General features: G+C 45.7%; 1 protein-coding gene across 1 annotated transcript; it reads right to left on the bottom strand.

The window, feature by feature from the left end:
* Positions 1 to 19,264: 19,264 nt before the first annotated feature.
* On the bottom strand, positions 19,265 to 41,128 carry TGFBI (transforming growth factor beta induced; the record flags this gene model as incomplete). Its single annotated transcript, XM_083872006.1, has 17 exons — positions 19,265 to 20,010; positions 20,166 to 20,190; positions 20,584 to 20,663; positions 20,848 to 20,950; positions 21,849 to 21,973; positions 23,865 to 23,995; positions 24,505 to 24,641; positions 24,801 to 24,946; positions 25,186 to 25,323; positions 25,462 to 25,674; positions 26,229 to 26,370; positions 27,063 to 27,209; positions 27,886 to 28,050; positions 28,944 to 29,101; positions 30,086 to 30,150; positions 36,696 to 36,794; positions 41,019 to 41,128. The coding sequence occupies 17 exons, from the start codon at positions 41,126 to 41,128 to the stop codon at positions 19,955 to 19,957; spliced, it is 2,040 nt and encodes a 679-aa protein (XP_083728132.1). The 3' UTR covers positions 19,265 to 19,954.
* Between the last annotated feature and the right edge of the window lie 30,929 nt (positions 41,129 to 72,057).

Here is a 72,057-nt window from a genome sequence, read left to right as displayed (position 1 = left end):
CCTTTTACCTTTCCTCCTTGGCACCCTCCAGGCCCCTCTCCAGCCCCACAGCTTTCACTCCATGGCACAGCTGTGTTTTGATGGGTGATTGAGCAACATCTCCCTGCAGCAATCTCCAGGCAGCACCGCACCAACATCTGCTTCAAACCCTGTTTCCTCAGTGCCCCAGATGTGATTTCAGCACTAAGTCATGTTTCATCAGTAGCTGAGGCAGCCATGCTCTGAGAATTATGTGTCTGCCTCATCAGGCTGAGTGCTGCCCATTAGCACTCCACGGGCTTGAAAGAAACAATTCAACAAAACCCAAAGAGCTGCAAAAGGGAAAATATTCCCTATGGCCAAGTTGAACTCCCACTGAATTCCCGGTAAGTGTTTCCACTGACTCCAGGATGAATTTGCTCCAGGGCCAGTCCGGGAGGCAACCTATAAATGGATGATATTTCTGTGTGAGTCATCTATATGTACAGGCAAATTTAGCTCCTTTCTCCACTACGTCTTTTGTCTTGTCATTGCTGTTTATGTAAGGAGCTCTGTCCTTCTGTCACCTCAGCACTTTAATGACCAGACACTTGGCATCACACACAGGGTGGTGACCGTAGGCTGCAAAAGGTGAACCATCACCTCCCAACTTTCTGCTTGAACATGAATTTATTTCTTCCTTCGTAGAATTGTAGAATTATTTTGGTTGGAAAATACATTTAAATTAATCAAGTCTAACCCAACGCTGCCAAGTTCACCACTAAACCACATCCCCAAATGCCACATGTCTTTTTTAAATCCCTGCAGGGATGATGACTCTACCACTGTCCTGGACAGGCTGTTCCAATGCTTGACAACACTTTCAGTGCAGAATTTTTTTCCTAATATCCAATCTAATCCTCCCCTAGCACAACTTGACACCATTTCCTCTCATCCTGCCCCTTGTTACCTGGGAGAAGAGACCAACTCCCACCTGGCTACAATTTCCTTTCAGGGAGTTGTAAAGAACAATGCCATCATTTCCTTATGAACATCACCTTGTACAATAAAAATTTGTTCCCTCCATTTTGAGATCTTTTTCATTTCCAATGAGGAAGAGTTTCAGAAGACCACACTGGTTTGTAAAGGTGTTTTGTTAGATGGCACCAGAACAAATGCTTGCCCAGGCTCAGGTCCCAGGAGCACACTCAGGAGCAGTGGGGCTCCCTGGCATCTCCAGGTTGTACCAGCTGCACTAGTTGCCAGCTAGCTATTGCATCCTCCCTCACTGATAACTTTGTCTAACCAACAATGTAAGAGTGTGGAGTCTGGAAAAAGATGTCTGGAAATCATGCTGGGAAACAGCTTTCAAAGTCACAACACAGCACTCAGCCATTACCTGACATCTGATGAGCAGCAAGGGAGCAGGGAAGGATCTGTACTCCCAGCTTTGTAGAGCCAGACACCAGAAATTACCCAGTCAATTCTGTGGCTGGGAAGCTTCAAAATGTTTGAAAGAAATAAGCAGCCTTATCTGTTGAAAGGGTTTAAGCAAAGTGAGACCAAGACAGCTCTTCAAGAACACCCAGAAAAACAATCAAACTTAGGAAGTAAATCTTTGTCTGCTTCCCCAAACTACCACTCGAGTCAATTTGAAGGAGTTTAGAAGCACCTGGTGTGTTTCGAGAGGGGATCGCTGATGACACTGGCAGGGAGAAGTAATGTAGTGGAGAGAGAAGCCCTTGAGAATTGATGGGACCTCCCTCAGACCATGTGTTTGAGGCAGAGGAAGAAAGAAAAGCTGTAATTACTCAAAGGAAACATTTCCAGAGCCAAGAATTATCCAATTAAAGTAAAGGCAGATAAATACAGGATGAGCCTGAGGACAAGCAGCAACTCCATATTCCCAAACCGGCCCCTTAATAAACAACATTTTGTGCCAGAAACTGGGGTTTCTGGAAAGACACAGACAAGCCCCATTTTGAGGGATTCTTCTGGGCAAACAATTTGTGCCCTGAAAGTACAATCATCTCATTTGCCAGCCTGTGTACTGCTGACCTGTACCTCAAGCATATCACATCCAAGCCAAGGCTTTCACCAGCCACATCCCTCCCTCCATGAGGACCCGTGACCTCACAGACTCACAGGTCCAATGCAGAATGGGATGTTGTCAGGGAATGGCCACTGACACCTCTACATCTCTGACAGGAGATCACAGGATGGGATCTCTGACAGGATCACAGTCAGAAAACAAAATGCCCAGGACGGGAGGTTGGAGTGAGGGGAACTTTAAGTTCCCCTCCAACCCAAACCATTCTGTGATTCTGTGTTATTTATTTTTTTAACCATGTAAGAGTTTACAAACCTGAAACAATAATCCTAAGCATATTTAATACCTAATACATCCTTAAATTTGATTAGTATGAGGCAGAAGATCACAACAAGTAACCTGTAGAAAGTTAAATAAAAAGCTCCATCTCCTCAGCAGGTGTTTTTTCTGCAGGAGCCAGGATAGATGTGCTTGGCTGAAATGCATCCCTGTCCATTTGGTCCTGCCCAAACTTCCCTGACTGCATTGCATTCCTGCATTACTTGGCTTAGAATCCTGGAATTGTTAAGGTTGGAAAAGATCACCAAGTCCAATCTTTGCCCTGATTTCCCTCTGCCCTCTAAACCATGTCACAAAGTGCCACGTCCTTTTGTTTCTTGAACTCTTCTAGGGATGGTGGCTCTGCCATTCCACTTAACAGCATGATTGGCCAAGTGTAATCCAAGAAGGTGTTGAACTCCCACATTTTTCATAGGCTACAGCCAGAGGCTCAACAGTAATGTCAAAGATGGTCAAAGCAACTTTTTTCAATCTATGGAAACTGGGTGTGTAATGGCTGCTTCCTGTCACCTTCCTGGATCAGCTTCCCTGCACACCTCAGTGCTTTTGTTCCACACCTCATTTATTGGGGTTAGAAGTTAAATTGTCCTCACCTTGAAAGACAAGAGCTTAGATTTTCTCTGGAGAAGGAAAACATATTAAAATACAAATATTACTGTAATATTACCTCTAAAAGAATAGTTCAATGACAGTTCATTTTTCCACCTTAAATGTAATTTTCAGCTTTGAAAAAAAACCCCACATTAAATTAAATTAATTTATAGCAACAAAATTAGAATCTAGATAGCTAGAGAGATTTCCTTTCATTTACAATTCTTCCGCTTTTTTAATTGCTTGGCTCAAAAGCAAGCAGAGCTTTTCTTATCAGTCTTACATGCTTATTGTTAATTTTCTTCTATAAACGAAACTCCAGACATCTTCCTTGTAAAAGTGTGCCAGAATTTACAGTGGCACCAAACTAAAGCAATAATTCCTACAGAAACTAAGCAGATTTCATTATTGTCAACATGTTTTTCACATCATAGGAAAAGGTTGGACAATTCAAATGTCATATAAAAGGTGGGATCATTTTACTAGAGGAGAAGACTGGAGGATCCCAGGCCCTTGATATTTTAACAGTTCTAATTCCTCCTACAAGGCAGGGAACAGAACTATAGAAATACATAGAAACAAAATACTGGAACATTGTAAAATACTTTTAATTTCAGCAGAATTTGGACCAGCAGAGGTATGCAGAAATAACCTTACTTTGTATTTCTTTCAGCTCTTGGAGAAGGTTTTGGCATCACTTTTAGCTGGAAAGACTATTGCTGCATGAAGCAGGACTGCAAGGAGGATTGTTAAAGAAGCCAGAAGACCTTCAAGAGAGAAATCCATCCTGGAGGCCAATGTCTAAATTCATCCGTAATTCTCTGTTCACCTTGTGCAGCCCCAGGAATTCCAAGAGCGCTGGGGGATTAGACATTTATCTTTCCATCCTCTCAACATCCCATTAATTTTATTTTTAAGGAAGCCTCATTTGTCTCTCTCCCCTCACTTTCTCCTGCTATAACCTCTTGTTTGAAACAAGGCCAATGGACAGTTCCTCAGTCTGTGTGGAAGATTACAGCAAAGGCACAGCAAATGTCAAGGGTCCTTCTTTCTTTAACCCTGAAACACATTTGGAGGATCTGCAGGACAAAAGCCCAAGAGGTATAGGAGAAAACGAGCACACAGAGGAGAACACAGAAATAAGTCTTTTACCCTCACACAAGAACAGAGGCATTTCCAATCTGTGGTCACCAATGGCAGGACAGACAAGCTCAAGATCAGCCTTTAAAGCTAAAAGTCCATTGTTAAAATGTGAAAGGGTCCAGAGGAGAAACAGGAGCCCAAAATAAACCTCCCAAAACTTGAGGAGCCTCATACCTTTGGGCTGTTTTCCACAAGAAGAGACAGAGAAGGTGATGCCCAAGACTTACATCTGTCCTCACTGGAGCTCGATTTCTCCCCCACAGTTTATGGACATGGTGCTGCTGAACTGGTGGCAGAGGAAGGATTTAAAGGATTTAAAAGAATACTTTTTCCATTTACCAGCCCACACCCAGGTTGTTCCACTTTTCAGTGGAGTAACAGAAAGTCCACCAAGCCCTGACACTGTTAAATAAATTGAAATAATCTTAATTACATGGCAACAGACACATATTTGTGCTGATGTTTAACAGATGATAAAGAAATTGAAACTTGAGATTTGTTGTTGATTTTTGAAGGATTTCTCGATGAGACCATCAGTGCTGACTCCAGAGCAGTTCAGCCCCAGAGAGACGAAGGCTCCAGTGTGCCTTAACATCACCACCAGTGATTGCTAGAAATGTTAAATCAGGAGCCAGCTGGTGGGTGCATGGCCCATGCCTGGCTCTCCATCTGCATCAGCATTCCAGATTGCATAGTGGAATAACACAACCACACAGAGCCACAGTCTTTGAAAACCACAGGGCCCAGCCAGAGACCTGAGCTCTTTGGTTGCAATAGAAACAAAATATTTTGTGAATAAAATCAGAGTTGAATGCTTTCTTCAAGGCCTTAGGGTCATGCTTAGAATTTAACATGTTGACTACAACCAAGGAAAAAAAAAAGGCATTTGGTAGAGCAATAGCAGGAATTCTAGAGGGTTTGGTACCTAATGGCACTATCCTGGGTTTGGTTTTGACCATGAACTACTATTCAAGTAGTGTGCCATCAATTTATTTTTTTTTATTAAAAAATAGCCACATCTGAAAGGAGGAACTGACAGCTCTTGGGTTGAGGCTCAGTGAAATCAGTCCTGATTCTACAGGGCAAAGCAAAGGCACTTGTACTTACTATGAAACATTGGTTAATAATTGGTTAAAGTAGATCATGGCACAGTAGTATATCTAAACCAACTTTGTGGATGGTGAATTGGCTGCAAAGGAAAACCCTGGACACAAAATATTGTAGAGCAAATGAAAGATTGAAGGAGCACTAAATTTAAGGAAATTATTTCTGAAATGCCTAGACTGTCTATGTACAGTCTGTATATATTAAAATTGCTGTGCTTTTCCCACAACTGAAATACTTGACATGCTTGAAGGAACCCTATGTAACTGGGCAAATAACTTGCTTATATTTTCTTTAACAAAATTGCCATTTTTCATGGCACTGGGCTGTGAGCATTGACACAGCAAGTTGTTTTCATTTTCAAAATGGAACAGAAAAGAGGAACAGATAGTGTGAGAGACCATCCCAGGAAAACAACACAAAAATGTGCAAAACACTCTGACAAACAACGTTCTGCAACAGCTGCCTCCCCTGCCCTACTTCTGTAGAAGAAACTTCAATGTCTGGAAAAACCAGCCAGTGCAAAGGAATAGGCATTTCCAATGAAAAATTCTGCTTTCTTTACCTGTCATTAAAATTTTCACTTTTGTGTGCAGCACCTTCCTGACCTCTTTTTCTGAGTGCTTCAAAAGAACATTCATTCTCTTTCCATTAGCTGCTTACCCTTTGCAGGAGATGGTTGCTTTGGAGAAACCAGCCAGGAGCTTATCCAAAAGGCTACAGTTTGGATGTGAATGCAAGGAGGGAATAGCTCTCAGTATTAAAAAGACATTTTCCATTAAAATTTAGATGTCAAGTGAGTAATTCAGCATGTGGAAGGCTACTGCTGGGAAGAGATGTTCATGTGGTAGTTAATGAGCAAAGGTCATCCAGCCCTTCCAGCCTCTGGAACAGCCTGGCTGTTGGAGATGGGACAAGAGGAGCTTGCTCAAAATCTTATGGCCTCAGCCCAGCCTCTGCTAATGAGTCATTCTGATCTGGGAACATTCCTTCAGCACAGCTGCCTTCAGATCTGAGAGCTTGCATGGTGTCTTCAGAGACACAGGAGAGTCAGACACTGCTTCCAGCATCCCCTCCAAAAACAGGGAGTTCAAATGCTCCAGGCTCCACTTACGGACCCTTCCTAGTCAAGCAGTACAAGTGATGAAAATGGAGAAATCTTCTCTGTAAGTTTTTTCTCCTAAAAAACACCCAGAGATGCAGAGGAGCAGATCAGCTTGAAGGAATTCACAGAACCCCAGAGGAGCCACCTGGACAAGCCTGTTTGTGGCTCTCTTGAGGGAGAGGAATCCCAGACACCTTTACTAGAGCCAGTTTTTTACACCAGCAACAGAAGGGAGGCTGGGGACCTGCTCCTAAGCAGCTGGAGACACCCGGAGACCAGTGTGACTTGTTTTAAGAAAGTTTTGCAGCTACAGAGCAGTTCTCAGCTGCCCTATGGCAGACCAAGGCCTATTCTACTAAGTGTAACTTAAATAGCTTTACCTTTATTCCCATGATTTAATGAATTCAGGAGTAGCAGGGAAAACTCCAAGTAGCTCCTCTATTCTTCCAAACCTTCCATTTGCTTCTGACATTCCTTCTTTCCCTTCTCCCTTGGCCTCCCAGGGCCAATAACATTTTCATGCCATAAGCTGGAAACAATTAAGGCAGAGACAGCAGAAAAACATCCTTTACAGATTAGTTCACGTAAGTAATTGCATTAGCCTTTTCAGCAAACTGTGTTAAAGCCAAAAGGCTCCTGGCTTCAGTGGCTGCAGGAGGTTCCAATTATAATCACCCTTGAACAAATAAAAACACAGGCCTGCTGCAAGTGACAGCAATTCTGCTCCTACAGTAATGGTGTGACACTGTTAGGCCATATCTGACTGCCAGAGACAGGGATATCTATTCTCCAGAAACAAATTACTAGAACCAGAAGAATGTGGATGAAGTTTATAGTAAACATCATTACACTACAACTTTACACTCGTGGTAGGTTTCTACATAAGGGTCATAAAATGCAAGGCATCTGTCTGTGCAAAATAGAGATGGAGAAAAAAATCCTCATTAAAATCCAACAGATGAAACACAGAACAAATTCCAGAGTCTTTGCCAGACTGAGCTAGCAGCAATTGCAGCCACTGGAGAACAAGCCTTTATAGATGTCTGCATCCCATCAGCACATGGTTACAGAAGGATGGGTAATCATTCCCAAATCCATCTTGTGCCATGCTTTGAAAGGCCACACTGATGTGAACATGCACTTTCTACATCGATGGACCTGCTGTAGGTAGCAGTGCTATTACTGCTTAATGTACTGAAGTACATAGATTATGTGTCTATCTACTTGAAGTTTGTTTGAGTGGAGAAGCAGATTGCCCAGGGAAGCTGAGGATGCCCCATCCTTAGAGGCATTCAAGGGCAGGAGGGACAGGGCTGTGAGCAACCTGCTCTAGTGGAAGGTGCCCAGGGGGGTTACAACCAGGTGATCTTTAAGATCTCTCCCAACACAAACCATTCTGTGGTTTGCTGGTCTGACAGCAGCAGCCAAAGCACTTTTAGGGCTGAGCTGCAGCAGCATGGGGCTTGCACTGGCTGATCTTCAAAGGTCCCTTCCAACCCAAACTCTTGTGTGGTCCTCCCAGCACCATGGGAGTAGGGAGGAGCCAAACCAGGAGCTGCCTCACACTCACACAGGGCAGGCAGGTGTCCAGGGCCCACAGAAAGGGCTCTGAGCTGGTGCTGCACCATCACACATCTAAATTCTGGACATGGCTGAAAACTGCAAGGGAAACAGAAGGTTTCCAGAAAGATGTGGGGTGAAGGGGATAACTCACGGGCACATCTATGAATAGATTCCTGGTGGGTGAAGGTCTTTTAGAACACTAATACAAGTCTGCTTTTGGATCAGTGTGTGGCACAAGTGGGACTGTAAGGGCTGTCAGCCCAGCAAGACATATGTGCCCCAATCCATGGGGTGAACAAGCCCAGAACTGCTCAGAGGTGAGTGCCCAGGCTGCTGGTCACTGTGCTCTTGTCTCTGAGCCTGACATGGTGCTACAGCCTGAGCTGTGTGTTGTTGAATGTGAGTAGGTTCAACCACAGCTCCCAATTCAGCAGGGTCTCAGCCCTTCTAAAAGATCCAGTTTTAAGGGTCTAATGGAAATTTTGAAGTTATAGTCATTGCTTTTATGATGAAGAACCAGAAGCAGGCTGTAAACAGGCCAGGTAAATTTTAATGCATGGAAGGATTTAATCAAGCTATTCCACTATTGCAGCCAGGAAGAGTCAAAATCTGCTTAAACCTGATGAGTTAATTCTCCACTCTACATTGTGGAGCCAAGAACAGATGTGAACTTCCTCCAAAACCCCCAGCAAGTGCTGTGTGCTCAAGGGATGCCTCATGACTGGCCCATAGAGCACTGGGTGGCATCTTAGGGTTATCCTCTCCTCCAGACTCCAGAAACCACCTGGAGCTTTGTGAGGAGCCAGCCAGCTCAAGAACTGCCCGACATGAGTTCACTGCACTGCCTGAATCCCCCTGGAGCTTTGTATGATCTCCTGAGTCTCTCAGGTGGGGGAAAGCACCAAGCTGCACCTGAGGGATGGGAGAGTTTCCTCTTGCCTAAATCCAGCCCAAAATACCAACCTCAGTTTCTCTAGTCTAAGTGTGAGCATTTATCTGTTCCTTACCAAAAGTCCCACCCAGGCTAGAACAAGAAAGCTTTCATTGTGCTGAAGTTTTACATTTGTTGAATCAACAATTCCCAGCAAAGAAGGATTTGACTGGAAAATTCCTAAACCAGATCTAATTTGCTCCTAAATGTAATAAAAATTCCAGAGCAGATCCTCAAGTGCTGCAGCTCCAATGCCCGAGGCAAGGAGGAACGATGCCACCTCAGCAGTGACCTGGCACACAGTACTTTGGCCAGCTGTTTTCCTTTGGCTCTGTAGGGACTTCCCAGCTTACCTTAAATAACCCAATTTGCAGTGGGCAGCTGCAGTTAGGTCTGTAACTTGCTCCTTTTTCTCCAGTCCTGCTGTTGCAGCTGTTGTGGTGATCTCTTGCTCTGAGCCATCTGTAATCCTGTGTTTGGTTGTGGCTGGTGCAGACCAACGTGCTCATGATTCAGTGTTTGCCTTGGTCTGCAGTGAGTCAGCTTTGCCTTCCAGGACATGGCATTCTACTCCCATGTGGTGTCCTCCACAAAACCCCAAAAAAGAGACTCCTGGCGTTGCTCTGCTCCTGCCATTCCCTATGAATCCCATGGAGTCTGGGAGAAAAATGTCAGGATAGAATCTTTGTACTTATTTATGTTAAAACGGAATTACAAAAAATGGGTAGGAACCAGGTAATGCCCATACAAAGTAATGGGCACAGACTGAGAAGTAACTACAGCCCAAAGCCATAGAGCATCTTGTTCTGGGAAGAGTAAAGTTCTTTCTAAACCAGGTTATTATTTAGAACCTAGTGGTGGGTAGCCAGGGTTTTCTCATCAATTATGCAGAAAATGAATTTAATTGCTGGCCTTCCCAAACTGGAATTGTAAATAGAGCTCCTTGTCACAGCCATGGCCTCTGACCACAGCTCAGTTGCTTTGTCTTGCATCTGCATTTTTGGGATGCTGCTGAATCTTGGTCACAGGAAGACACTGAGCATGGAGAATCTAAACAGGAGTCCCAGGACAGCAGGCAGGGGAGAGCTGAGGCTGTTCCAGCAGTGCTGATGCACAGTGGCCCAGAGCCAACCTCAGGTCTGTGTTTCCCTGTTTTCATAGACAAGATCCACATCAAGCTCTGACCAAGCCTTGGGCAAGGCCATTGTGAAGGGTTATGAAAAGCCACACCTGGAGGGAAGGTACGTGGGGAAGAGCAGCTGAGTACCCCAGACTGACACTGTTGGATCTGTAGGAGTGCAGCAAAGAGCTCAGGGATGTACAACTCATCCGAGGGCAGGGAAATGCCTTAACTGCTTTTTCAAGCCTCACTTGGTGACACTTGGGGCTCCTGGTTTCTTTGGGGGCTCCTAGTGCTTAACTCCCAGTTACCTGCTGCTTAACTTCTAGTTAAGTATTAACTAGGAATGAGATAAAACATTTCCCTTTGTGAAGAGATACCCCTCCTGACTGCCTACACATCTGCAGAGGCTCAAAGCCACATTTCTTCTGCACTGTCTGGTTTGAATTAGGCTCAGGAACTTGTTCCAAATGCCAAAACATAGAGAACTCGTGACTCATGCTCTGTCATGCCTATCCTGGCCTCGAGGAGCCTGGTCCCTCTGTCAGGGAGGGAAAGGAAAACCCAGTGATACTTTAAAAGGTATGGCAGGAGGGTGCTGCAGATACAGGGAGCTGCTAAGGAATCTGTACATCATGTGTGTACTCAGCCAAGGTTTGGGAACAGAAGCCAAGCCCCTGCTGCAGGTGATTTAAAGTCTAAGATGGGCACATTCCACAGCAGGACAAACACTCTTCTGGACAGTTCCTGAGGGAAGTCACTCAGGCATGACAGACTTGGCAAACCTGTGCACTGAGAGAGATGCAGCATCCAAGGGACCATTGAGGATTGACTCCGTGGTGACAAAGAACTAGCAAGGTATGCTGTTAAAAAATCTTTATGGGGATAAGACCCAAAGGTCCCCACTTTTCCAGCTCATGAAAAATTCTACTTTGTTTTCTACATAGTGTCTGAAGGGATAGCACAAAAAAGTAATGGCAATCGGATGTTTTCTGTCATGAATATGGAAAGAACAGACAGAATTTCTGCCACAACCATCTGTCTGGAAAGATGGAAACTGCGCCCCTCCTTTGGCCCCATGTGCATCCTCCCAGGATTGGATACTATGAGAGAAAGACCAAACCTAAAAGCTGAAAGGAAAGTGGGATTTTCGAGATGAAACTCCTGCAGTTTTCCCATGCACTGAATTTCTGGATAGTGAGCTGGCAGTGTAGCACACTACATTCCCAAGGAAGGTGGAATGGGCCTCTGAGCACTTTCAGTGTCTCTGACTGCTCAGCCAGTGATGGTCCCCTTCACCCCCACCAGGCTGAGGCCCTCCTTTATCTCAGTTTCACAATAAACTCAACTACTGCCCACCTGGGTGCTTTATTTCCCACCCAGAATTAAAACAGATCCATCCAACTAGAAAAGCTATGAATAAATTTGCTGCTGAACTCCACACTTTAAACTGCAATAAAGGCTTCCTGAGATCTTACTACTATTAGTCTCTAAAATTTACAAGAATTCTCAAAACTTCATTTTCTTGAACAATCTTTTTGCCTCTTAAGATGGATTCTGCTCATCAGAACCCACCCAGAGGGTGCAATGCAATTCAGTCTATGCACTCTACAGCTCACCATGCACCATTGACCTGCTTCAAAGGAAATTAACTCACAAAGACAAAGTGGATAAGGATTTGCTACCAACAGCCAGAAGTTAAAACCAAACAAATTCTCAGCATCAGAGAGCTCTTCTCTTTCCACTAAGGTACTGTAGTGAACAGAATTTAATTGAAAAAAAAGAGATGAAAAGTATCTGTATATGGAGGTGATAGTGGGGATGGTAGCAACTGAGTTATTTTGATAATTTATTCTTCAAAATACTCACAGATTTTGATCTGCACCTCATTTTGAAGATGTATGAAGAATACAGTCTCAGATTTTATATGCACACTGAGGAGCTTTGCTTTATTTCATCTCCATTTCAATATAATTGACTAGGAAATGACATGAATCAGTTTCTAAAAGCCCAATGATGCTTTTTGCCTGAAGTTGTGTTTAATGAAACCATGAATGTCAGAAGTTGTTTAAAACAGCTAATTCTACAAAGATTTATTGCTACATTTTTTCCATGTTTTAGTGCTCAAAAATATTGTTTCAATACCAAGTACTGAATGAGCAGGATTAAGAAAATCCTAGAAAATAACTTGAGGGGAGAGGGAGGGGGGAAAGAGGAGCGAGTCCAAAATATGAAATGCAAGATAAAACAGGGCTCCATTCCCTCAGGTGGCCACTGCCCCCACCAGCCTGATCCCTGGCCCATTGGTTTTAAGTTGTGTATTCTTTTTTTTTTTTTTTTTTTCCTTGAAATTACATTAACCATGTCTGTGTTGAGGTATAACCTAATTTTCTTCTTTAAAGCCACCTCCTATATCACTGTGCAGACACACTGCTTATATGCAGATAGAAAATAGCCTGGCTGAAAGAACCAAGACTTCAAGAAATCATGAACTTCCCTCAGGATATGGAACACTGGAAGCCTGTTGCTATTTAGACTTTTTTTTTTTTTTTTTTTTTTTTTTTTAATACTGATCTTAGCTACAGTTTACTTTCCCCACTTAGAAACGTGGAAAAGTTTGTTCAGCTTAAAATTTCCTGTTTGGCATCAGCAGCTGCTGGCTATAATATTTATAAATATTTCAGCAGACATTTCTAGGGAAATCTGGTTACAATTAAGCAGTGAGTGATGGGGCTGTGCAATCCCTCACTCCCAGGCAGGATGGAGGTGACCCCTGGGAGGAGAGGGGCTGCTGCTGGGTGAGCTGTGTGTGCTGCAAGGAGAGTGTTAGCAGCCAGCAGCACAACTTCAGGGGGTCTGTTTTCAAACAGCAGAGTGAAATCACTCGCCTGTGGTATCCAAATATAGTAGCTAGGGAGGAACATTTGGTCAGCAGGCCTGGGACCACCTACTCTGAGCATTGCTCTCTGTGCCTCCCCCAGCCCCCAGTGCCCTCAGGCATCCCCAGGTTGTGCAGTGCAGAAACTTCTCCAAGCAAAGCAACCCTCCCAGGCTGTCAGCTCCTTACACCCCAGTGTGTGTCATCCTCTCCCTGGGTTCACCAACCTCAGTTTAACCCTGATTTTCATTAATATGAGCTAAAGATCAGCAAGACTGAAGGGCAGAAGGAAGAGCCCAGATGAAGACAAGCCTTTGATTTCCCAGGCAGGTCTGTCCACACCTTTCTGAAGCATTCACCTCTGCAGAACCAAAGGTAGGTTACTGTCCCTCAGGCAGACACCACCTCACTTCCCAGGGCAAATTTCTTCTAATCTTTTTTAAATAGCCTCCAATACAATCTGATCTGGCCCTTAACAAAACAAAGCTTCCAAACATCTCACCATCTCCTTGGATTTTTGTGCCATAGATGCAGGTCATGCTGCATGGACACACTTTCCACCCTGGGTGCCCCATCACACTGTGCGAGGCAGAGGAGAGGGAGAACGTGGCTTCCCAGTGAGCCAGCTCACTCTGAGCAGTCAGGAAACACAATAAACAGTCAGGCAGTGGTGCTGCCTCAGAAAACACTGACCTGAAAGAGCAGCTGCCCTTTTTACTGCTAAGGTGCTGAGCAAGGGAGAGATGACTCAGAGGAGTGGCCAGTGGGGAGAACACGTCTCCCAGTGAGTTGCTTTCCCCTCTGCTCTGGTTGTTGCCTCCCTGATGCTGCACCTACAATGTGTAAAGCCAGAGCACCCAGAGCTTCTCCACAGTGCCCCAGGTACACCAGTCACAGAGCCAGGGGCAGCTGGAGCCTCATGGCAAGCAGGGTTTCCCATGCCCAAGCCCAGGCAGTCAGGTGTGAATGAGCATCATTCCTGCCCTACACTCCTGGTAGAGGGCACCTCCTAAAGCTACACCAGGAGCTCTACAGCACAGGAAATGGTCTAAGGCATCCTACTGTGGCTCACAGTTCAGTGCTGATCCTGCTCAGTGTCCCATCTTTTGGGCCCTTAACTCAAAGCCTCTGTAGCTTCAGAAAACTTCAGAGCACAGGTCATTTTATTACTGTTTACCTAGTTTATTTCAGAGGTAACACCAGCAGGAATGTAAGGTAGAGGCAGCCCAGAAGAAGAAAGTCCATGAAATAATTCTGCAGTAAAAAACTTTTATGGGAGAAGTGACTTTAAGTTCCTCATTTGCTTGTTTTACGTAAAAAGAGGCAAAATACGCTGAGCAAATACAAGGCAGAGTGGCACAGCCTCACCCCCAGCCTGTTTCCGCTCCTACGCGACAGCACCACCAACTCCTTAAAGAGCAGCATTTCCTGAGCCTCAAGTGCTCGCAGATGGGGCTGTCCTGGAGCACTTTCTGCTGATGCTCCTCAGTTCCCCTTGCCTTGCGTGACTACTCTGCAGCTTGGCTTTGTTTATTGCACTTTTTCCTGCTCTTTAGTTACGAGGCACGGAGAGGAACCGGCCACTTCTGTGGCTGTGGTCCCTCCCTGGTGCCAGCGCACGTCCGCGGGGCAGGGGTGGGGTGGGGTGTGTCACTGCCACTCACATGAGCCACCATTGCAAAATCAGCCCCCTTCAGCTTCGAGAATCACGGAATGGCAATGGTTTGGGTTGGAAAGGACCCTAAAGATCATGTAGCTCCAAACTCCCTGCCATGGGCAGGAACTCATTAGGCCACAATGGATCTACAATCATCAGGGACAAGGCTGTCAGTATTTCTGTCTGAGAACTTTGTGTTCTGGGTGGTGAGAGGGGTGGTGATCTGTTGCCTGGCTATGCGTAGGACCAGGTGTAGCCAGGCTTTGTCCAGTCACACATCCTGAACTTTGAGATGGCAGCTCCAAGCTGGAAGCCACATCTCCACATGAACGTGTGTGGTGCCCAAACACATTGGTAGGGGAACACACACTTGTGCTGAGCATGGGATTAGGATGCCTACAGTTTACAGCAAATGCATGTGTCTTCAGGTCACTGTTATAAAACCAGCTTAATTATAATTTCATGACTGCTGTCATGGTCATCATGATACTTGATCTTCCTTCAGAGCAATCCTCTGGCTCTTCCCTTGTGGAGGTTGGTAACTCCCCAAGTGCTACATGTACAAACATAGTATTGTAATACTTGGGGGTAACCTGGGATTTCCACCTAAAGGTTCCTGAGGAAGGTCATTTATCCCAATTGCAAACTTCAAAACAAAGGTAGAGAGCTAGAAGACTACACAGCAACACTGGTAGAAATCCTGAAATCCAGGAATTTATCCTGCTGCCTCTGCAAAATTTAACAAATGCCTCGAGACGGCCTCTGGCTTCTACACAATTATTTTCCAAACAGGAGATCTTGATCCTTCTCCCAGAAGTAGCAATTAAAATAGAATGAGTTTTGCATTTGCCAGCTAATAGGGCTTGATGCACAAGCTGCATGTGAAAAAAATGTGTGACTTCCAAAGTCAGATGAAGTCCCCTTGGAATGCTGAACAGAGAAAGAACAGACAAAATCAAAAGCCAGAGGCAGCCAAGCCCTCTGAAAAGCTGCAGAAAAGTCAAGGGTAAGTGTAGCAGGACAGATGTGCATGGGTCAGCCCATGGCAGTTCTGTAAAGAATTTTTCAGTATCATGAATGGCATCATCCAGCAAACTAAACCTTGCTGTCACCTTCCTTTCCAGGAGGTGAAAACAAATCCTCAGAATATTCTCCCTTAGCAGGAGATGCCTTCACCTGGCACAGTGCCTGGCTCACCAGTCACTGCTGCCCTCTGCTCCTGCACCAAGTGACTTCTCCTAGGAAAAGTGCTGAGCTTTTGCAAAGTGGTCATAAAAATCTTACAAAACAGCAAGGGATAATTCATTGTTGGAAAGAAAGTTCCCCTAAATATTTTTCTCTGGAGAATTTACAGGTTTCTGAAAAACCTCTCAAATGTGTCTCCAAAAAGGACTCAAAAGAAAAACAAAATAATGCAATAGCCACAGCTGAATGCCTCTGATCCCAACTGCTCCTTTGAGCCTGTCTTTCATCAGCACTATTACCATTGATTTTTCTCTTTGCTCCTCCTGGGACACCAGCTAACAGTGCAACAACTTTCCAATAAATCACATGCAGAAGCAGGAATTTCCCTACAGCAGCAAAGCAGGAGTACAGTTTTCCAGTGACAGCCCGTGGGTGGCTTCCCCCTGGGGTCCTGCTCCTGCAGCACATCTGGCTCTGCTGCCTTGGCTTCCCTCAAGCCTCTGCCTGGCCTTTGACACAGGGGAAGGCTTTTGCCTCCCCACTGCCCCCACACCGAGCCACAGGGAGCTGCCTCTGCCCACCCTGCAGCCCTCCCAGCCTGGCTCCCCCACCTTGGGGCAGGGCAGCTCCAAACCTCCCTCATCAGCCAAGCACACAGAGCCCCAGCATCCCCGTGGCACTGGAGGAGCACATGTTTTCCACTACAGCCCTGCATGTGAGATCTCCCCTGGGACAAAGCTCAGCACTGCTTTTCCTCTTGCCTTAAATATTTTTGCAGAAAGCTGTCAGATAGTGAAAGAATTTTCTAGAAGAAAAGCACCTCTTGTTCATATCTCAAGATGTAAATGAGCAAAACCACAACATGAAGCTTCCCCAAACACAGCATTTTGCAGTCAACATTTGCTTTTCCAGCCCTTCAGAGGCACTACTTTCTGTTCACTGCTCCAACCCTGGAGAGAACTGGGGCTCTGCTGGCACAGGAGTGACCCATAAGCAGCAACCCAGCCATGATGGCATCATTTTGGGACACTTAAAAGCTGTATTTTTCCTAAATGGATTTAATTACTTTGCTTAACTGGAACTGCTGCAAATGAAGGAATTATTATTCTAAAAAAATAAACAAGAGCAGCTGCACATCCCTGCAAATTTTCAATAGAAAAACACTCTTGACTTGTAGGGAGGGAAAAGCAAGATTCTCCTCCAGAAGACTCTAATCTGGTTTCAGTTTACTCTTTTTGCCCCAGTCCTGAAGGGGCTTCCCATGGAGCACAGACATGGTTCAAGGTCAGGGTGATGTTCAAGCACACACTGGGTTTGATGTGGAAATACTCTGACAACACTGAAAAACCAAAGCCCCCTGGTGCAATGTGGCTCTGTGCTGAACACCCCAGTGCTGTTTGTCACTGGAGGCCAATCCTAAATGCTGCTCACCCTCAGCCAGCCCTGACCCTCACTCAGCAGTTTCTGACTTGAGCTTTGCTTCTTCCCTTCCCTGGTGTTGTTACCTGAAGACTCCTGCAGCTCTGGGATGGGTACGCAGGGGGCTTCCAACCCCTCCATCCCACCACAGCCCTTGGCTGGGACATCCCTCAGATTCCCACACCCAGCTGGGCCCATGGGAGCTCTGTGCCCCTTGGCCAGCACTTCCCCAGGGAAGTTATGTTTTGCCTCAGCACCAGCAAGTTCCTTCTTCCTTTCACTTCCACCTTTTATCATGTTTAAAAAAATATTAAAAATATTTCTTTAGAAAATGACAGATAAGTTTTTATTCCCATAATCTCAGCACTCCTTATTTCCCCATCTTTCAGCTGCTCCCATCTTGCTTCATCCCCAGGCACCCCTTGAAGGCTGAAGCTTTAACACCCTGCTCCCCTTGGTGGGATGATTGGCAGAACTCACCTTCACATCACTGGACAAGGCACAGTGACAAATCCATGAGGAAAAATATCCCCAAGGGGTCACTGAATCACAGCAAGGGATACAGTCCCTCCTGATCAACTCAGACAGCTCAGCCACTGATCAAATCCATCTGCGTATCCCTCCCTGGACACAGAGGGGTGAGAAATCCATTTGGAGCAGGGAAAGAGAGGGCATGAAGAGCTCTCAAGAGTTTACACCATGAGCTGTAATCTGGAGCAACCAAAGTCCTGGGGAGCTGCCAAGCAGACAGCCTGTGGGAAGGCACCCTGTGATGGCTTCCTAGGGTGTAGGATCCCAGAAATGACAGAGTCAACACAACGGGGAGAGCAGCCCCCCAACCATAGCTGGCACTCCACAGCAGCTCAGATGATGGAACAGGCAGCAGGAGGGAGGGAGGGAGAGAGCACTGCCCAGGACCAGGGAGAATAAGCAATGGGACAGAGCAAAAAGGGAATTGGATTGAAAGGACAATGCACCTCTATCTACTGGAAACTGCTGAGACTCATAAACCTGGTGACCCCCTGAAAGCAAGCCTAGAAAGACAGGCCACACAAAAAGCACAAAGGAGACTCATCACCCCATCACCACACACCCTAACACCTGCCCAGGAACCATGGAGTGAAAAGCCAGGGCTGCTTTCCCAGGAAATGAAAACTGTTGTCTCAGCAGGTGGGACTGCTCATGGTTATTAAGCTCATCCAAGCAGTTTCCCCTACTCCTGTCTATTCAAGTGGATTCATTTTACAATGAAACAATTAATTAGTCACCATGCCCAGATGCCAAGAAGGTTTAAGAGGCACTCACCTAGATGAGCAGACCTACTTTCCACCCTTCCAAGTTGTGAAGACTTTATATCTCTTAATTATGAAGCATCAAGGAAGAAAAAATAAAAAAACAACACCAAAACCAGAGCAGATTTGATGTGGCTGTCTCTCTCTCTCAGGCTTTGGAAGGAATAGTAATTAATTAGTTTAACCTCAAGAAGCTGAGCCTCTCCCAGAATCCAATCCCCTGATACAACTATTCTGCCTTGGGCTGCTGGGATTATGCTGAAAGTGTTCCCCTTCACCTCCTCTCCTTAAATACCAGGACTGTATAATGCCAAAAAAATAACAAAGAAAAATCAGAGAGGGTGGGGTGGGGGACAGTAGAGAAGAGAAATAAAAGAAGAGCTAAAAGAAGAGCTGGATAATTTTCAGACATTCAAGTTATACAGATGACTCCGAGCACGTGGGATTTCAGTTTGGGCTTTTCATAGAACTATCAGGGCATTTCTCTGCCACAGCAACCAAAACAATCTGAGTCTTTTGTGCTCTGCACTTGACACCCTTTTTCTCTTTTTGGCCTCATACTCCTGGGTTTCACCAAGGTAATAACTACGAGGGAGTGAATCTAAAGCCGTGATGGTGAGTAAATGCTGTTGGCAGCACAGAGTGTGCACTGAGCTCCAGCTGCCAGCAAAGGTGGCTGAGCATCCAGCAGGAAGGATGTGCACGGCTGCCCTGTGCTCCTTGGAGAGTGACAGGGATTGATCATGGAAGTACCAGCAAAAAATGATGCCAGGCCAGGATCAGAGAGGAGAAATGATTTGCCATTCCACCCAAGTAACTATCAGACCTATTAATGTTGATCCAGCCAAATCTGACTCCCCTCCTTCCCAGTGCTCAGGTTTGACCACCTGTTTGCCATCAGGCAATCCAAACCAAACAAAAACCCAACCAAGCACTGTCATCACTTTTCATATTTATATTTTTGATTTTATTTTTAATTTTTATTAAAAAACAATCATTATTAAAAATGAATCATTTACTGGAAGGCTTCAGCCAGGGAGAACTCTCATTTCAAATCTCATTAACAAAATACAGCACAGTTATAACCCATAGGCATTAAAAAAAGACCCCAGTTAAAAAAAAAAAAAAGAGGATACTTCAAACCATAGCTTATAACTATGCAATTCTCTCAATGTCAATAGAGAGAATTTTGTTAAAAGCCTGCAATTCAGAATTTCATGGAAGACTTTTAAAATCCAAGGGAAGAAGGAAGGACGTGCTTGTTTAAAAAAATAGAAGGCCCTTGGATGTACTTATCAAGCCCAAAACAGGGTATGTTTAAAATTGAAGTTGGATGAATAGTTTTATTAAAAAAAGAAACAAACAAAAATGAAACAAAACAAACAAAAAACCCTCAAAACATTTCCTTGGTCTGGGAACTTTAAAGTCAAAACCAAATAAAAATGGTCTTAAAATATATACATATATATGGCTTTTCATTTTGCCTATCCATTTCATTACAAACAAAAATAAATTTAAGGGTGGTATTTGGTTTTTAAAAAACGGTTCTGTCCTTCTCTTCAGCTGTCAGCTGGAGTGGATGGGATGGAGGCAGTGGCTTGTGGCTGCTCATGATGGGCTCAGAGTCCCCCTGAGTTCTCCTTCATCCTCGCCAGTATCCGGGAGTAGACGGGCGCTGCCAGGGAGAAGAGCAGAGTGGGTGGGGCAGGCACAAACTACCCCCTGCCCCTCTCCTCCCAGCCCTGCTACATCTTGCTTAGGAACAAGAGAACAGGAGAAACCTCTCTTTAAGGGATGGGAATTATGAATGAGCTGGAGAAGTTGTTTTACCTAGTCGAGGATTCCTCTGAGAAACCTGCATGGAGAGAAAACACAGGGTTTGCATCAATGCAACAAACCTCCAACAGCCATAAGAACAGTTTGTAGGTCAATATATTCATCCTTAGTCTCCAAAAACTATGGATGAGTGACTCTTTGTTATTGGAAGCAGATATATAACATATAATAATGTAATAGTACCATGCTGAGGTTACATTCAAAGTGTGCTGCAAACTGAAGCTTTGTGATGTAAAATGTATTATTACTTCTTATATTATTAAATTATGCAAGAAGAGAGGATGGACCATTCCATGAAACACATACAGTCACTTTCTTTGGAAGTCAGCATATGAATGTGACATGATCTTCCAACCATTATTACCAAAATGTGATTTTGGCAGTTTTACAGTGAGAGATTTTTCTCTTTTACCTTGGATAATGCAGATGCCTGTTTGAAGATTTCTAATGCAGGATCTGCAGGCTCATCACCTCTTTCTTGTGGCCTTGAAGCTAGGGGACATGGAGAGCATTGAAATACTTGTCAGAGCATGCAGGCTGCTTCCTTCCACTATTTTCTGCTGAAAATCCCACAACAGACTAATCTCTCCTCACCAAACTGAAGCAGTTGCCCCATGTCCCCAATCCCTCCCAAAGCAGTTCTGCTGTAACAAGGTTCCTCTCACCATGGACCTACCTTGTGGCTGTAGGACAGAATTCACAGCATAAATGACACCATTTGTGGCCATGATATCACTTTCAGCAACAGGCTCCTTGTTGATATGTATTACATTGTTTTTCTGTTCAGTAAAAGAAAAAAAAAAGTAGAAGTTGAGAATCTTCTGTAATTTCCAATGTTACAAAAAACAAACAAACAAACAAAAAAACCCCTGACTTTGCATTCATTCATTTACTGGATGGCTGGAGGCATTTTCATTCCTCCTGCCAATCAAAAAGAATATAAAGACAAATTATAGCCTGAGCAGCTTGTCCTGGGATGGCTGGCAGGCTTTGGACTTCCTCAGTGCAGCTGGCTGGGAATCCTGTCCCACGGCAGCAGAGCACATCCACCAGCACCCTGGCAGGGGGATGGCTGTGGAGATGGGATCAGGAGAGGGCAGAGCAGGACTGGACATGGGAAGAGTCCAGCATGCACATTGGCCAGTTCAATGCAGCTGGAAACACAGACCCTTCTATTTTTGTCCTGTGTTTTCTTATACATAGAGTGGGCCATGATTGCTTATTTTCTGAAATGATTTTTTTCCTCAGTAGAGGATCCTACATTCCCTTAATGTAGTGTAGAGTTTGTGAAAGGAAATTATGTATCTAAATAAACTCTGCTGCGCTAAGGGAGCCCATGCAGAGATCGTTTTCATTACACAAAAAGATATGTTAGCTGAACAAGCTATTCATTTCATTTATTTATGTTTTTCCCCCCATGACTCAGGGTTCAATTTATAGCAGCCCCTGGAAATCATTTACAACTGGTCGTCTGGGGAGAAAGCTGAAGCAAACCACATTTCATTCTTCCAGCTTGTTGAACCGAGCACATGGCAAAAGTCCCTCCAGTAGAGCCCAGACAACACTGGTGGGACTGTGCACACATTCAGGAGGTGCTCCCACACCATCCAAATGAGCACAGACGTGCTTTGCTCCATGACATGGACAGCCCTGCTGCCCACATCTGAGGGGACTCACCATGCTGACTTCCAGTTTGTCTCCCTGCATGGATTTCAGCCTCACCAGGGCATTGACCGCGCCGCTCACCAGGATCTCGTCAGCCACGTGGAACTTGAGGATGTTGGCAAGCTCCTTGGCATTACCTGGGGGGGAGAAAGCCTTTACATCTGCAAACCAGCATCAGCACTTGCTTCCCATATTGCACATGCTGGAATGGAATTACTTGGAAAACACCATAATTTCCTGAGAGTGCAAAGAAACAAGGCAAAACTGGAAAAACAAACCAAAACCAAAAACCAGGCAGAAGGACCTGGTCAGGGCATTGAGGCCATTCCTGCCTGGATAGGTCAGGTTGCCAAGTCCAGAAGGACACTCTCCCAATGTCCTACCTTGGTACCTACCAAGCCTGCCCTACACATGAATTCCCTCTTTCTTAGGTTTTCATCCCTCATTCTCTCACTGTGCCAAGTGAGAACATGCTTCTCAGAATGAACCAGCTTCTCTTGCTGCTTTCACTTCCCAAGGAAGTCTGGGATGGGGTGGGGAAAGACCCCTGTGAAATAAGGAAGCAGACAGGGCATTCTGGTATTTTCGAATGTCACCAAGGCCAGTGTCACTTGGCAACAACCCTCACAGCTGGGTAGGAAGGGGAAAAGTGCAGGAGAAGTGACACTAATGTCTCATGGACTGATGCCCTGATACCCGCCCACTGAGTCTCTATTCATACAGCTGTGCTTTGAAACAGATTTTAGGAAGGTGCTTTCCCTGCACCATCTGTTTTCCAGAAGAGGTGGGGATGTGCATAGCACTGGCCAGTAGTACTTCTCCATCTTCTCCTTCAGAGAACACAGGGCCACTGACAAGCCCCACAGACAGAGTCATTGGCAAGCCCTGCAGATAGTTAGTGCAAAGGTGGCCTCCATCCACAGAGCAGCTCCCCCAGCAAGAGGGACTTTTTCTTTCTATGTTTTCAAAGATTGTATGCAAGTTTTTTTCCACTTTGGTTTACTAGGGTGGCCGGGGTTCACTCTGCACATCCTTGCCAGCACAATCCACTTCTTCATCAGAGGCATAAGCTAAACATTTGTGTGAGAAAAGAACATCTGAAGTGTCTGCATCTGGGAATCTTCATTCCTGCAGCCATTTACAAATGGCTGCAAAACATTCCTGAAATATTTATACATTAAGCGTAAGACTGCACTGATATTACTGGTTCCTCATCCCTGCACTTAAAAGGATAACCAGCTACCATGGGCAGATGTTGCCCAAATTATGATGTCAATGGTTGGCAGGGTTTTAATGACATGAAGACATTACATTCAAATACCTGACATTGTTTCCAACCACAACCAATTTTCATCATGAACAAAATAAAAGTTCATGCTGCTTATCCAGAAGGGATGAGTTATTAAACATTCCCATACTTTTTTCCACACCCAGCCTGCCTGCCTTTGCTCTTCAGGATACTGGTCTTTGTCTGAGCTAGAATGGGACATTGTTGGCTTCCCAGGATTAGACTGGACCTCCTGCTTTGTCCATATACATGGAGAAGGAGAAACAGCCCCAGCATTTTATTACTTAAATTTCATACAGTGTAACTTGAGGCGGTATGTGGATTATGTCTTCTCTTCGCAAAACTTACTGCAGACATCCTGATCCTGTGTGGTCAAGCATCACATTCTCACTTCTCTCATCCTTGAAAAAGGCAGAGGCCTCACTGGTTCTTTTAGAAACATCTGGGAGATATCTCACTTACACCACCAGCACAGCCAAATTAAAAGCCACAGTGAGTTTGTGACACACACTACAAACATGTCTTCCAAGAACACAGGCAGTATAAACCCCAGTTGGAGAATTTAGTGCCACTCTGTGCATCCTCAGTTTCTGCTCATATAACCCCGTTGGGTAGGATGCTCATGCTTCCAACAGATAGAGCCAAAGAATGAGATAGAGCAGTGAAACCTGGCCATTCCTCCCATTATCACAGCAGGCACACCCAGCAGCTCATCACCTCAGTGTCCTGGAGATGCTCACCATGCAGCTTGCTGAACTCCCCCTGGGGCATGGCTTGGAAAGCTTCGTTTGTTGGGGCGAACACTGTGAAGGTTCCTGGCCTGTTCAGGATCTCTGTCAGACCTGCAGACTGGATTGCAGCCACCAACGTGCTGCAAGGCAAACATGCATCAAATGCTTCACTGCAAACCACTCCATTGCTCAGCTGTGTGCTGGGCTCAAGAGAGAGCTGGGAAGTTACAACTGTGAAATCCTGCTGGGGCACAGCAAATCAAATAACCAAAATGGTGATTAGGGAGAAATGAGCCTGTGAGGTCCAACCAGAACATCTGAGAATTGGGAAAGCAACCTGGGAGTGCTGACTCCATGGGGACCAGATGGTATGGGGAGTCAGAGAGGTCTGGCTACAGTGGATCTGATGGGCACAGATGGCTCCAGAGCCAGATTCTTATGGTATTAAGGAACCACTTACTCTTGGCTCACAGTTGACTGAGGGTTATTTGAAGTTTCACTCCCTATAATTTAGAGAGATCATGGTTTTGGATGATCTTTCTATGCTAAAAAAACATATACATTGTCATGACTACAGCCCATAATAAATAGAAACTGCTTTGGCAGCTCTTCTGCTCTAACTGGCACTTGGGAGGAGCAGAAAGGTCACCTGAAGCGATGGTCTGCCTTGAGAACATCCATCACTGAGCCAGTCGGGGGAGTCAACATTTTGTCCACACTAAAGAGGGTCCCAAACCTTCCCCTCTTGTCATGGGCAGCAATGCAGGCATTTTCAATGCAAAGGTTCTGCAAACATAATGGCAGAAAAGAAGACTTCATTAGAATACGCTTCAGAAGAGAGATGTTGATATTTTCCACAATGTTAATTTCCACTTTCCAGGCTGTAGCTGTTGGAACACTGAGCACACCCAGCCCCAAGGAGCCCGACCCACAGGAAGGACTCACATTGCGGTACACAAAAACCCTCAGCTCCTTGTCCCCCAGAGTCTGTAGCTTCTGGCCATGATACAGATATTTAGAGGAGAGCTGGTCTTTAACAATGTGGTTCAGAAGCAAGTTTCTCATGTTGCTGTCAATAACAGGGAGTCCATCTGCAGCACAAAGTATGGAAAAAAACAGTGATCCACTTAAAATGACTATTGAGACATTAAAAACCATTCAAATACAGAGCATTACCCACATCAGTTTTAAATTGTAAACCTAGATGCCACTGCCTCGAGGCATTTGAGAGAGGATTTGCATATTTGTGCACTGAAACTTGGATGAAGCCTGTTTGAAGGAGATTTGTGGCCCAAACTGATGGAAGAAAGAGATTTAATCTCTGGTTTACCTTTGAACACACTATTCACTGGGGCAAGGAGGGTCACTCGCTCACTGCCAGTTAGATGAGAACTGAGACCAGCTTGTCTGAAAAGGTCTGTAGACTTGGAAACTTCAGATTCTTGTGCCAACTCAAACACGGTCTTAGCTGAAAAGAAAAGCAACACATAGTAACCTTGCATTAAAGGTTATCCACTCATCTCTGTGCCCTCTAAATCCAGGATTTCCTTGGCAAAATAGACAAAAGAAAGGCAACAGAAAAAACTCTGCAGACAGGCACCAGTACCTGAGTCTGGGATCAGCAGCTCATTAACAAAATGTACAACACCATTGGTTGCCAGGACATCCTTGTTGGCAATGATGGGCTTCCCATTGAGGGTCAGCTCTTCCCCACTGCAGCCCACATCCAGGGTGGTTCCCTCCAGAGTCTCCATGGTCAGGCCAGCAATGATGGCCTCAGCACACATGGCTGACTTCAGGATGTGATGGTTCAGCAGGTCTGTCAGAGAGGAGAGTATCTTAGTGAGCTGCAGAAACCAGCTGTGAAAGTATTGCAGCTTTCAGAGATCCTGTTCAATGGCCAGGGTGAACCCCATAAAATGCAGTCATTTTAAATTGAGCTGATTTTGATTCCACAGCCTGTGAAATAAAATGCCTAAAAAGAGTTACTTTTTATACACTTCTGCCAGCATCAAAAGGCTTCATGTGAGTACTCAACTCACTTGTCAGGGGAAGTTACATTGCTTAGATATTACTTATCTTGCATCTTGCTGGATCAATAGGAATCACCACTGCATAAAGTGCTAAAAGAAAATGCAGGAAAGGGACTGCTTCAGCTCCCTCATCCATATCTGGATGCCACTCCTGCCATGTCTACATATCTGCAACCAAAAAGAGCTGGACTGCCCAGTTAAGAGAGATGGACTCTGTCACATCTGTTTACTGCAGCTGCAGTCAGAGTGTATTGAGGAGCTGTTGGCTTGTGCTTGAGAAAAAATTAGAACGGAAAAATGCTTTTCAGTCTCTCAAAGGCCTCAATAAACCAGCACTCACCCCTCAGGGCTTCTGGGTCTCCCAGGATCCTGTTGAGTGTTTCTCGTGGGATCTTCTCAAAGGCTTCGTTGGTCGGGGCCAGGAGCGTGTACTGCCCTTCGCTCTCCAGCAAGCTGCTGAGGTCAGATGCAGCCACGGCAGTCTTCAGAAAAATGAGGAGAGAGGGAAAAGCACATTCAGCAAGAATACAAAGGTCAGAAACTTTTTCCAAGGACACACTAAGGGCCAGAATTTTTAAGGCTTTTATAATTTCAGAGGACTTACAAAAAAATCCTGAATAGCTTCATTCAGCACTTTAGTCCATTTATAAATTTGACCCAGACCCATGGTTCTCTGCTGTTCCAGAAATTTGAGTACAAGAGCCCTTTTTTTTTGGCAAGACTGAGAGCTAGTTCAAATACCTAGATATGCCTGGAAAGGCTCACAGTACTTCCAGTGAATAATTCAGATCCAATCCCACAGCTGGCTAACTGGAAATCCCCTGCGCATTTTCCTTAATTTGGCAAATATTAAGGCAAATAAATCAGGACACATCAAATTGGAACAGTTAATGTCTCCTAAGGATAAGACTCCCCTACAAGGGTGAGGAGACAGACTCAGTCTCTCTCCTTCCTGAGCAGCCACAGAAGGGTGACAATTATTGCCATAAAACCCTACTTGCACTGATAGCAAACACTTCTCTTCCTAAATCAAATGGAGCTACGTTGGTACAAGGATTTCATCAGCAGCTCCAGGGTCACAGCCCAAGACCTGGGCAAAGCTCTTCAGGACAATTCACTGGGAGTGGGGTGACTGATCTTTCAGGAGACCTGGAGCAGCCCTGTGTTGACTCACCCGAAGGGTTTCCAGGCTGTCCTCAGTCTCAATGACCTGCTGGATGGTGTTGGTGGTGGTGGCAATGACTTTGTCAATGACATGAACCACTCCATTGGTGGCATGGTGGTCAGCTTTCAACAGCCTGGCACAGTTCACAGTCACAATCTGCAGAGGGAGAGATCCATGGGGTGTTACATGCACTAAAAACAGAAGGTAAAGCAGCCTCTGCTGCTTTACTATTTCTATTTCAAATGCAGCATGCACTTTATTGAATCAGCAAGAGCAGAAATTTGACTTCCTTAAAAGACACACCAAAAGTGAGAATGTTCTATCAAGAATGTTTGAAATATTTCATGTTTAAAGAGCTTTGAAAATCATCAATGGTTTTGTCTACCCTCAGGACTAAGAAAATAAGCCAGAATCAATACTTGGGCAAGCAGAGTTACACAGCAGCATGGGCAACTGCCCTGCAACAGCACTGAGGAAACCATCTGCTTAAAAATATTCTTTTCAAGCTCCTTCATAACATGTATCTTAAATCAATAGCTGTCAACCCAAGCATTACAGAATCCTGGAGGTCTCAGGCAGGGCAGCCAAAAAGCAAACCTGCTGTGGGTAGGTTTAATATGAGGAAGAACTTCTTTACTGTGGGTGACCATGCACTGGAACAAGTTGCCCTGAGAAGGTGAGGTGTCTCCCCGCCTAGAAATATCCAGAACCATGTGGACACAATCCTGTTCCATGTGCTCTGGGATGACCCTGCTTGAGCAGGGAGGTTGGACCAGGTGGCCCACTGTGGTCCCTTCCAGCCTGAGGCACTGTGACTCTGTGCATGCCTTACCCCATTGGGATAGTGGTGGATCTGGATGGGCAGGTTCTGGTACATGGAGTTTAATGTGGTCCCATGTTTCAGATCATCTGTGAGGACCCTTTTGTCCACCATGTGGTAGCGGAGGGCATTGAGCAGCTCAATGTTAACGTTACTCACTAGGGAATCCAGAGTTTCCTGAAAATCAGAAAAATCAATTTTTCAGTACTGAGTGTAATTAGGCATCTGTTAGAGAGTACCAGGAGGTCTGGCTGCACCCAGGGTGCTGCCAAGGTGGGGGTGTGGGCATGAATATTAAGTGATTCATTCAGCCTCATGCCATTTGTGTAAATTAAGAGCTCAACTATATCTTTTGCCTTAGAAAAGCAGCCAAGAGCTCTGACATCCTGTCCTTGGCACACAAAGGGATGATTGCAGCTCCAGAGTAGGATCATTGCATTGAAATGAGCAGGAAGGCAAAAGGACAACAGACAAATACACTAAAAGACCTTTCCCAATAGCAGCATCCCTGCCCAAGGGGCTCTGCTGGGGCATTTGGGGCAGAGGCTTGGCAGTGGGGAGACCCTGCCCTAGTATTTGTCCTTGTTCAAAAAGATGCTCAACTGGGATGGGAGCACCAGCAGGACAGCAGTGACCACTTCAAGAGTGGAAATATCACAAGCCATGGAAAGAGAAAATCAAAATGAGTGTGAAGGGAATGTGTATCTAATAAGCATGGGACACACTCATGTGGGAATTACTGAGTCTCTATTTGGGACTGGTTATTTGTACAAATTAAGGACAACAAGAATTGCAATGTGAGGACCAACAAGAAAACTAGTAAGGGAATGGGAACCTTCTTGCTGCAGGTCTCAGTTCAATCTCTAATGGTAACAGGCAGGGAAAACTGAATGAGGGGATTTCTACATCCACATCTCTCTGGAGCTGATGGACCAGTACAGCGATAACCACCCTGGAAATCCACGGTCCTTCCTCTATCAGTACTATGTCTATCCTGCCAGACCCCTGCAGAGCTGCATCTCCACCAGGGAAAATCAGAGGAAGAGGAGAAAACAGAGGAATTATCTTACAGCAGACAAGGCTGCCCAGGCCTCATTACTGGGAGCAAAAATTGTAAAACTTCCAGGTCCTTCGATTTCTGGCCTTAGGTTGGAGCGGTCAGAGTAGAGCTGTGTGGTGGAAGACCCAACCACTCCCAGGGTTTCATAGATGTTGGAAAGTGGCAGAGCTGAAAGAAGAGAAGGTTAAGTTCCCAAAAACATCATTCCTCCTTCTGGTTGAATTAAAGCATAGCTGGTGAGAATGCCTGGGGAAATGAAGCATATCAGATGTCTGTTCAATAATTAGATAATAAATAATCATAACCTGACAGCTTCATCCTCAATTACAGCAGTGTTATCCAGGATCTACTGTGTTCTTGCAAGTTTGAATGGACTTATTCTGGATTTATACAGAAGTTATTCAGGCAAGCAAAGATATTGATTTCTTTCACCCAATCCTGCTTGTATTCAGGCTTTTGGAATTTGGTGTTGGACACTGCTGGTCTCAGTGTCCACTGACCACGTGCACCAGCCCATGTGGTTAACTTGGAGGCATCAGGCTTCTGTGGAAGTGTTTCAAAAGCAAAAGCAGAAAATTGCTTTCTTCAATAAACCCAGTTTATTCCCCAGCAGTATCATCATATCAGTATGTATTTTCTCCTAAATTTTGCTAACCCCCTGCTTGCCAAAATGTTCAAGGCCACATTGGACAGGGCTTGGAGTAACCTGGTCTAGTGGAAGGTGTCCCTGCCCATGGCAGGGGATGGAACCAGATGATCTTTAAGGTTCCTTCCAATCCAGACCATTCTATGAATCTATGAAAATAAAAATGGGCAGAGATTGGCAGAGCTGTCTATTACTCTATCACTCTTTTGCATTGCATTTCCACTACAGATATATTACTTGCTGGAATAAGAAGTTCCTTATGGCCTTCCCATGCTCAATTAAGTTCAATTACATCCATGGTTCTAAGCTGTCTGGAACATTTAGCATGCTTTGGAGCTGATCTGACCCTTGGCTGGTGCTCCACCAAATCCATTTTGACTTGTTCATGGCAATATTGTGCATAAATTGCAAAAATGAAATCCACTTTGAGCAATTTTCTAACATTTCCCTTTACTAGGCGGCTGTATAACTTTAAGAAGTCTAAAAAATGTCAAGAATATTTTTACCAGCTGGGCAGCCTTTTTCTCCAGGAACTTTTTCATATCCAGGACAGCACTCGTAACTGATTACTCTGGAATAAGAGATGGATACAGCAGATTAACCAACAGTGTCTCACAGCTTTTTTTCTATTTGCTACAGTTCTGAGTCCATGCATATCTGGGGATATTTCCAAGCAGACTCTTCATTAGAAATACTGATTCAACAAAAGACTAACCACACTTCTATCTCCTTCAGGGCTGCACATTGCCAATTTCTCCACAGAACAAAAGCAGACACAATTTCTTTTGAAAACCACACTTTCCAGGAGACTTTATGTGAACAGTGGATGGAAACTGATTCCACAGTCCCACCAAGATTGCCAGTGCTGGTTCATCTGGGCATGTTTCCCATGGGATTTGGGAATCTCCTCAGCTGACTGCTGCTGTCACATCTCATCACTGTTCAGGAAACACCCCCAACTCCACTGTGGCTGCTGGACCACACCAGAGAAGAGTTTCCCTCTCATTCCACCCTGGTTTTGTCCACCACCAGAAATGATTTGCTTACTCCTGGCCATACCCAAGACAGACCTGGAGGGAAAGGAGAACCCTGTTCTCAGATATGTGCATTGGCACAGGGACTTGGGAAAAGCCCTGCGAGGAGAAACTTCACCAGTGGTGGGATGTGCATCCACAGGCAGCCTGGGCAGTACCACAGCACAGCTGTGTCCATATGAGCACCCCCAGAGCACCACTTCCTTTTGACTGCAGCACTTTCCCCTGGTAAAACCAAAGGGGTCAGAGCCTATCCTGGGCTGTCCTGCTGATCCATAGACCCTAAATAAGCAAGACCTGCCTGAAAACTGCATTCATCATCTGCAGCTCAATGGGAAACAATCATCTGATTCTCAAAGGTGGCCATTTGAGGGAACATGGCTTGATATTTAGAGGGAGAAGAAAAAAAAGAAAAAAGGAAAGAGAAAAAAATCAACCCAGAAGTTGCCTGTTTATTTTTTCCAGGGGATTATTTCACCTATTGCTCTATGCTTGGTGTGAAAGTAACAAGGCCACCTGATTGATGGGCTGAGAGAGCCAGAGTATAGGTGTCCCTCCCAAGGACATGCATTTCCTCTGTGCTCTCAGTTGTATTTGAGACAAGTAGGATGCTGTATTGCTGAGGGTCAGCACACTCACTCAAAAAGAGAGGAAAATCCTCCAGCTTCAGATATTTGTCATCATTTTAAAACTTAACAAACAGTGGAAATGCCTGGGGTTTAATAGGGAATTCTTCAGGGCAATTAAGAGCCAGAAAGTGAAACAAATACCTGCTTTTCTGTGACAGAAGCAAATAAATTCTGTGTCACGGTTTCCTAAGAGAATTACAAAGCAAACCCAGACTGATTGTCTAGACATTATATATTCCATGTGGGAAAGAGTTTGCCTAAAGCAATCCCTTCCTTTGACTACTGGAGATCTTAACACCCTGCTGCTCTGCTTTCCCAGCCCCCCTGTCTCGTGTTCATTGGAAACATACACTTTCTTCCCCACCACTTCCCTCCCCTACCTCTGATTTTTCTTTTTTTCACCCTAGAAACTAAATCCAGTCTAGACAGTTCCCTTGGTTCAGACCTGTAATCAAAGATGAAGAGCTGATTAAAGAGAAATCATTCCAAAGTGCTGATGAAGGCTTTAAAAGCCTTACTGATAGATCAGTTGGAGATTAATGAGCTGCTCCAAAGGGGCAGGACGTGGATGCACACAGCCTGTGGCACACTGCCTCAGAGCTGCCCCTGCACCTCCCCCAGATGCCTGCAAGGAGGGGAGGGCACTGGGAAGGGATGCAGATCCCTGGTCAAGTGAAAGGTGTTCCTGCTCATGGCAGGGGGGTGGAACTGGATGGTGCTTCAAGTCCCTTCCCAGCCAATCCAATCTGTGATTCCATGACTGCACCTCCTGCTTTTCATTGGGTTTGTGGGCATCTCCAGCAGGAAGGGAAGCTCATGGCAGGAAGCAGGAAGGCAGAACTTGGGCAGGGACTCCCTCAAGTCCCCTGTCTCACTCTCCCACTGAAGGTGGCCTTCAGCACCACCTGGTATGTGCCTGGCACACCACCATTCTGAGCACTGCCAAACTGCTGCAGAGGGCCAGCTGAACACAGAGATGCTCAGCCAAGGGTTGGCACCTACCAGGAGCCAGAGATGAGGGTTATAAAACACAGTTTCAGGCATTTGGCCCCCATGGCTGGTGGACCAGGTGGAAACAAAGACCACCCAAAGGCACCATTCAAGGGGTTGCTCAGGGGTGGCCCCAGGGCATGTCCCCAACGGGTCCTGCAGCACCTCCAGCCCTCAGAGAGGAGCAGCAGAGCTGTGGCTGAAGGATGTCCTGCATCTCAGTGCTGCTGTGCCCTACACATCCATGGCGGAGGGAGGCTGCCCTTGGCACCTCCTGCTCCTGTGCTGCTGCCCAGGGAGGAGTACTTCCCTTTAACACCCCCCAGCCACTGCTCCATGCTGTGGGCTCTGCACAAAACCCTTTGGAATTGCCCAGTCCATCCCTGTTCCTCCTGTCTGCTCAGTGGCCACAGCCCATCCACCAGGACACAGCAGATGCCAGAGATGTGGGTTAGTTCAGCACTGCCCTCACACAAAGAGCATTTGTCAGCCACTCTGCAACGCCTCAACCACAATTTCCTGGCCTCCTCATTGAGTAATTTCAAGTCGAATCTATAGTTTTTTAGTGTCTGGTTTTGAAACACTATTTCTCTAATGTCTATCTGTGTCTGCCTGCAGAAGCAAGCTCCTTTAGTTTAGGCTTTTATTAGTCATTGTTTCACTGCTGTTGCATTCTTAGGAGCTGAAATTAAATTTTAAGTGCATTTTTCAAGGTAATAAAAATAAGCTTAGGCATATATTAGTGAAAAAAGATCCATTTGTAATAATTTCCTGTAATAAAGCCCATATGTTTTGTTTTTGTAAAATAAGTGCCAGTAATTTTTTTTTCTAAACTGAGGAAAGTACATCACACATGAAAAAAGGAAAGTTAGTTTAAAAGCAGGGGGCGGGGGGGGGGAGGAAGAGAATCTATTAATGGGTTATTCCTCAAAATATAATCAAAACCAAAATTTATGAGTTGTCTTTTCATTCTCAAGACAAAACAGCATGTGAGGATGTGTTCCACTGCAAACCCAATTCTGGAAGAATTAGTCCAGTGCACAAGGGAAGGAGAAAAATATAAAATACACAGGCAAAATGATGGAAATGTACTATGAATAAACTATTTCTTTGACTTTGTAATAACCAACAGTGGAAAGTTACCCAATTACCAAAATACTTTTGTCTCAGTGCTCCTTGAAATCAAAGCAGTGTCAGACTTCTTGCCAACTCTTATCTCAACTTCATCAGCAATGATAAAAACTCTACATAAATCCTCTACCTAATTTCTCTGTAACTGTGTGAGCCAATAGTTCAGCAGAGAAAAACAAATTAAAAATTAAAAAAATGCAGATAAAGAGGTAGGAGTCTTCTGATGCATGAGTTAAAATTTCCATTGTGCACAAACAGCCCCTGTGGAGTAACTCCACCCCTGTGGGCCAGAAGATGCCTCCTAAGCATCAAATCTACAAAGCCCCCAGAGTCTCCCCACCGAGGTGTGACCCCTCTGTTTGTGCCAACAGCCACGGAGGAGCTCAGCCTGGCACCTGCTGCTCCCCAGGGGCTGAGCCCCCCCAGCCTGGAGCAGCCACCTAACAGAGACACTCAGAGCCAAGACTGCAGACCAAGCACATCTGTGTTTTTCAGGCTGGCTGTCCTTGCTGCTCCAGTCACTCTAAGCCTCCCCATGCAGGATGTGATCATTCCACAAGGAGTGAAGTTATGCTACAGGCTTGCAGCAACTTTTCTGTGTTCCTTGCTGAGGGATGAATTTCTCTGCTCTGAGCCAGCTCTGCAGGAGCTCAGCTTTGCTCCTCAGCAGTTCCTGCTCCCTTGATGACCTCCCTCCCCACTACCTGTTTGAAATAGTGCTCAGAGCAGGAAAGGAAAGAAACCAAAGCACTCAAAACTATCCTAGAGCCAGGCATTTTCACCTGCAACACACATACAGCTTGTGGGACCACTGACCCTTTAAGCAAATAGAGAGGAAAACAGCCAGGTCAAATGTGAAGCAGATGAGATGGGTCAAGTGTCTCCTGCCCACGACTGCTGTTCTCAGGTGGGAAAACCTTTCAGAAGAAGAAAATTACCATGCTTATGCAGCTCCACCATCCCCGCCCAGGCTGATGGAGGGGATCCCCCTGCATGTGAGAGGACCAGGCACACAGCTTTAGACTGCTGATTACAGATCCCAAGCAAAGGCTGGATCCACCCAGTTGTGATAAACGTGCCAAATCTCAATTTTTTCTCAGATTTAAGGGTATTCTCAAAACCTCTCATGGACCAGCTCAGTCCAACAGGAGGGGCCAGTTTGGAGGTTCTTGCTGAGCACCATCAGCTGTGCTCACCTGATCTCCTGGGCTCTGACACCCAAACACAGCACAGCATCAGACTCCTGACACTGCTGTAAGAATTTGACTGCTACAGCATAATGCATCATGTCCTTTATAGCCCTAATGACTCTTGATTGCTTCCATATGCCAGGCACACCATGTCCAGTGGGAGCCATCAGGAGCACACATTTGTAATCGGAGCTGTCCCAGGGTCCCCCGGAAAGTCTGAGTCAAGGCACTTGTGTCTTTTGTTCTGCACCGGCACTGCTATAGGGGAAGCAGGGCCCAGGCTCAGGAATGACTGGGAGGAGAGAAGACAATAACACCCATTGAGGAGATGATGTAAAGCAAAGAATAGTGAGCGAATTCTGTGGATAATGGAAAGATTACCTCATAGGTTAACAGGCAGGTTAATGGTCTGTGTGCTTTTCTCTCAGTGATGCATCACTGGGTGAAACATTTGGGTAAAAGCAGAGAAAATGAGGTAGAAGAGAGCAACCCAACTCCTCAAATGAAATAATGAAATACTGTCAGATGCCAGTTATTCCACCTCCTTCTCCTCGACATAAGTGGATGAGTTTGTCTGTGCCAAATACAGCTGCACACTTGGTTTACATAAGGTTAGTTTCTTGCTTGCTTCAGAGCTAAAGAAATCCACGGCTGGACTGCTTTGCCTTTCAGTGACCACAGCAGCAAAACTCTCCCACATCCACAGCTGAGTTGTATTTTCTTTGGAGACATACTCAGCTACTCTGTTATCAGAAAAGGCAGTCATGAGACCATATTGCCATGCCATAAACTTGTCCACTTTATGTCAAGAAGCTCCATTATTCAGCCAAGACAGCTTGAACTCCAATCACCCAAGTTAAGCCTTCCCAAAATGTTGTTTGTAGAATTAAGGGGAAGGGTTCTGATTGATTGTTTTTACAATATTGCCTCTCCTTTTTTTTTTTTTTTTTTCTGTAAAGACAACTGGACATAAGGAAAACAATGGTACATGCACACTACATGGTACAGCCAGCAATACATCCTCTTGAAGTGCAGGATTTTCCTCCTTAGAGCAAATTCGTGTGAAGTACAATGAAAGGCCAAAAGCTATGCACAGCCATGACTCCTGGCTTGCTTCCCTCCTTCCCACACCAACACCAACACCAACACCAACACCTAAACCCTGACAGCCAGGTGTCACAGCTAAACCAACAATGGCAACCCAAATCTGCACTGAAGAACAGCATGCTGCTATAGATCTAATTACAATTTACACTGAGCCATAAGGGAAACAAATAAGAGGATTTTTTTTCTCTCCGTTCTTGACCCTGCAGATCCAGGGTGAGACCTGGCCCACAGCTCTGATCCCACAGCCAGGACTGCTCAGGGAATCTTTGCACTGACCCTGGTGTTGTGATGGTCCATGCAATGGGCCAGCAAGGGTGCCCAAAAGCCCAGTCTGGACTCCATCAAGGGAAAAGATTCTCTGCTCCTGCTCTACAGCCTGGCAGATAGTCAAGCATGCATAGCCTTAATTATCTGCTGACTGCATCTTTCAAAAGAATGTCCCGAGGCTGCTCACACAGATTCTTCATGCAACAGCTACTTGAATATTATTGTTTGCAATTTTAGATGTGGAATTGGCCTGCAAGTCTGATTAACTTTCCTGCTGGAGTCAGAGAGCGTTGGCTAAAGCTGACACCTCTTTCCTTTTATTTGTTTTCCTTTCCAAAGCAAACAGATGGAGATGAATTTTACATTCTCTCCAATATCCATCAGCTCTGGGCTGCCTTTTTTTCCCCTTTTTTATTTCTTAAATCCAGGCAGCATTGAGCCTATCATGGAGACAGACCGTACTAGAAAACATCTGGCACACACTTCATTACAGCACAGAGAGCTATATAAGTATATATAGAAATGCAATTAGAATAAACCATCAGGGTTTATTCCATCAGGGTCATGGCACTTTTCATTCTCAACATCAAAGTGTTTTAGGAAAACAAGTATTTCTTAGGGGGTAAAAAGCTAAAACAATTTTTAACACAGACACAGGCAACACACACACACCATGGGCTCTGACATCCCACATCTGCTCCTGCCACCCAGCACCCACCTCCACCACGGGGTCTTTGGGGAGACCCTGCCTGGCACTGGGGGACTTACGTGGACTTCCCGCAGATCTTCCTCTGGTACCACTGCTTGCAGTTGGTGAAATATTTCCTGTTGGTGCCGATCAGCTTCTGCACCGCGCACACGTTGGGGCTGCAGGAATGACAGAGAAGAATAGGGTCCTGTAAGCCTCCCTCCTTCCAGAGCTGGCCCCCAACACGGAGCCAGACCCCACCTGACAGTGCCTGAAGAGCCCTGCTGGGATGGCAAGGGAGGAAACCTCAAGAGCTGCAAGTCAACTTGCTCAATTTAGGCCTACAATGACTATCCTGGAGGAAAGAGATCTCTCTTGACTCTGCCAAAGCATCTCTTTCTTCACTGAGTGCAAATTCTTGACTTTTTTCCATGTTCCACCTCTCACCAAAATATAAAGTAAAAAGTCAAGTAAAAATACCTTGGTCAGAATTTCCATGGTGAACAGCTTCTTAAAATTCAAAACTCAGCTAAACCCCAAGAAAGTTATGCAATAATATAAATCCTTGCAAAAGAAACTATTATTCTATTGTCCAGGACATTAAAAAGATAAGACAGATATTTATCAGCCTACAGACTTGCACCAAACCCAGATCTCTGGCTGCATGATAGACTCAGCAATTCCTAGACATAAATGCTGAGCTGAACGAGGGGAAAAGGAGCAGTGGCACTGCTCTCCCCTGTTTCAACACACCAGATATGACAACACAGATCAATAGGGGCTGTATCAGCCCATAAGGTACCAAGAGCTCCTGCTCAGCCAAAAAACCTGGTGGTTGGTGTTCCATGTGTGAGTAACCCTGCTGAGAGCTGACTGCAGCCCTGCAGCTTTCTAAGAAGTGGTATCACTGTGAGCAGAGATGTGGTCAAGCTGGAGCTGGGAGTTTCCTTGCTGCTGGTTTGGCCAGCACAGCATTTCCCTGCTCTGCCTGGCTCACCCTCTCTGTGGTTTGTGGCCAGCAGCCCTGGCCACATGTGTAGGCAAAACATGGTCAGCACAAAAGATTTGATTTATGGATCTGAGTTGCAAGGTCATCAACTGCCTCTGGGCTTGACCAGAGGTGCAGCAAATGCTGCAGCAAGGTGAGGATGCTTAGTCCAGCTGAGGCTGGATTCCCAACACCACCACCACGTCCCAGTTGCAGCAGCATCACCAAAAGCATGCACAGTATTGGCTGCCAATACTTGAAAGGAAAACAAATAATTAAGCAAAACACATAAATCATCGCTTCAGCCTGTCAGAAGTGCTGTGTGCTGTCCAAAGCAGATTTTTCATTTGCACAAACAAAACTCCAAATGGGGTCCGGAGATGCTCCTGTGAAGGTCTTGTTGATGTGCTGAGGAGAACAGGCAGCAGCCTGTGTCCCGCTGTGTCTGACCGAGGCGCTGCCCGCTCGCCCCCCAAAATGAACAAAAGCAGAGTCTGCAGCCCAACCACCGAGTCCTCCTGCGGCCGTGCTTGCTTTTCAGCGGCATCCCAGAGCGGGCCAGCCTGCCATCATTAGCATGAATTAACCTGAGGGTCTCCTATACGCTGGCTGACTCCAGTGCCAGCCGCCGCGGGAGCCTGGCGTGCCTTCAATGAGCCTTTGTTGGTGCGGCTGCTGCAGGGCCCTGCCGAGGCAGCATCCGACCCTGCGTGTCCCAGGCACCTTCGTCCTGCCCCGAGGGGAAACAGGGACCCTGTGGGACCTGGGGAGACTCAGCTCATCGTTTCCCTCATTACTGCCACATCCAGTAATGGTGGTTTGTTTCTTCATGAAAGGATTTCATTCAGTGTCTGTATATAAGGCAGGGAACAAGGAGCAAGAACCTACTGACAAAAAAGTTAGAAATCACAAAACCAAACTTTCAGCTGGTGCAAACTGGCCCAGACTCAGCAACTTCCAAGCCAAATCATCACTTAGAGAGACGTCTGTGCTCTCTGACTCAGCCCACCTTGGCCACCCGGCCCCGCCGTGCTGAAATACGGTTCCAATTACATCGAAATTCCAAACCTTGCCTCAATTTTAGCATCTGGCTGACGGCAGTGGACAAGCCCTCTAATATTCATCTTGACAAGCCTGGCTACTGAAGGACTTGTTTGATCACTTCCCCCGCATCCCCAGGAGCAGCCTGCCAAGAAAAAACCCTTGTGCCTCCTGGACAGTATTGAACTGCCTTGCTCCCTCCTCCCTGCCTGGGACTGCGGCTCTGTGGGGCTGCTCCTCCCTCCCTGACTTATGGGGGAAAACTTCTTTCCAGTTTTTCCTCAGTGTGGAAAAATCCCTGCTCAGGCCTGTGTTATCAATGATCCCCGCAGGCATGCTGTAGTAGCAGCTCCCCGCATTGCATGTTCTGGTTCCTTGCCCAGTCTGGCTTAAAATGAATTTGTCAACACTCTTCCCTCTCCTCGTTGGAGTTCATCACCTCTGCCATGCCGTTCCCAGCCAGCCACGCTGACTCCAGGATAAAACTGCCTATTGTTCCCCTCCAGCCAAAGCCTTTTGCTTGGCAGCAGCAGCTGGGAGCTGCTGGGACAGGGGCTGCCCTTGGGAAGAGGCTGAGAAAAGCAGGACTGAATGTACAGCCCCAGATACCTGCAGTGGCTGTGGCCATGGCGCTCCCCAGCACCACACTGTGCCCACAAAGCTGGGTGGGTTTGGGAAGGGCACTCCTACATTTTCATCTTCAAATGTTAATGTTCCTTATGCACTTTTCAGCTTCCCTCACTGACTTGAGCCGGTTCATTTTAAAAAAAGTTAATTAAGACATACAAGTTTTGCTGTAGAGCCAAGCTCTGCCTCCCAACTCGCTCTGGGCTCAATAGGGGCATTGATGGTGTGGGGGATGCTCACAGCAAAGGGTGGCAGTCCTGGTTGCACATCCCTCTGGAGCTGGCTCCTGCAAGCAACACAACATCCAGGATGTTTTTGGCTGGTTTTGTGTTGCTGTGTCTCTTTGGCACATCATTAATCAATGCTCAAAATTCCGTATCTGTTCAAGAGTTAGCCTGGTGTAAATCACTCTTTCCATCAGAACGGGACCAGTGTGCAAAGAGCTGTGGTCAGCTGCACTGGGGTTATCTCAACTCAGATGGAAGTTCTGGCATTCCAGTTCCTTGTGTCTTCCAAAGATCTCAGGCACTAGAGTGGGCTGCAGTCACATCTTGCCCAGAGCCTCTGTTTATCGTGCAGGAGTAATGTAACAACCTTCCCTCTGCAGAGATGAGTGCTTTACACCAGGACTGCTCTAACTTACTCAGCCTGAGCAAACTTCAATCTCAGGGCTATCAGCAGAACTATTTAGTCAGTTTCACATCACACAGAGATGGTGAACAACATTCAGTATTTATACATAAATCACTGCAATTCTGGAATTATTGACCTATTACAAATCAATATTCAGCTCAGAATTTGCCTCCTGGATTGTGTCCCTGATCAGACATACAAACAGCACATCCCTTGTCATAAATTCTGACCTGGATCCCTGCCAGAGAATGTATCAAATTGCAATATTTAAATCTTGGGAGTTTTTTTTTTTATTTAAAGCATTTTATGACCCTGCTCCCAGCAACACACTTAAACAGAAGCTTCAACTCAATCATTGTCACCATCCTGAGAGATGGAAGCCAGCTGACAGGTCTGTCATCCTTTCACCTCCTAACTCTCAACACATTTTAAAAACAATGGGAACAACTATTAACATTGGGTTAGTTTTCTGCCTATTAATGAAGGCTCAAAGTACTCTACAACAGGCTGTGTATCAAGCAAGAGAGGTCTACATGCACTTTTCCACAGGCGTTATCTCGTAAGGTTTATGAGTAAATAAGTGATTAGTTTTGTCAAGAAAACTTCCAGGACGAACTGGGGTTTCCAGTCAAAGAGTAAGTTGGTGCTGAGTGCATAGAGACATGAAAGGGATTTTCCTTTTTTTTTTTTTCCTATAAATTCATGAAAATGTGAATTTTTTACATAAAATCTCTAATGGCTCAAAATCGAGGGATTTTTATCCCCTTTTCCCTTGACAGGGGTAAAGAAGCACTGAAGGGTCTGAACTGACCCCTGCAATACTAAGTTTGGTGACGGAAAGGCATAAAAGTTACGGAAAGAGGAAAGTTACCAGGGGATGAAAGGGAAAGAAGCGAAGCAGCGGTTCCCGATCGAGCTCCCCCCGGTGCCCGCACGGCCCCGCTCGGCGCCGCCTCCGCGCCCGCACAAAGAGCCCGCGGGACGGGCGGGTCCGCGCCGGGAGCATCCCGCCGGGACTCGGGCGAACGTAGGGGGGAAAAGGCTTTAAAAGAGGTTTAGAAAGGCTTTTTCTCCCCCCCTCCCTGCCCTCCGGTCCCCGCGGGGCAGCGCTTACCCGTGCTGCCGGCCGCGGAGCCGGCTGTGCTGCAGGACCTGCTGGTACGGGGACTTGGCGGCGGCGGCCAGCCCGAGCGCCAGCAGCAGCAGCGGCAGCGGGCGCGACATGGCCGGGCGGCGGGACGGGACGGGACGGGACGGGCCGGGACGGAGACGGCGAGCCCCGTTAAATGCGGCGGAGGAACGGGGGCGGGCGCGGGAGCGGCCCGGCGGGAGGGGAGGGAGGGGAGGGGAGAGGGGCCACCTCCCGCGAAGGGCATCCATCCATCCATCCATCCATCCACCCATCCTCCCGTCGTCCGCCCACCCGCCCTTCCATCCCTCCGTCTTTACACACGTCGATCCGTCCGTGCTTCCCGGGAGGACAAGCAGACAGGGATGGTCCGTATCCCCCTTCCCAGACCAGCGTTTCATCTTCAATTTCTTCTTCATCCGGACTTTTTCAGTCCATCCTACCCCCGGCCGGGGCTCAGAGCGGGTGGTTGCACTGCCACGCTCCGGGTGTCCCACCGACCCCAGCCCCTTGGTGATCCCCCTGCCCGGGCTCTCCTGGGGTCACCCAGCGCTGCCCACGCCGCGGGAATGTCACCGCGGGGATGTCACCCGTGCCGCCCCCCCGGGTCCCCTCAGTGTCTCCTGCTGTCGACCCACTCCCAGCCACTTCCAGCACTGGCAGGGGTCGCCCTTGGCAAGAGGTTTCCTGTTGCTTTTATACTAAACCAGATGAAAGCAGGAGCTCTTAGGCCAAGAAAGTTTGGAGGTGCTCAGTCTGGAGAAGTTCAGGGAGATCTCAGAGACCCTGACAGTACCTAAATGGGGCATATGAAAAGGAAAGGGAGTAACTTTTTACATGGGTAGATAGTGTTAGGACAAAGAAGAACGGTTTTAAACTAAAAGAGGAGAGATTTAGATTTGATATTAGGAAGAAATTCTTCCCCTGTGAGGGTGGTGAGGCCCTGGCACAGGTTGCCCAGAGAAGCTGTGGCTGCCCCATCCCTGGGAGTGTTCAAGACCAGGCTGGACAGGGCTTGGAAAACCTGGGATAGTGGAAGATGTCCCTGCCCGTGGCAGGGGGTTAGAACCAGATGAGTTGGTAAGTTGCTTCCAAACCAAACCTTTGTGTGATTCTATGATTCACTGCAGCATCCCAGTGTTTGTAAAGGATTTGCTCTGATTGGACTGACATCAAAGTCGAAGGGCTCTTTCCTCCCTAAATCTGCCTGGGAAGCAAAAGGGGTCCTTTGGGGCCACTTGCCCTAAGGGACAGATCTGTGCAAAAAATCCTCCTGTGGCTTTGCAGACTGGGCAGTGGCCAGCAAGGGCAGCTGTTCAACAAAGGATGGGAATTGAAATGTGTCCAGTGAGCAGCCAGTGAGCCAAAGACAAAAGTCTTTAGCAATATTAAGCACTTTAAATTTACAAAGATTTTTTCCCCCACAGTAAATAAATCTGATCTGCATAAAACCCATTAATGCTTATTGGATAAAATACATTAAACCATTCCTCAGTCAGGTTTCCTCTCCCCAGGGAGTGTTTCATTACTTCCTCCTTCTAAGTAGGTAAATCATGAAATCTTACCTGCAAAGGCTCCTGACTCCAGCGTAAAAGATAAGAAACAGAGGTCTCAGGTCTTTCTGAGGAAAAGGTGATGTTTTAAACCCTCTCAAGTATTGCCTGAGAGCCTCAGCTGCACCTCTATAAAATGGAGCCAATTTTATGAGCCTCCAGTTCTCTGTTTAAAAGAGAGGAGTGATCTATGCTCTGCCCAGAAAGGGGTGACTTGGTTCCCTGGCTCTGGGCAAAGATTTTCAGCTGTGAAGCCTGATCTGATGGTTGTGCATTTTCCCAGGCCAGAGTTAGACCCCTTGGTCTAACTCCTCCTCTACCAACTATTATTTCTTTTTTTTTTTTTGCCAGGGGAAGGCTTAAAACTCTTAAAAAATAGAATGAAAAGCGGAGGGAAATCAAGCAAGGGCATTGCCAACTGCTGAGTCTTCTGAAAACAGCAGCCAATTGCAATTTCTCTGTGAAAAAGAACATCAAAGATCCCACATGGTGGCAGAGCCAAGCCCCTGAGTGTAGGCTCCTGCCTCGCTCCCACATACTAGACCGCTGTTTTGGGAATCACAAGGTCCCTTTCACTCACAAAGCTGGTTTAAAGATGTATGAGCTTCTCTCCTGGACACCCCAAGGAGCAGAAACCCCAGATCCTCAGAAGAGCATCTTTCCCCAGCACAGGGCTGCCTGTCCTGGAATGAGCTCAGCAGGACCACTGTGTTCCGATCACAACCTTCCAGAACGAGGGTTGATGTCCTTGAGACACCAAACCCCGCACTGGATCCAGCAGAAGTTTGTTGAACCCAAAATGTTGGAAATTAACTTGACAAAGATTTTTCCCAGTGCAACGTTTCCATGGAGATTAAGCCAACAGGGAGTGAGGAGGGAGAGCCAGCTGTGAGGGGTCAGGGTGAGTATCAGGAGGGTGGGACAGCCCCACTGCCATGCTGTGCCCAGCACTGACACATCCTGGGTCCCCCGAGTCACATACAGGCAAATTCACTGGTTTTATCTACCACTGCTGGTTTACTTCCTCCCCATCCCTCCCTCCCGGTCCAGCTGCCTCCTCGTTCTTCTTCAGTGCATCTTTATTCATTATTCCTCTCCAACAGGACTTTCTGTACTGACTAAAGCTTTCAATTAGCTTCTAGAATCTGTTTGAGAGCAGTTCAAGTGTTGCAAAGAAATATTTAAATATACTTGGCTATCAGACTGTGACAAACCTATTTGTGAACAACCAGTGCTTTGATTTGCACTTGTTTTAACCTCTGCTTGCAGACGGATGTTTAGTTTGAAACAAAATCCACGGGCAGTGGACTCTCTGCACACTCATACAAATACTCTAAAGTCAATCACGTAGAAAATTGCACTTACACAAATAGACCCTTCTGTACACATTTCAGACATAACAGCTGCTCCACCAAAAGGGAAGAACCGAAAGACATAACCTAAGCCAAACGAAGAAATCTTCAGCAATAATAAACATCTATTATTTAAAAAGCTCTTCCTGTATAAACAAATCTGAAGGTTGAACTTACTGAATCTTTAAGACCATAAATATTTTTCACTTTGTTCTGTGAGCTGCACACAGAGAGGCCAGACAGAGAGCTTTTGGAGAAAAACCACCTTTCTAGTAATAGTTTCAAGGCAAATAGTCAACAACATAGAACTAAAAGTGGTTTCTTTGTATTTGTCTGCCATATTAAATTTCTGCTATCCCCATAATAGTAAAACCTTTAATTCCCAAAATGAAAAGTCATAGTGATGTTTGGTAACCCTCACATTCCTGCAACAGGCTGAAACTCCATTTCATTCACTTTCCCTTAATGGTGATTTCAGATTGAATTTCTTCTCCCCCTGAGCAGCCTCTGCTCTTGTTTCTACAGACATTGAGAAAAAGTACTGAAAACAGCTCTGAGCATCTTTGTTGTGCTTTTTTTTGAAACTCAGCAGAATTTATTTGGAAGAATAAAAAGGTGATGCTTCATTCCATTCACTGAATGTTTCTGGGATGCCAGGAGGAGAGATTGCTGCCATGGCTGGAGGCACCGTCCTGCAGGGGACACAGAAGGATCAGAGCAGCTCCAGCACAAAGGGGGCTGAAGCAAACAACAAATGGCCCAGAGAGGTGGATTCAGAATATCCCAGAGCAGTATTCCCTGGTGACTGCAGTGCTGACAGCCGGCAGCCCGTGCCTGGCTTGGGCTGGGAGTTCAGAGCAGTCAGTTACTGGTGGGAAATGACAGTAACCACAATCCTGTCCATACACTGGTGTGAAATAGATCCCGTATCATCCCACATTCTCACTTTGTTCCCTCTTTTCACTATCCATACTGACACCAGGGGAATATATTTCCCTGCTGTGTCTTCCCAGTTCTTTTGGAACAACTTCTTCACCCCAAATGCTCCCACATTTGCCTATTGGGTCTGCTTTCCATGTCCAGTGTGTTAACGATGTGGCAGATGGTCCTTCACACCAAGCTCTTGCTTTCACACATCAGTCTTGTAAAAAGATCCCGATAAAGCCTCTTCGTTTCCCTTTGCAGACAGCTCCATTTGATGTGTCCAGAGCCTGCTGGAAAAGGAAGAGAGCTAATCCCACTTGCCTCTACCACACACAGCAGGGAATTCATGGGATTTATGTTCCAGCTCCACTCCAAACTGTGTCCAAAAGGCCCTCTATATGTTTCAAGTGTTATTATTATGTACAGCAACATACTAATAAAATAGTAAAATACAGAAACATGCCGTAACATACATAGCAGGCCAGGTTGGAGGGGGCTCTGAGCAACCTCCAGTGCAAGGTGTCCCTGCCCATGGCGGGTTGGTTGGAACAAGATCCCAGACCGTGTGTTACAAACCAGTTTAAACGCAGAAGAGTAAAAAAAACCAAGTCTCTGTGAATAAAACAGATTGAACACAGAAAGGTTTGAAATATACCCCAAAACTTGATTAAAACAAAAAAAGGCTCGACGTTGGTTTCAAAGAAAGTGATATATTTTATTTAATAATAAGAGGCAAGGAGAAAGAAAGAGAAAATAAGAAGTGTGCTGGGGTGGGGAGGGCAGAGAGAGAATGACAGGGGTTAGGTAGAAGTATATCGCCCTTCCAGGAGTCCCAATCTCTGGTCTCGGTGGTGAGGGTGCCCCTCCACCCGTCACCACCGCCGTGATGGAAAGTACCGAATTCCCTGGATTAATGCAGACTTTGGGCAGTGGGAAGGCCCAGGGGCCTCCCTTGCAGGGCCGGTGTGACCTGTCCCCGCAGCCCCGAGGGTCTGTGGCCCATCCCCCGGGCAGGTCCGGCCCTCGGGGCCTTTTCTGGGCCGTGTCCCCCGGGCTGTGGCTCGGCTTTCCCCGGGGGAGCCCCAGGGCACAGCCGAGCTCCTCCCCTGCCTTCACCAGAGGCTTTTCCACAGCCCAGAGCTCTCCTGAGCCACCCCGGGCTGTGCGGGGCTGTGCGGGCCCGGTGTGACAGCCCAGAGCTCTCCTCAGGCTGTGCGGGCCCAGCAGGGACAGCCCAGAGCTCTCCTCAGGCTGTGCGGGCCCAGCAGGGACAGCCCAGAGCTCTCCTCGGGCTGTGCGGGGCAGGGACAGCCCAGAGCTCTCCTCAGGCTGTGCGGGCCCAGCAGGGACAGCCCAGAGCTCTCCTCGGGCTGTGCGGGGCAGGGACAGCCCAGAGCTCTCCTCGGGCTGTGCGGGGCAGGGACAGCCCAGAGCTCTCCTCGGGCTGTGCGGGGCAGGGACAGCCCAGAGCTCTCCTCAGGCTCCCCGGAGGTGCTGAGCTTGATCCCTCTGTGAATGTATTCCTCTTCCCTCAGCCCAGACTTGAGTTATTTTATCTTATCTCCATCCATGAGCAGTCCAGGGCCTTAGTCAGGGCATGGTGGTCTTTGTAGCTTTTATAGAATTTGGCTATAATAGGCAAAAGTTCTTCATGAAGATGTTTTAGCCATAAATTGTGACATTTTAACCTCTGACACTGGGTTGCTCGAAGTCCCGTCCAACCTGGCCTTGCCACAGCCACTGGTAACCTGTGCCAGGGCCTCACTATCCCACATGGAAGGATCTCTCCCAAATATCCCATCCAGCCCTGCCCTCTGTCAGTTTACAACCACTCCCCTCTGTCCTGTCACTACATGCCCACGGTACAGTTACTGTTCCTTGGGTCTCTCTTCTCTGATTAAAGATACTATTGTGGGTCTCGTTAGGTCTGGCCCAATTCATCTGCGCTGAGCAGAGCTAAAGTACCTCCCCCAAGCATTTAAACAGGATTGTTGCCCTGAGTTAGATGGGACAGGCACCCCTTGTCCTGTCCTCAGGGGCCTCGGGAGTGCTGGCCAAAAAGGCAATTACACACAATATTCTGCTTCCTTTTAATATATCACTGTGATGGAAGAAATATGTGCTTTATCTTTGCTTGTATAAACAAAACAATTCTCTTACTTCATCGTATAAGCTTGCAAGTATCTTCCCACATTAGATACTCTGAGAAAAGTCTTTTTAAGAACACCTCTCTGTTGCTGTTGCTCTGTCATTTGCTGACAGGCACACACACAAAACAAACCCATTGAATCTCAGGAATAGAGCTATGGGCCAAGCTGATATCTTCTCATCTGTTTTCTATTTTCTCCTTCCCATTGCCCATTATTGTAGATATATGGTACAGTAGATTTACAGAGCAGGAAGTCACAAGAAGTAGCAATTCAGCTTTCAGGGAATAATTCAGTGTCACTTATTCACATCGTCCATGTATGTGAAAAATAAAAAAGAGAGGTAGAAAACCACTCCCACAAGGGAGAAGTCTAGCTCTCACATGTTCTCATTTTATTCCTTATCCTGCAATTTATCTTCTTACTTTCAGCAAGCCAGCAATGAAGTAGAAAACCCCTAAGAAATCATATTCTGACATATCTTTCTGGGGAATATTCATTTCTATGCATAGCTGCATAAGCCATGGAGAAGTCTGTGGCATCACTGGAGAGCAAACCACTTTACGAGCAGAGTCTGCAGACCTTAAAAGTGGATAAAAGCAAGTTTTTTCTGGCCTGCTCCCTCTGATTTAAAGGTCTGATAGATGCCCAGGATCAGCACAGTAATCTGCTGAGGTTGGCCCCAGGCCATGTTGTAATGCAGGAAGAGAGCAAACGTTGGAGCATCCTGAGCCAAATTACAACTGACTGTTATTTTGGGAGGCTAAGCTTTGAAATCTGAATTCATTTAGTTTATTATGATATACTGAAACTTCCTTAAAAAAAAAAAAAGAAAGGAAAAAACGGAACAAAACCCAAGATACTCATTAATTCTGGTTAAATAGAACAGGCAGAAGAAGGCATTGCCTGCCAAAAAGATACACAAGCTCCATTATGTCAATAGACCATCTCATAACTGGAGGTGCATAGCCAGAAGGCTGCTCCTGTTGGCTCTACAGACTCTGGATGAAGTTCAGCTCCCTGAAAACATGACAGAACTCTGACTTCAAGGCCAGCCTCAAAAAATGCCTATGTGGCTCAGAACAATAATTTCAGATTTTCACATTTTACTATGCTACACCCAACATGGCAAGGTGGCCATTGCTCACAGATCAGGAGGCCTCTGCACAAGAATCTCTCCATGTGTTTCATGTGTTATGGAAGAAAAGAAAAAGAGCCATTAAAGCACAAAATGCTTTAATGCTGGATCTAAGAGAAGAAATAGAAGTTGAAATAATAATGAAAATTAAAAAATTATTGGTATCTGTTGCATGTAGTATTTGCACATCCCTGATATTCCAGTTCTATAGAGTTATACAAGTGTTCAGTAAATGTGTCAGTGTGTTTCTGTGGCACTGACAGACATGGTTTAGTGGTGGGCTTGGCTGTGCTGGGTTAATATTTGGAAGTGGTGATCTTAAAGGACTTTTCCAACCTTAATGATTTTGTTTGATACAGACTTGACACTAGAGAGGCCCTGCACAACTGGGAGGGAGAAAACCAACAGATCTCCCCTCTTGGTTTCTGTAACAGCTTGGAAAGATGTCACTGGCCACCTCCACATTGATCCCCACAGGGCTGGACTGTGTAGGTACAATACAAAAACAACCTCATGTGCTTTCCTGCTTGCCATCACACCGTTGGCAGCAAAACACCTCCTCAGGTTTTCCTTCAGCTTTGACATCACACTCTGAAGGTGATTCTATACCTCATCAGCTCCTTCATGTCTGGATTTCACCTTTGCCTTCTGCTTCCTCAGGCAGAGACATACCATTCACCACTGTCTGCTTTGAGGCTACATGCCCAAAACTCAGAGTTTTCCCTGTCCATGATGCACATGCACCTAGAAACCCCAAAACCATATGCACTTCTCAATTAGATATTTCAAGTCCATCATCACCATGAAGAATTGTGAGAGGACATATGCCTTAATTGAGTTGCAATGGTTTTCTCACTAGAGCTGAGTAGATAACATGACAAGGCTGGTGATTGTTTCTAGGAGGGAATGATTTAATTATATAATCTGCAGTGATCACAGAGGCTCCTTGATAAAGGGCCAGGCAGAGCTGGAGTGGTTTGGATCCATTTCCTCACCACTGCTGAGAACGAACATTGCAATATGTGTCAGAAGGGTTGAATGGAAAATAATTGCCTTCATTATGCAATTTCCATGTACAGACATATGTTCCTGAATAAAACACTTTTACAGCCAGCCAGGGCCATGTCGCTTATTTTCCATAAAATATGAGGAGCAGCATTTTTTACAGGTTTCAATCAAGTATTTGAAGCAGTCACGCACTGATTTGTCCTGCAGAGCACACGCACATTTCTGAGCTCACATGCATGTGGGTTTATGGCTTTTCACAAGAGATGCAGGTGTGGGAATAGGTCTTGTAGGGGATGTCTGAACATGCACCAGGACTTCAGCATAGCCAAAGCAGTGAGAAACTGGAGACATGGATTTTATAGGAGACATAGCACGTTGTAAAGCAAGACATCTTGGGCTAAAATCCAGTTGCTCTTCTTTAGGCAAACTGAGCTCTTGATTTTGTTGGGGCTTCTCACTCAGGAAGGGTCAACAAACTCAGCTTTGGGCATTGACGGGAAGAGTCAGAGAAGTGATTTCTTTGGTGTGATGCAATAGGAGTTTGTATTCCCACTAGCCCCAAGTGCCTGAAAATCTGGAATTCAAATGAAGCAAAACCTCACTGCAAATAAAGATTTTTCTTAAAACCAAAGTAGTTTCCACTGCTACTTTTAAACAGCAGAGTTGCCAGCTACTGAGAAAGTGAGTAAGTGATGCTCTGGCCTGGGAGGATTCCAGTAGGATTAGTCTGGGAGTCCTAACACAATCAAGACTGACTAATTTCTTCATTATTAGTTTTTGATTCTTCTGAGTCTGCTTTTCACAATGGTTTGGCACTGTCCACACTCATCACTCTCCAATTCTGAAGCTGGCAAGTGGACATATTTGCTTCTTTTATTATAGCACAGGGATGGGCTGATTTACACCAGAGCCCAGCAGAGCCAGGAGAAGCGGGAAGACAACATTCCCTCCTCCAGCTGCTGCTGGAGAGATGTTTCATCCATGAGCAGGAACAAATATTTATCAGATGGGCTTTCCAGTCATATGGTCCTAATCCTCACAGTAACGTGAAACTCCCTGGATGAGGTCATGGTTGCTGAATCCCAGATTCTCTGTTTTTTCTAGAGGCCAGGTCAGGTAGGTGGAAGATGGAGCACACTTATCCCTGCCTGGGGCTGGCCAGGAAAAAAACACAGAAGTTTAGGGACACAGCGTGCAAATACACACCTATGAATACGCACAGGACTTGCTCCAGAGCACGTCAGGGCTGCCAGCATTGAATTTCCAGCACCAACTCTGGGCACCTGTTGCTCTAACTTTCCAGAACTTGGCAAAATCAAATTGTCAAACACCCTGAAGCTCTTTTAAGCAAAAATGCTTCTCAAAAGGGAACAAAAGCATATGATAAAACATTTTTTAAAAGGTCATTTAAAGGCTCTCTGAGCTGATTACTGCTGGGAATACTTGTTTAGCTGGCTGAGGTATCTTTGGCTCGCTCATTAGCTTTCACTGGCCTTTGGTGTTTTACACTTTAAACTGAAGAACCGGGGAATTCCCTGACCATTTTCCTCCAGTGATTGAATCTGAAATTGTCCAAATTAGGAATTGTATGTGAATCCTACTGATGTCTGAGCTCATGGATCCTGGACAGACCCTTATTATTTTAACCCAGATGGTACTAAAAAAAGACCATCTCAAAACCATGAGACATCCAATGGTATATTCTAGGAATGCCATGCTTAAGATAATCGTCCAAATAATGTGTCATACTCATAGAAACAACTTTAAATATGTTGCTCATCAGTACACAATGTATAGCAGGACACCATGTCTAGGAATGAGGTTCTCTTGGGCAGGAGTGAACCAAGAGAAAAGAACACGACCAACTTATTGTGGGTGGCATTTGCAGCTGGAAGGTTTCCCAAACCTCAGTTCAAGATGAAATTTGAGTCGCTCAGAAGAACCTGACAACCAAGTAGTCAAGGAGATTGTAAAGGCAGATCATGTCCCTTATTTTGAATCAGACTTTAGCTGTGCAATTTTCTGTAAGACTGAGTGATTTTTGAGCATGACTAACCCAGAGCAGCCTCTTTACCTGCAGCCAAACTCAGGTCTCCCACAGATGAGGTGTGACCCAACCACCAGCTACCAGATTTGACTTTGGGAAATCTCTCTGCCAGTTTTTGCCATAACTCTTCTTTCTTATGTCACAGGAAGATGAAACCAACAGTTAAAACCTCTGGGTCCCCGTGTCTCTCCCTCAGGTCTGCAGCAGTGGGAGGACTCCCACATTTGCCTCAGGTCAGCAATGGGGTCTGCTGGGGTCATGCAGCACAAGGTCCAAAGACAGGGTCACAGGCTGAGCCTCAAAAGCACTCACAAAATCTGGGTGAGAGTTTGCAGCAGGAAGTGGTCTGGGGTGTAGTTCAAGCTCTGCTCACCACCTCTGTACATCACTGAGCCTCAAACACTCCCTCCAAGAGGGGAAGGAGGCTGGTGACTCAGAGAGGGGAGAGTCCATGAGCCTCCACTACCCTGCAGAAACCCACACCCTGTGGGTCTGAGCTGTTTTGCTTTTGGCATATCATGATTAACTCCAATAAATAACTGCAGAAGGGAAAAGCAAGAGAAAGTGGCTGATGCTGCAGAAGGGTGTTGTTTACCCTCTCTCCTGAGCAGGTCCTTTATTTATTTCACATGTGGGAAGAATCATCCCTTGGTTTTCTCAGCCCCTTCAGTTTTCTCCTTCTACCTCATTCGCTTCAAATCCATCAGCCAGAGAGATTAGCAGTGTCACAGGAACCAGACCTTTCTGCTAAATCCCTTCCAGATGTCCAGAGGCACAAACACGTCAGTCACTGACAGGAGCCTAATGACAAGTGGCTCCCTGTTCATTAGTGACAGCTACTGTTTCTTGGCAGAAAAGCTTTTTCTGCCCTGCCTCCAAAAGCAGGTTTTGCAGGGAGGGTGTTTTCTTCCTTCCCCAGGAACAGGGCTGCTGTCTGATGGTCATGAGGAGATCCCAGCTGGTCTGGAGACCTGCCCTAGAGCTGCTGCTGGAGCACTGGCACAGGGCACCACATTGCACAGGCATTTTAGGATCTGTAGACAGGAAACAAGGAGCAGATCTGTCTCCAGCCAGTGGGGTTTGACAGTCCCAGGCTGTGAGGGTCTCCAGAAGTTTGGTGGCATTAGACTTCTGTGTTGGCAATGCCAGCCCCAGGGAGCCAGGCAGGAACTCAAGCAGGTTCAGCTCAACTGAGGTCAGGATGGCTTTGGAGAAAAGGAGCAGGTGGAAGGGCTGGCTGGGAACAGTTCAGGATAGAAGAGAAGGAAATCTGACTGTTCCTTCCACACAAGCAAGGAGAGCCCTGTGGTGGTGTTCTTGTATTGCTCATGGAGAGAAGGCTGTGACCCTCTGACAAAAGGCTCTCTCAGGCACAGAATGAACACAGGATTTTGGTTCCAAGCCTGGCTCCTGGCTGCCAGGTCTTTTCCTTTGCCCAAAGACATCATGGTTTTCTTGACCTGTTGCAATACATCAAATTTCTTCACTTCAATTGCATTTTGATCAGTTTGTGATTGCTGTGTTGGATTTGTCTTACACCTCCATCTCCACACAAGCTCAGGGGTATTTTGTCAAGCCAAATTATCCTCAAAAAAATCAATACTATCCACTGTGGAGATTTCTGAAGGTTATATTTTCCCCTCCTTTCATTGTAGTTAATGGATATAATTTTAAAAGTACAGCTGGACAGGAAGGACTGTTTCTTCCATGGAAAGTGCCAGTCTCCCTACTGGGATGGGCAGGCAGGATGGACTGATGCAACATCCTTTGCCAAGCTCCCAACCACGGCACCACAAGGAAATGTTATTCAGCAGCTCATCCCACCTTGGCACAGAGACTGCAGCAAGATGCCAAGCCAGAATTTGGGCTGATGTCTCTGAGAACTGTTCCTTTAGTGCAGCTGCTTATTAACATGACCCTACTTGGGGAGATTTCTTCCTTTATCCTTTGAATTACAAAAACCATTCCAAAACTTGATCCCCATGAAGGCTGGGCATTGTGTCAGCTCTAAGAAGCTGAAAATAGTGATGGGTTCTTTGCAGTGAACAGAAAAACCCACTTGGAGTCTGTCATTTGGATTTATGAAGTCTGCTCTTTTGACATAATCTTCTTGATTTAAGCTTGTGGTTTCTGCACACAGTTTCCATTAAAATTAATGTAAGTCATCTGAGCAAATCTCTCCCAGGTTGACAGGATGAAATGTTCAACTCCTGGAGATTTATTCCTTGCTTATGGGCTTCAATGCTGGCCTGTGCAGGACCCAGCCGACAGCCTGTGTTGGAGCTCAACAGGACCCTCAGTGACAGGGTACAGGGTGCCCAGTGTGGACACCCAAAACACCAGGGAAGTTGTAAAACACCTCTGAGTGTGTGAAACTGCTCCTGAGTGCAGCCTCAGAACAAGCACCCGACATTCACAAAAAGTCAGCCCTTACTCACCTCCTTGTGCTGCAGAGATGTCATGGGTTGAGGTGTTCTGCCTGGTGTAAAACCAGCTTCACTATCAGCACCACTTCCATGGCAATGGAGCATTAATGGGTGAAGCAGAAAATAGAGCAACTCAGCAAAAATCCCAAACAATGAGGCTTGGTTGCAAAACAGCACAGCCATGTGCTGTAAAGGAACACAGATACCTCCTCAGAGACATTACTGACTTGTTTTAACTCAAATCCACTAATTTTGCAGAGGATAGCTCACATCACATCCATTTGAAAAGCAGCTGGAGGCTGAATCCTTTCCAGATTCACGTCAGCAAGGGGAGCCCAGCATGGCCAACACTGCTTGGAACCAGTCCTCCAAATTTCCTGAGATAAAACCACTAGAAGATGTGTCTGTGTGACAGTGAGCCCACAAGTGCTGACTCAGCTCATTGCCTCTCACACAGTTCCCAATGATGATTTATTTCCTTTTTTCTCCACTGCTATCAGATCCTTGGGCCTAAGAGAAGACTGCTGGCTCTCTTGAAAAGAAGATCTCAGAAGTTGGGTGCTTCAGATTTTCCCTTTCTGAGGAAATTTGGGGATGGCTGTCTCCCAGAGCCCCCTCCCTCCTCTCCCCACCTGGAAGGTGACTTTGCTTTCCATCTCCTCACCCTTTCCCATGCCCCCTGTTCACTTCTCCAGTGCTCTGGGGAGTTGCCTCATACAAATCATTCCTTAAAGCAAATGGAAATAAGGGAAATCTCACCAAAACTCCAGAAACCTACTAAACTGGGCTCCCCTGTCCTAATACAACAGCATGTCTCCTTTCCCTTGAGCCCTGTGTATCCCCAAGCCTGCACCCACCAGACCTGCCACCTGATGCCTCCCAGTACCTCCCTCCTGTCCACCTCAGGCTGTCTCCACCTCCTCCCACAGCTCACCTTGGTGATGGAGACTTTGGAGTCTGCAACTCTCCTGAGATGCAGACAAGCATGGTGAAAAGCACAAGTGTTGCTTTATTCCTCCCCCACAAAGGACAAAACCATGCAATTCTTTTGCAGTATGTAATATGGTTGGTCCAAAACACCCAGGAACCCCCAGGGACCAGCTCCAAACCTAGGAGCAAGGTGGGATGGAAACAGAGACCTTGAGGGGAAAAGGAGATGGGTGAAACTGGGGAGCAGAGCAAATATTTAGTTCTGACACTTGTAACAGTGGCTATTCATTTTCCAGTAAGTTTATACTGCTCTCAGCCAAAATAGTCATTGCAAAAAAATGGCATTATGAGCCCTGGAGGATTTACATGAAGTGTTTATGTCAGAGCACTCATGTGTGGGGAGTCCTGGGGTGGCTGTGATTGCTCTGTGGCCTGGGGACAGCCTGCAAATGGGGACACTGTCACCAGGAATGGCAGCCCTGGGGGGCTCTGACCACAGCCCCCCGATCTGCTCCACACCTCAACACTGAAAGCAGAGCTGGTAACCTCCAGGCAAAGGTTTGGGATTGCTGGTTGTAGTAAGAAGAGCCTGATGTTCCTATATATCCTGCTTAATGGATTAATGAACAACTGCATTAAATGATTGCCAATTATTATTTTCCAACAATGATTAATTAAGTATTTTTTCTCCCTAGAGTTTGGAAGGCTCTAAGTAACCTAATGGAAGAAAGGAGGATATGAGGCAATACTGATTTTAGTAGGAAGAAAAGTCCAATGCTATCTAAGTACTGAATTTAAACCAAAAGTCAGAGAAGGAAGCAGGCTCCATACCCACCATGGGCTATTTATTTCTCATTGCTCTGGTTTTCCTGCTGTCCTTCACTCTCTTGCCTTTTACAGAGCACACACTGCACCATGTCCCATGAAAGCCTTAGCTCAGCAAATAAGAAGGAGTTTGCAGAGTCTGACATAATCACAGGCCATGATTGGTGCCATCCTGCTGCTATCGTGGCAACTCCTCTGGGAGTTACCCGTGGGAGAATGAACTCACCGGCAAGAGGATCCAGGGGAAAATAGCACAGCTGCTTCTTGCTGTGCAACATCTGGAATTAACCTACCCCATCAAACTGTCCCCTGCAAGCGCCGGCCAGGCCTGAGCTCTCCGAGTTCCCCAGATTGTAAATCCCGGGGTAATCCCAGCACTAATGAGCTGGGAATGCCTCACTGGGGCTCACAGATCCACACACACTAATGACAGCTCCTGGCCCGTGCACTGCCTTAGGCCCTTGGGCATCTTCACCCAGGGTTTTTCATATTTTTCAGGTTAGGACTTGACTTTCCTGTTTTGTCTGCCCACTGGGACTAACATTAGTCCCCAGTTCTATTGCCTCGTGTTCTGCTCAGTCTGTAAAAAGCAGAAAAGAAGGAAGAAATGGTCCTTCCCATTTAAAGAAAAAAAAAAGGAAAGAAAGGCAGAGTGGGAAGAAGAAAACTCAAAAGCATTGAAATAGTGAAATTTAGTCTGTAAAAAAGTCATCAAAAAATTTCCTGTCAAGTCATAGCTCCCATTTCTATTTATCTAGAAAAACAGTTTCTCTTCTTTCCATAGGCTATCACATTTTTTCAAAATAAAAAGCAATTTAGGAGCCTAATGTGAGGAATTTGAACTAATGTTATAAACCCTGTAAGCACTTAAATAATTAGAGACCTTCACTGGTATTACATGAAGATAAATGATTCCATACTGTCCAAAGCTGAACAGTATTCCTGCTGAGTGTAGGAATATAGGAATATATATAAATCTTTCCATATTTTCCTGTAGAAAAATGAAGTTCAGTTGGTTTTGAAGATCAATGGAGTTGCTGTTTTCATCTTATTTTATTATGCAAGCATGCCATGAGGGAATTTTGGAAGCAAGTGATCTGAGAAGCCTAAAAAATATGTTTGTTGGCATTAAAGTAGTAAGCAGGATTTTTAATCAGTGATAAGGCATTATTTGTTCATATATATACACACACATTTGCACATGTATTTTCAACATGTTGCCATAAATCATGTGAAAACACAGAGCAGATGTCCTGTACCAGTGGGGCTGTCATGCCTTGGTAGTGCTTTCCTGGGAGCCGACCCACAGCGGGCTCAGCAGAACATGCCAGATGGATAAAGTCATGGTGCTACTGGAAAAGAACATTTATACATGGGGCTAACCTGGGTTTTTAAACACAAGAGGTGACTTGTCTGCTTCGTCAGCTCTTAGATGAGTCAGACTGCACGCAGATGGTTTCATTAGAAGAGCATTTTCCAGTAATTGGTCATTTGTAATGGTCTGTACATTCTGAGGACAGGTTTCCTCAGACATTCCCTGGCCCATGCAGGGGGATGCAGCAAACCATGGTCATGTTTGAAACACTGCTGGACCCAGAAGATGAGTAGCCAGAACAGAATGAGTTAAAAATGACTGGTCAGAAAAACCGTTTACAGATTGTAAAGTCTTGAGGTTTCCATCTTTCTTTCTTGTGGGGAACTGCACATTGGGTGGAAACTGGTTGTATTTATCCTCACTGTGCCCAAGCCAAAGGATTTGTGTATCCACATCCCAAATATGCAGCCTGAGGCAAGATCTAAATAACTGTTTTTCTGAATAAACTGTTTAAATTCTGCTTGGCTCACTGCCCATATTTCTAAGGGCAACACAGAGACTGCTGCTTAGATATATTGCTTTGCATCCATCCATGTTTCCCTGCATCAGAGATTATAGAGACTAAAATAATAATTCTCTCTATAGATACATAGCAATTTATTAGAAACTGAGGATTAATGCAGCAATATCCTCAGCAGCAGCAAACAAAATATAGAAACAAATGCATCTTTAAGCAGCATCAGAAAGACTGTAGCACAAGGCACTTCCAGAAATATTGATACTTTATAATACACATTTCTTAGATTTTTCCAGTCTAATCTGTCATCACAGCTTTCATATTTGAAAAAACTATCAAAAAACCACCATAACTGGGCATTTGTGAGGAACTGGGCACAACAGGAGACAAACAGAGAGGTCCAATGAAAAGATTTATGTATAGAAATAGAAGTGGTGGGGAAATGAATGGGTCACACAGGAGCAGCCCCTCTGCTTGCCAATTTGGCTTCTGGCAACATTTCCAGCAACGTTTCTCACATATCTGAGGACCTTCCCTGAGGACATATGAATCTGGGGATGTCAAGAGCACATTCCTGTGAGGTGGAGGGGGCAGAGGGACCCCACACTTGGCACAAGGAGAGCCAACCCAACAAGGTGGGGCAGCACCACAAGAAAAATCTGGCAGAAATCTGCAATGCCCCTGCAAGTGTTTTCCACTTTTCAGGGCAGAAAGTCAGCAGTGAATGAAAAATTAGAAATGTCACAAGTACTTTTAAAAAAAACCCAAACAAACCCAAACCCACCAGTTTCTCTGCCACACTTGCCAAGGGGCAGCTCTAATTCATCCCCTTGGCCATCTCTGTTGAGTTTTCCTCTCAACAATTTGCTAAACAGCAGGATTTCCATGGTTACCACAGCTTGCTCTTGATAGGATTCACACACAGGGTGTATTTTTGCTGGGGGGACACAGACACGACCACCCAGAGCAGCTGAGAGCCTCAGCCCTGCTGAGGACACAGAGGGGATGGCAGGCACTAACCCAGGTGAGAGGTGATGAGAGGAAGGTGCTCTGTCCTTGCTTCTCCTTGCTCTGGGGTGGAGACACGGAGTGGCCACCTCCTGTGGCTTTAAACATTTGGCAAGGCCACAGGGTTGAGCTCTAGGTCCCTGCTCTGGGATTATCCCTTGTACATGCACCAGCATCTCCAGCTAAGGCATCAGCATGGCTCAGAGTGGCCAACTGCCAGCAGCCAAATATTTTTCCCCATCCTTTTTTTTTTTTTGGCACATTTATACATAAACAAACACAGACATATTGCATCAGTGGAGGATTCATAGGAAGGAATTGCTATGCTAAATTTAAACATTTTAAAAACCCCAAACCAATGCAATAATTATTTTCCACCAAAAGATCATATATTTTCTTACTTTTGATGTCTAATAAGCTAATTTCAATCAAGAGGTGGTATCATTTCCTGCTTTTGAAGTCTAATGAGTAAATTGCATGGAAACCTCCATAAAGCAGAGAACTCATTAATAAATGTATAGTCTCTTTGTCCAAGACTTCCAACTTTAAATCAAACACACAACAACCAGATGTTTTTCACATTACTGCATTTCAAGATTTTACTGGAAGTGATCTCATCATACATACTTAATGTAGGTATCCAACTGTGTGTGTTATTCGTATCACGAATCAGGCCGTGCAGCTTTAGGACACCGTGTGGCAAACACAGCTATTGTTTAAAGTGGATAAAATTTATGCTAAGCTTGCCACAGGGAGATGAAGGAGCCCAAACTGGATGCAATATGCTGATTTTGATGAGTGTCAGAAGTGAGGAAATTATATCACTCAAATGTTTGGACTTATTTTTAGGAAACACTGAGCCACTGTTTCTGGAAAAGATATTGAATTTAGGCAATCTACTAAATCAAAGAGTTTTCTGTTTTTCTTTGAAGTAGGAAATTAACTGCAAATGCAAGAAAAATTGAGACCAGGACAAAGCTGAAACAAGATGTACTTTTTTTCAAGGAGAGTGAAAATGAAGGCTCACTTGAAGGGGGAGGGGAGGTGGAATAAGTTTTCAGTAGGAAAATATTGCTTCATCAGTTCTGAAGAACATATATACAGCTAGCTGAGAGTTTGAACTTTTTTCTAGGAAGCATGTCAAGCTGGGGGAACAAAGTTTCCTTCCCTGAAGGGATGCAGAGCACAGGATGCAGCTCAGCTTGCACGCCATGGCTTCAGCTTGTTTTGGTCATTAGAGAAATACCCTAATGGAGTAGTGGACTCACTACCCTGTTGGAAACATCCACTATGGAATCATATTAATTGGTCACCTCTTAATTGCCAGCAAGGCAATAAACTCTGGTGATAAACAGGACTGTTTATCACCAGAGCAGGGGAGTGGGGAGATGTTTGCCCAGGGCAAGCTCACAAGTCCTGTTCATTGCAGAAGAGCCTGAGCAACTCCCCTTCTCTTCCCCCCATGTCCAAGACTTTGACTTTACTCAAGAGTTGAAGAAATGCCACAGGAAGGTGTCTCAGGGGACTTCATACTCTTTTTTTGTTCCTTTTTTTCTGTTGGAAATTTGCTGAAGCAGAGTTGCTGAGTTCCCCACCCACCATGTCTCCACCCCAAACCAAGGGGCCACTGGAGACAAGCAAGAAGGAAGACAAGGAGGAATAGCTTTAAACTGCCAGAGGGGAGAGTCTGATCAGATATTAGGAAGAAATTGTTCCCTGTGAAGGTGGTGAGGCCTTGGCACAGATTGCCCAGAGAAGTTATGGCTGCCCCATCCCTGGAAGTGTCCAAGGTCAGGTTGGATGGGTTGGGGCAGCCTGATCTAGTGGAAGGTGTCCCTGCCCATGGCAGGGATGTTGGAACAAGATGAGATGTAAAGTCTCTTCTAATCCAAACCATTTCATGATTTAATTTGAGAAATATGTGAAAGCATCTCATCTTGCCCTCCATACCACTCTCCTGCAGAGATCTCTTTGGTTCTGTAACTGCATTCCAGGCCATCCTCAACAGCAAATGGGGGGCTCTCAGCCCTTCCACAGAGAAATTACCTCCAGAGATGAAAATGCTGCCCCTTCACACAGGTCAGCTTTGACCCACAGCACAAGTAATGGTGAAACTGGAATACTGACCAGCATCTGGCTGGTTTCCTCTTTGAGAGATTGGGAAGTTTACCCAATTTCTCAGACCATTCATTGGGAAGGGGAATTACTCATTTTCTCTTTCTACCAGGAGAACAGTGACAAGGAGCTGATGAATTTGTGCCTCTTATTTGCAGCCAAATTGCCTGACCCCACCACATCTGAGCAGGTTCAGTGGAAACTTTCCAAGCCTGGTGTAAAAACAAGGATCATTTTGGCACATATAAACACAAAGAAATGTCACATTTAAATGAGGGAATTTAGGGAAATAATAGGCTTTTCAAACAAATTAGCAAGCCCTTTATTGATGTCTAGAGACAGCTCAGAATAGAGAGCTCAATCAAACAGCCATAAGAAGCAGGAGAGCACACGGTCCCAGGCTGCCCCCAGACCTGAGCTGATGTCCCTGGCACAGCCCATAGATGTCAGTGGGAGCAGCAGGTCTGAGTATGGAAGCTGCATTGCTCAGTGTGGCTGCTGCAGGAATTAGATCACTCTTTGGCCCTCATTAGATCAATGCACAGGGCTGCCACAGCAGCCAGGCAGGGAGGGGGCTCTGCCCTGGTGCACCAGCACATGCACCATTGTTGAGGTCTTGGCTCTTTCTTTCTTTGCAGGAAGAATAAATTTGGTGCATTGCTCACAACACACACACTGATATCCCATCAATAATATTGGTAAGATCTGTAGCTCATTATAAAGAGAATATAGACTTAAATTATGAGGCTGAATCCAATTAGGCTGCATTGAGTTGCCATGTTCCAAGTCTTAGAGAGACCACAAAAGCCCTACCCCACTGGAGATGTATAGTTGACATGCTTGGTGTTCAAAGAGCAGATTTTGCAAACCCACTGATCATTTCTGCAGCAGCCCTCATTATCTCCATGCCAATTCCTGCCAATCATAACTGGCACTGTGAAATAAATAAGCCCCCAGACCACTGCAAAGAGATTGGGAACCTTCTGGAGACTTGGCACTCGTGTCACACTGCTCACCACTGGGGGAACTTGGCACAGAAGCTCCTTGCTATGAGAATATCAAGGCCCTGATAAGCCTGCAGCATGAAGCCCTGGTCTGTAATCTAGGGAAATTATCCTCTGCCCCCTCTCACCAGGTGCTGGTACAGAGGCCACAGTGTGTGGTGAGGCTGCCCAGCTCTTACCACGTCTGTTCCTGCCTGACCAGGGCCAAAAGGCCTTCAGGCTCTTTGTAGGACCAGTGTTTGGGGTTTTTTGTTCTTTTGTTCTTCTTATTTCTGGGGTTTTTTTTAATATAAAAAAGCATGAAACCAGACTTTGCTGACCAAAACTTAACCCACAGCAGTTCTCTAGCACAGTTTGGCTGACTCTAGTTGGGAGAGGAATTACTCACAACTGATATAAGGATCATAACCAAGCTGATGCCTTGGAGTGGCTGCCCAGAACAGGCCAGACAAGGTTAAGAGAATAAAGTGGGTATTTATTAAAGGCCTTCAATAGATACACCTTGGGCAGTCAGGAGCCTCTCAGAGGCTACACCCAAGCTGGACAATGGTCATGAGTTTTTCAGACAGAAATAAGTTTGGTCTCTTTGCATATCAGGGGTTAATCCTCCAATTCCAGCCTCAGGTAATGAAGTCACATTCCCCCAGTTTGCTCCCCCCTAATTCACTTGTGTTTATATTACTGGGGCCTGAGGCTGTAGGGTGTCCTTGAGTCCCAGCCCTAGAGAGGAACTGTTTTGTCTGACCAAAACGTGAAGAGAGCTAACTAACACTCTATATGGAGTTTAGAGTTAGGCACTAATGCAATACAAGATTTGAAACATAAAAGCTGAAATTTTAAGGCATCAAAGTGACCTCTGAAGCCAGTATCACAAGGGTGGTTCATCACTGTGGTATCAGGTCTTTCTACCCAACTGTGTATATTGCATGGACACTTTTCAAAACTTGTTAACTCCGAGGGACAAAGCTCCCCTCAGCCTATATAGACACTGGAAGGAGCAGCCTTTGAGTCCTGGGAGAGGTTTCATACTTGCTGTAAAGGAGAGATAATTTTGCACAGTATTTGCATTTTGGAAGCAAGAGTCTAAAGGTTCAGGTGATGCATTGGATAATGCTCTTCTGTGGCACCTGTGATACTGAGAACTGGCAACATGAGGACAGAAATATCCTGCCCTCACTACAGACATTGGGATCAGCACACCCCAAAAAAGTATTACAAAATTGTGACAGCCTCAAAATTATTTGATAGATAAAGGCTTCATAAAAAATGTAAAATTAAATATAAAAGGATTCTTATAAACCTCCCATCTGATGCCATATTGACAAAGGTTTCAGACAGCTGGATATCAGAGTGTTTGCTGAATGGACTATAACAATGCTATATTTTTCTCTAAGATTAAGTAGAGATTTTTTTTGTTGCAGGCGTTAAACAACTTCAGTTTTCAGGGAGCAGGAGGGCCTTGCAATCAAACAAAAAATAATAAAGAGAAGGGAGGGAAGACAACCTTTCCTAAAGGCTGGCTCTGCAGAAAAAAGAAAAAGCCACTGCACCCTCTGCTGGAGCCTGGTGAGGGAACTCCTCGAGACTGACTTCGGGCAAGCTGCACACGTTATGTGTTGTCCTGTACAAGAGAAATGAATTTTTCCTGACTATGTCTTTCCAGTTGTACAGCACAGATGAAAGCACAACATGGCTCACAGCAGCTCTCATCCCAATTAGGATGCAGTGGTGCAAATTGTGCTCTAGATAGCAGGAATTAAAAATTCAGTGGCAGCCACACCTACAAATTAATAGGACAGCAGCAAGTTTGCTTCCAGCAATAATTAAAATTAAAACATCTTTTTAGCCTAAGTATTCAAAGTTGCTCAGGGACAGACTTGCAGCAGCATCCAGGAGCAAATGAGGGAGATCCAACACTACTGGTTTAGGAACATCTGGGTCAGAAATGCTGGACAAGGGCCAGGCACTCCTTTCTGCTGAAGAGCACCCACAAATCAGCTGAAACAGCCCAAGGCATACCCCAAACCCGAGCAGATTTTGGGGATCCTCAGCCCCATGTGAGCCCCTGATCATATCCCACTGCTCTTGGAGGGATATGGTCAACTTCTGAGAGGAAATGGAACAAAACAGAGGCATCATCCAGCTCCGGAGCTGGACAACCATGGCCTGAGATAGAGCACTCATAGCTTCTCTAACAAGCCATCAGTCCATGAGGTTTTCTAGAGCCACAGGTCTTCCCCATTTCACAATATGATCAACTAATCCAAAGTTGTGTGCCCAAGAAGGACCTTGCAAACAAGCAGGAATTTCTTATGAGATGCAGGAGCATGCAGCCCACCTGCAGACAATTGGTTATTTCTTAAAAGGAACAAAACACTCTGCCCTATCCCTCATTGCATCAAAGCACCAAATCCTAGGGATGTTTTAATTAATTCTCACCCACCAGTGAAAGGAAACTCTTAGCAGGAAAGACTTTTTTCAGAGAGAACTCATACAGGAAAGTTATCAGCACAAAGGTAATAAAACCACAGGGAATGATCAGTGAATTTAATGGCACAAGAAGGAGTTATTTACAAACCCTCTCTTAATTGTGAAATGTAGTTATCAAACCTGGAGTGTATGTTCAGCAGCAGGGTGCTGATACCACTGGAATGGCATTTAAAGCATCACAAAGCAGCTGTGACCCCTCAAATGTGTCCAGAGAGACCCTGCTCATGTCCTCAACTCTAAAGGATTGTTGTCCACAAGAAAAACTTACTGCTGGGTTAAAATTGGCAGGTTAAAATTAAATGGGATGTATTTTTCTAGAATTAATTTTTAATTAAACTAGAATTTGGGTGACTTCAATAATTCACTCTGGCCCCACCATTTGTGGCTCTACTGTAGAGTATCTCCTCACTCAGAGCAGCCTGGGCTCATTTTCTGGCTTGTCAGCATAACCACATACTCCTGTCTCTCCATGGCTCCCCCCTGTTATGTCAAATGTGTCAATTCATCCTCATCTCCTCAGCTCATCCCAACGCTGGGCTTCTCCCACGGGCTGTCAAACCATCAACATCCACCTGCAATCTGCCAGCCCCACTCACCTCCACTGCCAAAGGCAAACTCCAGCCAGTCCCCTGCTTGGCTGCCTGCAGGAGAGCTCCTTCCCATCACCCAGCCATCCTCCTCATGCAGAGAGCGCTTCTCCACCACCCAGAAACCCTCCTCGGCTGTGCCCTGGGAGTTTGTTCCTCCATGGAAGAGCCAGCTGAGCCCTTCCTCCTGGTGTTGGCCAGGTGGTGTCCCTGCTGCTCTCTCCCTCCTGGGGTTCAGCCCTGTGAGTGCCCTCACTCAGTGTGGCTCTCACACATCCCTGTTTAAGCTCTGGTCCCCCAGGAGGGACCAGAGGGGCAGATGGGGACCATCAGCCATGGGGCAGTGAATCACTGCACACACACACACGGGACCACAAACACCAAGCAAAATTCCAGCTTCTGGCTCTTGTCTTTGCTCTGTGAGTGGCAGCTTAACCATGCCTCCCCTTCATTATCTTACCAAGAGGCTTTTGTGTAAAACAAACAAATCCAAGCTCTTCAGCCAGCTGTGCTGCACAGCTGGATTCATGAGCCCCAAACAGCAAGGAACTCCATATGAAGGCAGCTCCCTGCTGCTTGTCTCCACTCTGGGAGAATCAGGCATGAGCAATGGAAATAGGTAAGAGAAATGACATTTAGATAGATATCTACATTTTCACAGTATCAGACTTTTCTGCTTTGAATGCCAACGCAAGCTAGTTGTTTTTTTTCATGCCTGCAATGCAGGCCCAGTGCTCTCCCATGGGAATGCTTGGGCAGAGGCAGGGAGAGCAGCTTCACTATGACAAACATTTAAACAAATGGTTTATCTTCCCTGAATCAGGCCCATAGACCTTGGGAAGGATTACTTGACCTGGAGTCAGCAACTTTCTCCACCAGCAACTAAAAATACCCCTGAATGAGCCATGGAAATGTGATAGCTTAAACATTTAGCACTACTTCAGGCTAGACAGTGGTTTATAATTATATGGTTTCTGTTCAGAGACCTGCCAAGAGGCCATTCCCACACAGTTTGTATTTTAGTGAGGACAGGGCTCTGCCAGCCTGAAGGTGAGGGGAGAGGTGGTATCTGCCTTTGCCTATCAGCAAAACCACCCCCACTGCAGCACCACATTTCTGTCTGCAGCTTTTCTAAATCCATCAACAGCTCCTCTTAAAGGGTAAAAGAAATCTGCTGAATACAAAAGAGCAGCAGTCACCACAATAGCTGTACAACTTGTTTTTATAGTCTCCTTTATGTGTTTTCATAATTGGATATCCAGTATACTGCAGTTCTCCACCCTGTTAATGCCAAAGCACTGAGAAGTTGTTTGTGGACTGATCCCAGAAGCTGAGGCACCTGCACAGGGGAGATTTGGGATCCTGGGCAACACAAGACCTGTTTGAGGATTTTGATTTAAACTACTTGAGGTGAGATAAATATCTCTTCTTTCTTCCAGGTGAAAGCAAAGGTTCTAGAGCACAGCCTTGGATACCAGGAGGTGCAGGGATAAACAGGGGTTGAAATAAAGGGGAAAAAAGTGCAACTTTGGCCAAAAAACGTCTGCTATTAGCAGGCACCACGTCATCATTTCACATCAGATAAAAAGCAGAGGAGGCAAAGGAGCTTATTCTGTACTACACAGCCCTTCCTCAGTACACACAAAACATCCCCATAAACCCAACACTGAGGCTGAGCTCCTCTTAACCAGGGAAGGAGCAGGGCAGGTGTCAAATATATACATACATACATACATATATATATATACATATATATATATACAGAACAGAGATATTTTATCTCTGCCTCTACACAGACATGAGGATCCAGGGAGGTCAGGACAGGCTGCTCAGGGGAGCTGCCTTCACCTCTGCCTTCTATCAGAAGGCAGTGGCAGCCCTGCCATTTTTCACTGTCCCCTGCACAGCCCAGTTCATCTCACCAACACTTTCCTGCTCTGGAGCACGAGTGCTGCCCATCCCTGGCAGTCTCCAAAGCCAAGACCTGGCTGGGACCAGGTTTCCACAGGCTTGTCCTGGAGGAGCCCTGATGTGCCCAGGTGCCCAGCACTCTTGCTCAACAAGTACTTTGGGGAGGAGAAAACATCCAAAAATACTCCCACACCCAGCAACAGGACAAGAGCAGAGACAAGGAACACAGAGACTGACCATTAACCTGGTGAGAAATGAGGGACATCTTGGGGCTGATGCACCCCAGCGGGACACAGGGCTGTGCAGCTCATCCCTGCCATGCTAATGGGAGCCCAAAGAAATTTCTTTCTGCAAGGACCAACAGCCAGCTGTGCACAGAAAACTGCAGGATTTTAAAGTGATGATGGACTAAATCATCAATGTGGTGCAGAGAGCCACTAATGGCCCCTTGCCTGGGCATCTGGTGGGACAGGGAGAGGCAGCTGTCCCCAGCTGTCCCCCAGGCAGGGCAGCCCTGCAGGGACAATTGCAATGGCAGATTGCACACAGCAATTCCGTTACTCGCAGAAACCAAGAAAAAACCACTGTGTGTTTCTGCAGATTGAAGCAAGGCTTCTTGAAGAACCACAAACCCCTGCTTCTCCACAGGCAGAATGTTTCTAAACTATTTCCCGTGAAAGTCTGCAGTAAAGTCTCTTTCTAAATTACACTCATTAGTTAAATTGGGTTTCATTACCATCCTTTCCCTCGGAGCCCATTACACAAGTTGGATGCTGCATTTCAGGCATCCATTACATGCTAACAACAATATTTCCTTTGAAAAATCACTTAAAAAAGACTTTTTGATGTTCAACTATGTCCTATTTTTTTGAAGGTCCAGGATGTTATCAGAGAAGGGGCAACAAAAGCTGTCTTTGGACAAAACAGTGCCCTCTAGAATGCCTCTCTGCTTAATCCAAATTACTATTTTTATAAGCATCATTAAAAGAAACAATAAATTATTATGCCCGTAGACTTTTTTTTTTTTTTTTTTTTTTTTTTTTTTTTTTTTTTTTTTAACACTAACTCAGGCTCTCTTTTATGCACTCTGCAGCCTCTAGGAAATAGAAGGAACACAAATCAGAGGGAAAGTGTGCTGGCACATGGGATTACAGCTTGTCATCTCACATGGTTCATGTGGCATTTGTCACCAGCAAGAAAAAAAAAATGGAGGAAAAATAAGGCATTGCTAATAGGCATCTGCAGTGCTGTGCCCCAAGGTTTATTTCCTGTAAGACATTCAACTAGAATCTTGCAAAACCTGGATATTTCCAGAACCTGACATTCAGGAAAGCATATCACCCTCTCTCCCTCTCTGCAATCTACCCACAGCCATGGATTTCACTCTGTTTGGGTCTCTATTTAAGCACATTGAGGTCTATCAGGCTGTACTGACTGGTGAATAGAAGAAAACAAGAAGGATCTGGTCTGTTGGGTCAAAGGGCAGAACAGGCTGTGAGTTTTCAGACACCTGTCTTCCCAAAAGAGCATTTTTAGTATAAGTTGGGGATTCACAGCCCTTAGAGCACTGCCAACCACTTTAGTCATGCCTTGCTACTTGCTAAAACAGAAAGGAAACTATTATAGCTATTTGCATCCCTTCCATAACAGGGGAAAACAACTCTCCTATTGCTAAGTGACAGACTGAGTCAAGCACTTCCTCTTTAGTGAAAACTTTATTAGATCTCAGCATGGTTACAATTTTGAAAATTGCTTTTAGAGAGTTTTATGAGTTTTAGAGCTAGAATTTAATGCCATTGTCTTTTAAATTTAATCTTACTTGAATTACATTTAATTTGATTGCTCTGTGGTGCTTACTTGCACATGAGCAGTTCACCATTTTGCTCCTTATTCACCCCTTTGCAAGCAAGGCACCCTCTCTCCCTGGTGCAAGCCCCAAATACTGAGCAGTGGGCATTTCCTACCCCACAGGGTGACCTGCAAAACCTACAGAGCTGCAGTGTTTGGGTTGGGTTTTGGGGGTTTTTTTTGGTGATTTTCTTCTTCCCCTTCAGACATACACACTATGTGGGCTCTGCAGCCACAGCTGAAGAGAATTGCCAGTACCTCACACACATCTTCCCCTTTGCTCAGTGTCTCCCAGCACTATTTGAGATGAGGAAAAACCCATCCTGCCTCACCCACCTCCTACACAATTCCCCCATCTCCTTCCCAGTGAGAGACCCTTCACTCCCTCCATCACACAGCCCTTGCCCTTGCTTTCCTCCCCTTGTCCTGCTTTATCTCTTCTACACTCCTGCCATCAGTGCAAAATTAACTAATTGCCAGTCACTGCCCCGTCTGCCAACAGTTTTTCTGCAAATTTAAAAAATCCCACCTTTGCATCCAGTTAGGAATAAGCAAAATGTGAAGAAATTGTTTGGTTATTTGCATTGCTCCCAGCCTTGGGATGTTGTTCAGATACACAATAAGGCTGTACCCCCCATGAAACACAGGCTGGTGAGGGCAGAGAAGATGAGCAGAGCATCCACTGCTCTTGCACAGCTCACACAAAATCTTAATGAACCACTCTTTACCTCGCTCATCTTTATCTTGGGGTATAATGCAAAATATCAGCAAGTAATTGTCAGCATGTTTAATTCACTCCATGTATAAACCTCTCATCTCAGCAAAATTAAAGTGAAGCCAACACTTCTCCCTGGGGGGTGCCAGGAGTCATGCCTTGCAGACCTTCACCATCTTCCCCTCTCCCACACCAGTGGCAGACAGGCAGAAGTTTATTAAAAGACCCCAGAGAAACCCATCTGCAGCCTGAAAATCCAGATTTCCAAGGAGCTATTTACCTAAATTTCCCAGTGTGGCACAAGAGCTGGAGCACATTTTTCTGCAGCCCAGTGTGTTGGTGACCCCCCTGTCTGGGGACAGGAGCAGAACTCAGCTGTGGTGGCTGCTCTCCTGTGGGGCAGAGGAGCATCAGAGATGTCATTGCTGCTGTGTTTGAAGGATGCCCTGGATGCTGGTGGATTTCCCTGTGGCCTCTCACCACTGTGCATTCACCTCCACTGCTTCAAACTGAGTGTGCAACAAGAAACTTGAGGGGATTTGGCCCTCAGGATATTTATTAACAGAATTAGGAAAAAACCCACTCATTTTCTGAGGAAACATACAAAATTACTTCAGTCATTCTTTTCTCCTCTTTGATCTCTCAAACAAAATTGGTAATTAACAAAATGAGTTTAGGATGGTGCAATGTTATCTGGCTTGGTTTAGTGAGCTCTGGGCATGGGAAGCAGTGCACAGGAGTATCTACTACATATTTTTTTGCCTATACAGTCTGTCTAAACATCTTGTTTCAAAATTTTTACTGTCAAATAGATTTCTCCCTCTCTATGTATGACATCTGACAAGCAGGAAAACAGTACACCAAGAGAGTTTCTTCTTGAGAAAAAAATCCCTCAGGGATCCAAATGGCAGAGCAGGGTGTGGGAAGAAGGGGGGGCTTAAAACCCCTCATGTAACAGGACCAGCACGATGCCTCCTCTCATCTTGCTGATCTGCAGGGGTTGTCTGGAGCTGAAACACCTCACCTGGTCTCCCCCAGGCTCTGAAGCCAACTCCAGCCCAGCATCAGCTAGTCAAGGGTTGTGGGAAAATTTCTTGAAGAAATAATGTTGTTGAATAAGCTGAGGCATATTGATTACTAACAGCATGCCTGATTTCTTAAAAGCCTTTTACTTGAAGGTAAGTACAGTGTGTCCAGAGATGTTTTTGCCTTTAATGCAATCACCTTTGACATCACGAAGAATACACAGAATTCATAAAATAAATTAAGACTGCCTGGGACCTGGGCTCTTTTGCTTAAGGAAGACATTAGAGATTCCCTGCACTCTTTTAGGTCAGACCTCCAGTGCCAGCATATAATTTTCCCTTCCTCTTCCCAGAGCCCAAAGGGGAGGGTGCCTGCTGGGCACTTCACTCTCACAAATGTCAACTCTTTGCTTCTTCTTAAAGCAGTCCTGCTAAATCTCTTATCATCTTTTTGTCATTTGTATTTTGCTACTGAATGTTAGAACTTTGCCAGGCTTTGAAACCATTTCATAGAAGCAAGTTTCTCTCTCTCTGTGTTAACAGGATTCTGCGTGAAGATGTATTTTATCAAACCCATTGACTACAGTGTCCCCATAAGAAGTGCCCTGGTGCCCCTGCAAAGGGTGAATGAGGAGTTTTTTTCCATGTCCATATTCAGAACTGTGCCTTGAGAGATCCTGTCCCAAGCTGTAAGCAGGAGGCTACACATCAGGGTCAAACCTCCAGCCCCCACTTGTGGGGCACTGTTTGGGCACAGGTCAGTCACTCCAGTAGAGTGGAAATCATTGAGCCTCCAGCAGCTTTTCCACCTCAGAAATATCCATGAACAAAATACTGTGGTTACCTGAGCAGACCAGACTCAGAGCAAGGTACAACAGCTGCTCTAAAGCTGTTACCAAATCCTGTCCACCACTGTTCTTTTGGGTGGGGGCTGATGCAGTGGGGACAGTGGATGGTGGGAGGAGATGGATCCTCAATGCTCAGCAGCCTGAGCCCTGCTGCAGCTCACTCCTCTTGGATTTCATTGCTTTCTTTCAGCCAAAAATGAAGATTTCTTTAATAAGCCAGAAATTTCATTTGTGCTTAAACATGGAAAATCACATTATTAAAGAACTGCTTCACTACAAATTGCTTTGGATTTCTTTGGTGCTGTCATAGAGTTTGGGCTAAGTTCTGCTTTTTTAAGGCAGCTGGGGAGAAAAAACCTGTATAAAGCTGAAACCCAAATCTTCCCTGGGGCCCATCACCAAAGCCATAAAACAACCCTGATGAAGTAACTCATTCCTTTTCCCCAGACTCCTGCCTCAGGATTGCCTTGGCACACTCAGGTTTCTTTTTGTCCAAGTGAGGCATTTCTTTCCATTAGTAAATCAGCTGAAGACTTTCCTGGGACAACAAGTTCTTGTTAACAGGACAGGGCTTCTCAGGCCAAGGCTGCCAACAGGCTACTGGGAGTGTCAAGGGCTAAAGTGCTCTGCAAGTGCTGCAGGCTCACGTATTTCCTACTCCAACTGCTGCCCTGGAGAAGCAGGGGGGGCTGTGGGGGCTCTGTATGTCCTGGCAGCATTTTTATTTCTATCTACAGAAGGGTATTTGCTGCACCTGTGAGAGGTGCTTAACCTGCTGTGTCTTATTCACCTTCCCCAGGAACCACTTTAATTTTGCTGTGAATTGAAAATCAACATGTCCAAAAATAAAAATAAATATTCAGCCCCACCTGCAGAGGCAGGTAGTGACCACACATTGAAGACAAGTCAGTACAATTGAGGTGTGAAAATCTGTTGTGAAAAAAACTCAACACTTTCTCTTCTTCTCCTTCTTTTGCTTATATTTCAGCAAAAGTTTCCAGTGTTACACAGGTTGACAAATGTTTTTAAATTTTTATCATGAAGTTGGTTGCCCTCATGAAAGAAAGACTCCCACCTACGATTCACTTGTTTAAAATTCCATGTTCTAATACAGTTCTCAACTTATATTGGAAAAGAGAAGAACCCACTCAAACCCCCACGTCTCCACACAAATCCTAATGAGAACTGAGATGACTTTTGTGACTGAGCAGGGCTCTGAGCCCCCATCAACATCCCAGCTTTGCTCCTCCAAGAGAAACATTTTCACCTGTACATTAATGACCACAGCTTG

The sequence above is a fragment of the Zosterops lateralis genome, assembly GCF_965231275.1.
Source record: "Zosterops lateralis genome assembly, chromosome: 14".
NCBI classification, from domain to species: domain Eukaryota; kingdom Metazoa; phylum Chordata; class Aves; order Passeriformes; family Zosteropidae; genus Zosterops; species Zosterops lateralis.
This window is presented reverse-complemented; position numbering and strand designations above follow the sequence as displayed.